The following is a 72,089-nucleotide window of genomic DNA, read 5'->3' as shown; positions in this document are numbered from 1 at the left end:
ACAAATTATAACTGGGCTGGTGAGAGTACTTTTTTTTTTTTTTTCCTAGTTTCTGGTTAAATCAGAAAGAAAATTTGTGGCTTACTTATAATTAATTTTTTATACATTTGCGAAAAAAAGAAAATAATTTGCAACTGAATTATATTTTTTACATTAAACAAGGTGGTTTAATTTTATAAATCTTAAAAATAAACTGCATACCAAAATAACATTTTGAAATTAAAAAAGTAAATATGTCGATTACATGATATTAAAAGGAAACTTACATTATCTTAGAATCATCGAATCATGGAATGATTTGGGTTGAAATGGACCTTAAAGGTCATGTAGTTCCAACCCCCTGCCATGGGCAGGGTCACCTTCTACTAGACCAGGTTGCTCAAATCCCCATCCAACCTGGCCTTGGACACTTCCAGAGATGGGGCATGCACAGCTCCTCTGGGCAACCTGTTCCAGTGCCTCACCACCATGATGGTGAAGAACTTCTTCCTTATATCTAATCTAAATCTACCTTCTTTCAATTTAAAGCCATTATTCCTTGTCCTATCACTACATGTCCTTGCAAGAAGTCTCTCTCCGTCTTTGTTTTAAGTCTTCTTTAAATGCTGAAAGGCTGCAATAATGTCTTCCAAGAGCCTTCTCCAGGCCGAACAACACCAAGTCTCTCAGTCTGTCTTCATAGGAGAGGTGTCCTATTCCTCTGATAATCTTGTCAAAAAAAATCTATTCTTTTAGGACAAAGCAACTAATGAGACAAAAATTCACAAGATGTGACCCAAAGCAACAATTTCCAACTTTAAAAAGTGAAAACAAATAAAAGTCTCATGCTGCACTGGTAAATATTACTTTGGCCTACCTCTGTCAGCAGATCAAAATTGTCATTGCATCTTCTTGGATCATATGCCCAAATATAGAATGGACACATATGACTCAAAAATGTATGTTACACAGACTTTTCTTTCCAAAGTAATACATTTCATAAGTAACTGAATGTGAATCTTCAAAACACAGGGAAAGAAACCTCAAAAAAGGATCCATTCAAGGAAAGCACAAATCACAAGGTATGGTGGGGGCCAAGTTCTCCCTCAGCTCCCTGAATTTGACTGAAGAAGCTTGCATAGTGCAAGTACCGTGTCCTCCTCCCTTTAAACAATTAAACATCACATCTATATAGAAACACTAGTATCACAGAACTGGATGTAGTAATGAGTTTAGCTAATAATATTTCAATAAGACCTTTGCAAGACAGTTATGTAACTAAGCTATTAAAAAATACTAAATACAAAATACTAAAATAGGTATAAAGAGTCACAGATTGACAATATTTTAACATAGCAGGAATTAGCTGGAATTTAAATCTTAGCAGAGGCTCTTGTACTAGCAAAATAAAATTCAGGCCTCGGGAACACTGTTGCTTGGAGAGCAATAATGCCCTGCAGGGAAGTGAGTGCAGCCAGGGGTCCAATGTGCCTTGGTACCCCAGATACCAACATCGACACTTCAGCTGTTTCCAGCTGTGTTGAGTGTGCACAAAGTAAGGCCCTAAGTTACGACACCAAGCTTTGTTTCATGGCTTGCATTTGGAATGAGATTGCAAAGGGTTAGCCAAGTGTTAGGTAGTGTCTGCTTTGGTTGCATAAGTTACTGGGAAAATCTGGGAATCCCTGAGAAAGTCAAAGGAAACTGCTTTGTGGGCGTCGCTTCAAAGGGCTGGGATGGACAGTGTACTGGATCCTTTTTCCCAACAGCATCTAAATTTATCTCCATTGTTCTTTTTTTCTTTTTTTTTTTTTTTTTCTGCTTAGTACTAAACCTGGATCCCAGCCAGCAAGGGACAACAATATCTTGACAGAGAACTTCATGCATCCCACACGGGTCATCTACATTGTCCGGGATCCATGTGCATCAGAGATTACAACAGTGGAAAACAAAAGAATTACGCAACAAAAAGGTCTTGATGAGAGTAAACAAGAGAAACGTGACTTACTGCTAAAGTGCTTTCCTGCCTGTAGTTGAAGCAGAGGGACAAGAGGAGGTCCACCCTTCAAATCTTCTCAGACAGTAACATAAAAATGCACAAATAAGCAACTGGAGTCTCATGTACTGTTGTCCGGTGTTTCTGTTTAGTCAGTACTGTTCCTCAAAGCAGAGATAAAGGACTAAATCGCATGCAATTTCATACAAAAACATGCACTTGTTTTAAGATCCAGCTGATAACATTGATAAAGTCTTAGGTAAATTAAAAGTGCGTTACTAAAGTAAATGGTGGTTTATTCAAACGCAAAATCAACCATACCCGTGAGAGAGTTTGACTGAGAGGAAGACTGTGGGACCACTAAAATCCTGGTCTGTTTTGAAAGAGGTCACTTATCCTCACGTTAACCATCAGAGCGGTGTGGTCAGTCTAAGCTATCTCAGAGCCCTTGACACAATCACCCCTCTAAGCACCTGCTCTGCAAATGGTTCAGCTTGCCAAGGCTTAGCAGGCTCCCCAGTCCCACCAATATGTCCCCATGGCACCACTGCCCTCACTTTTAACCCCTTCTTCAGCTCTGCACATGCCAACCATGAACCATCTCGTCTCTGAAGGAAGGGAATTGCAAAGTAGGGAGTATTAAGCTGGAGAGTAGTTCCTGATCACACTCTTTTCTCCCACAACTCATTGTCAACAGCACATTGCTTCAGTGGGCACAGGTAGATCTGCTCCATGTGGAAAGGGGAGAACCAGCCAGAAACAGGCTGATGTTGGGGTTGAATATACACAAAAATTGCTGAGGAGCTTACTATCCAGAAGCACTTGGAAAGAATCTGCCTGGTGACCTAAGATCTTAGGAAGCCTCAAGGCACATCAAATACTAAATTTTTCTTACTTGTGCGTATGCATGCATTGACTATTTGCTATAGTCAGTCTTTAGTCTCTTACCTTTTTTGGAGGAAAGCTTATGTTGCCCGTGTATGAGCTGTGTTTTGAGATATCCCTAAGGGCAGTGCAAGTTGAAAGCAATCAGAGGAAGCTCAAATAATGGACTGAAGCAGAATTTAGGCATTTATGACAAAGATGTAGTATTCTGGAAAGCCTTTTTCTGCTGATGCCCAATCCTGGACCTACCTAAACTCCTTTGATAAATCCATAGAGTTTTATGGCAGCCCAGAATGCACAAAAGTATCTCCGCTTTCACAGGACTAAGTCAACAAATGCATTCTTCTTACCTAAACCAGATCAGCATTGAAATATCAGATATTTATCAATCTATTTTGACATCATGATCCAATAAGCATTCTCAGAGCACACCTAGCATCCTCAGATAACATTAGGACCCATACGAAGTGTCCTGCGTCCCTTTAAGATAAGACCTAGTGATTGTTACATTCAGTCAGGGTGTAGAAAATAGATTTAGCTGCCTCTCTTATTGGACTAATGCAAATCCACAAGTATCATCTCCCCTAGAAAATGCTATAAGCACCATGACACAGGTTATTCACAATAAGGGTAGTTACAAACCAATGCTGTTAAAGCAATGCCACTGTGTACTGTAGTTCAGTCTAGCCAGCAGGTCAAAATAAGTGTTTATTCCCGTTTATTTGGCACTTGTGAGGCTGCATCTGGACTCCCCAGTTTCAGCCACCCCTCTGCAGGAAAGATGTCGAGTGTCTGGAGCAAATCCAGAGGAGTGACAACAAGACGGCTACATGACATTTGAGGAGAGACTGAGAGAAATGGGTTTGATCAGCCTTGAGAGAAGGCGATGAATGGGAAACCTTACTGCTCTCTGCAGCTGTCAAATGGAAGGACACATAGATGACAGAGCCAGGCTCTTCCCAGAGGAAGACTGCTGAACATCTCACACACTGAGGGCACAAGAAGTGATGGACACAAGTTGGAAAACAGGAAAGTCTCTTTAGGTGTAAGGAAGAAAAAATGTGCCATGGAGATCATCGGACACCTGAGCAGGCTACCCAGAAAGGCTGGAGATACCAAAACATTTACTGAACAAGTCTCCCAGAAACCTAATCTAACTGAGCCTGCTTTGTGCAGAGGACAGGAGATCTCAGGAAGTCCCTTCCAGCCTAAGTTTTTCTGTGATTCTGTAACTCCATGAAAGGAAAGAACAACAAATGAAGGTCTGCAGTAACCTCATAGTTGGAGCCCTTGGTTTGCAAAAGAAGATCTGAATTCCGGTCCCTAGAACCAAATGTCTACTTAAAGATGTGTGTGTACACACGCAGGCACAGAGGGAGGTGTTATAGTTCTGTTAGAAACAATAGACAAAAAATGAATTACGGCTTTTTAAAATGCCATGTGCTCCTTCCTCCTGGACAGAGCTTGCATTCTGGGTAGCAGATGACACATAAAAAAGAACATCTCTAGAAACTGCAAGTGAGAAAACCAGTGAGTAGGATTTGAGACACATCCCCAGCCTTCCAGATGTTTAGACTTAGACAGAATTTTACCTATATACTGATCCTAGGTAGCTCCCTCCCTATATTCCAAGATGCCTAATTTTCTCTATGCTTTTGTACAAGCCTGTGTACTTCATTCCCACTCAAGTGTTTGGGTGCTTTAATGGGACCATTCCCTAGCACTTACTAGATTTCCTACAAACATGCCAATAGTCTCGAAAAGTTCCTGCCTTCTGTGAACTAAATGCACAAGCTTTCAACTGCTATATAGTCAATTTCTAATACACTTTGCAAAAAGGCATTTTGACCCCCTTATCTTCAAGCTAGTAGATGCTATAGTATTTGAATTACCAAAGTGGACACTACCTCATTCAGAGATAGACTGATCTTTATACATACATGCATTATTTGATATCATTGTTCTCTTGCAGTCTGCCCATAAGTGTGTATTATCTGTTATCTCTTGGCTTACAATGTATTCTCTTGAGAAACTGTGAAAGGGAAAACTAATTTCCAGTTCTGTGCTTTTTTTTGAAGACCTCACCACATGAGGTCTTTGTTACAGCTGCAGGCCCCAGGTGCTATAGCTACATGATATTATTTTATTATAATCATTGATATTATTATAGACTTTGTAAGAAAGAGGGAGGTGTAATTACCAAATTAAGTAGGCAGATGGTAAGGTCAGTGAGGACTGAAGTATAAGGAAGTAGCCTCAAGAAAATGGAACACTGGTTCTATATCGTATTAAAAATAGGCATCAGCATCTCAACTTCTTATACACCTATATAAATAGAATAGTCTTCACCTATGCAAAAGCCTGAAAATTAGTTCAGCATGAAAATAGTAATCGATTGCAAATAATTTTAAAAATATTTTAACTTCTGCACCATATAATTAAGTATTGAAATATTGCTTCTCTTAGTGTTCTTCCCATTCTCACTAAGTGTGAAGGTTCTGAACTAAATATTGCTCATGAATCAGTACTGAATTTGACACTAGTGATATAAGGAAGTAGAGGTGGTTGTTTAAGAGATTTCATGCAGTCAGAAAATGCTGATATGTTACAGAACAAAATAAATTTCCCACCGTGATAGGTAGGTTGGAGTCTATTTCCAAACTATAGCAGAAGTCTCCATCTTAATGTCGCTAATCATATTAGCTAAATATCACAGCAGGTAAAATGAGTTTTCAATAACACTGCTGAGTAATTTTCCAGCTAGTTTCATGCTTGGGATAATCTTATTTTTTTCTTTGTAAGTTTTGCATGGATATACTGGGGCAATTATCTTCAGGCATTTGGAAACTAAGCTAGCACAGCAGCTTGCCAATGTGCCTTAGTGTGACCCACTGTGGTGTTTATGTTCTGCATGCCAGTTGTTATTAGCTCACATGTGCGTGGAATACCATTTTCCTCTTTATTGGTTTAACATAATGGTATACCATGGAGAGTGTTTTACAGAAGGGACAGGATCTGAATATAAAGGCTTTCCTTCAAAGCAGGTATTTATTATCCATAGGCAGGAAATTTCACTCATTCTTCCCATTTTATTTTATTCATGAATACCAAAATAGGTATCATGGAGAAGCTTAAAGATTAATAGATAAGGGAAAAAATAATTGCAACTATCTTCTGAGCAGTCACAGTTTACTCAGTGTTTAATAAACATTTTCCAATCTGAGGCATTTGTACAATAAAGGCCAGATTAAGACTGTCCGCTACAGGAGAGGACAAATTTCACAGTAAGTTTGTCAGTAAATTCAGCAAGTACAGGCACACAGTGCTCCTCCTCTACCCCTGTGGTGATATCCTTCTCAGAAGCAGGGCTGACTTAAATGTCTCTTTACTTCCCCACCATAAAGCTGCCTCCAGTCTACCCCTTCAGCTTGGCACGGTGAGTCAGGTCAGAGAACCATCCAGGTTTTGAAACAAACAAACAAACAAACAAACAAACAAACAAACAATTCACAAAATAAAAGTTAATTTTCCTTTATCCCAGTCTAGGGCTTACTCTGCCTCATAAACAATTGTAGCAGGGCAACACAGGGAGCAATGCGTGAAAGGAACAAATAGGTAGGGATGGCAAGGTAAGGGCTGTTTCTGTTCACGAAACTGCAAAAGGATGTGCAGGGAAACAGAACCCAAAAAGGAAGAAAAGAGAAAGGTGTCTTGTCTGCAGATTTGCCCAGAATCTGAAACTTTCATTAAAAAAAAAAAGAAAGAAAAAAGGAAAAAAAAATATAATATCCTAATATGAATGAGGAAATGGAAGCTAAATCCTTTTCTGCATCAGATCTTGCAGCAAGATTACACACCTCAGGCTAGGTCAGGGAAGAGAGCAAGCCCATGGTAAGGGTCTGCAGATGCATAGAGGTCTTCTTTTTCTGCTTGTTCTCCACTCAGTACAGAAAGCAGAAGCCCCACACTGAACTGGGAACGTGTAGACTCCCAGTCCTGCAGCAGAGGGTGGACAAGTTGCCCAAAGCCATTGGTCACCCTGGAGATACAGACCTGCAGGTAAGGGGAGGGGGCGCTGCTCCTTTGGGTCCAGTCATTGGCGTCTTCTTACATTAATGCCTCAGCTTTGCCTAAGCATGCCAAAAAAGTGTCAGAGCAAAGGAATACAGAAGTAAAAACTGCAGGGTTGGAAAATATGAACAGCCTTGCTCAAGTGAGCTGTATTGAATTGGAGAAAAAAAAAAAATAGAGAAAAAAAAATCCACAACTTGGGAAAGGACTAATTATGCAGAAAAAAAAAAAAATGTTCCATTCTAATGTTACTCTGCCTTTCCCCCCAGAGTCCATGTAATTTCAGCCTAATAATGCAGTTCATGTCTAAAGTCCTCTGTAGTATCTGGCAAAAAGGGTGGAAAATGGGTTTTGGCCTAATGTCCCTCATTGTATGCGAGCATACGCTTACATGGAAAGCTGAAACAGTTCAATCAGTGCTGATACACTTTGAAATAGATTATAAATATGCATATCTCATCCATTTTGTGTTGTGGGTTAAATGTTAAAAGACAACACAGAAAAATGTTTTAGGAAGTGATTTGAATAAGGACAAACAGGTAAACTGTTAAATGTAGAGAAATTAAGAGATCCTGAAACAAGCGTGATTGTAAACACCCAAACGGACAGAACCCCCCTAATTTTGGCTCACACCTACCTCTTGATCTAATGTGAGACTCCAAACCCTGAAAGCCTAGTTTCTTACAGATTTGTATCATGTGGTTCTGCTCTGTTTTAACTGAATTGGAGTAAAGCGGAAACTTAATTTTTACATATTCTTTTTATTTACTGAGTAGTCCATGCAGAAGAAAAACAATCATATGTCCTAACTGTGGGGAAAACCTGAGTCAGTGTTTGTGTCTTATTATATGTCAGAAGACCAGCCTGGCAGCTGTGAGTAACATCATGTGTAGGTTTCTTGATCTCTAATTAAAAAAACAAAAACAAACAAAAAAACACACACACACACACACACAAAAAACCAAAAAAAAACCACAACAATGACTAGGAATATTTTGTTTTGCTTTGCTTTTTTTTTTTTTTCCTCTCCAGTTAAGCCATTCATAACAGATTTATCCCAAGTTCTCTAATCTCTCTCTGAGTTCATGTCCCATCCCTTATCCTCACTGAGGGCATTAAGCAGGTTCTCTACTTGGCTGCTCTTTCAAGAACCATGTGAGAAGTCGGTATCTTTCACACACCTACATCTCTGTCTGATTTGGGAGCTGACCAGTGGGTTTCAAAGTGATTAAGAAGAGAAAAATGAGAGCAAAGTGATAGGCAACATGGGGACAGCAGCTTCCTTTCTTTTGGAAACAAGACAAAAATAGATGCTTGCATATCCTAAATGCCAAAATTAAGTGGAAGGCAACTTTTTTGGGCTTCCGGTCTAAACGGAAACCAGATGTTCTAGGGTTATTTTCTCTGGTCCTTCAGAGAAGAGTCATTTTGTCAATAAGTTGCTTCCTCTGTCACGGCCTGTGACTTCTTCTGCTGGTATTCAAGTGCACTTAAGGCTGGAGGGGAAGCCAACAAACTTTTCTCCAGAATTTTGGATACTCATTATAAAAAAACCACGTTCAGCACAAATAAGTGCGAGCTCATATTTTTGAGTTTTAAATTCATTTTCTTCTTTCAGATAAGAGCAGCCAAATTTTCAGCTTGTCTAAATCAGCACAGAATCAGTCAGCAGCACCATGCCATTTTAAACCAATTGGGAGTCCTTGTATGTAAAAATAGGTGATTTCCCACACACGTCAGCTTTGATAGCTGTGTTGGCAAAAGTGTCAGAGCTGCTGCTTATTTGGATGTTGCTATTGAAATAAATAAACTGGCTTTAATTCTCCAACCTACTGGTTTGCTCCTACAGACAATCAAGTGGCAGCCCCCCAGGATGGGAGTATTGGAATGGTACCAGGGAAGGAATGCATATGAAAGGCCATATTAAAAAAAACAAACAAACAAAAAAAAAAAAACAACAAAAACACAAAAAAACCAACCTATCTAGTTTTATTAAAAACAAACAAACAAACAAAAAATCTAGGATATAGGATAATAGGCACCCCATCAGACTTTCTTTTGACAGGAAGATAAGAAATGAAATTTTATTGAGGAGGATAAACATGTATTAATTCAACCAACTGTTGTTATATGTTTGAGATGGCTAGCTCTAATTTGGGTTTATCACACTCCAGTTTGGAGAAGATTGATGCAAGAACTTAATTTTACATGCTGAAAATTATCAAAAGACTTTGTACCATTAAGAATTGTCAGAGGTTTACACATACATTTAAACCTTACATACTACAGTCATGAGGCAAACCAGAATGTGTAAAAGTTGAACTAACGTCTCCTTTGCAGGAAAAGGACTGTAACAGGCAAAACTGAGGACACGTGTATTCTTTGAATCCAAGGCTTAACGTCAGTTCCAATGTTGATACAGGGAACTATAATTCCTTACTCTAATGTGATAGGCCATAGAAATGTTTTTAATTATTTTTTCTGCCACTACTATTTTTCTAAATCAAACATCACTCTCAATTACATATGAAGATTTGGGGGGGTAGTGTATTTTTTTTTGTTTTGGGGTGAGTCTTTTTCTTCCTTTATTAAAAAAGTTTCCTTTATTAAGAAGCAACATGCAAACCAAAAGCAGATAACAGCATAAATTATATGAAGTTCTAAACTATAAACTATTGCAAAATATCTACCAGGTTATTGGATGTACTAGACTGAGAAAAAGAAATAAATTTAAGTAAATTTGCCAAAATTTAACAAGCAAGAAAAGAATTTACACACAGAGAGGTAATAATAAATACAAAAAAAAAATAATTACTTTCGAACTTTTTCATTTTTATTGGTAACAAAGTACATTTAATGTATCCCAGCAGATCCTTTACAAAGATTGTGACAGATACGTATAAACACAGTGAAAAACAAACATAGAATGAATTAATCCTACCTGAAGGAACATGAGGTCCTTTCAGGAATGTATTATTTATTTTGATTTATTCACCAGTGATAACAGTCTTCTGACATACTTGTTACATGGCTGAAAAATGTCATAGTTGCATTTCCTGCTTCAATACACAAGACACATTGGTGTTCTGATAATAACCATTCTAAAATGCTTATTATGCTAGGTCTACTGGTTTCTCAAGTCTCAATCCAGAAATGGAGACACTAATTTTCCTTTCATAAAGAGAGAATTTTCATAATGGCCCCTATGTAAAAATCAATCTATCCATTTTTTAAGGATCCCTCCTATTACTCTATTATTTAATGTAAAGTTGGCACTTATCTTGCTGAGATTCTTATTTCTTTGTTTGGGACCTAGCAACAGAAACAATCTTGTGATCTACATTTTTTTATCTTTTGGGAGAGTCATGGGAAAACAGATGCAGTCAGCTGGGTTTACTTTTAAAAAAATAGAGGCAATGCTGTGCCCTATCTTATAATGATGTTGTGCAGTTGCACACAGGCTGAGCCCATATTACTGTTAAAATCAAGTTTGATAAGTGCCATGTACACAGTATTAAATGAGGCAATGGCAAGACTTAAACTAAAGAGACTACAATTCCTCTGCTTATGTTTTGGTTACATAATTTAATAGTTCTGTAAAGGCAATACATGTACCCTCCTTATCAGTTGTCCAAGTTCATTTTTTATGTCCAACTAGCATTTCAGTAGCAAAATTGTCAATATAATAGGAAACTATATTGCACAGGAGTTATAGAAGTCTTCAGTCTTCTAAAACTCCTACAAAATTTTGGAACACCACAGGCTTTCAGAAAGACCAGGAAAAATTATCTGAAGAAGGTTTCCTGACAACTAGAAATAGACCTGTCTCTACCAATGTCCAAGATCAGACCCAGAAGTTATGGGCCTATTTAAAATTGAAGGCAGAAAGCACAAGCAAACTAAAACGGGGAAGGCATACAAGGAGAAGTATTACTCCACATGTGATTAAAATACACACCCATTACCTCATGCCTCCACTACTGCCTGTCATTGGAGACATGACTCTGGGTTAGATCGCTTGTTCTGACTGTGTTATGTCTGTATGGCTAACTACATCTGTCCCAGGGAACAACTGGTCACCTCTGTGCAGCACATCTTCACATACATTACTTGGCAGTCCCCATCTAGAGAAGACTGGCTTCATCCACACTGCATGGAATTTCCAAAGGGTGTCCCCTCTGCCCCATTTTGGTGGCCCTAGAACACAACATTTTTTGCGTGCATGGTTTTTTTACTGTTCCAAGAGTTCAAAGTATTGTGAGATCAACACTTCTGTCCATCAGTACAGCTGTTATATGTCATATACCAAGAAAGTTGTTGCAGGTCCTGGAGCATGATGTGAAGGCACTTGGGGTGTTTGAGAGTGCAAATCTTGCCAGGAGCGTCAAATAATCAAATTTATTGAAATATTGTCTGTTTTCTCTGTAATGAGAGGTCTTCAAAGTAAACTGTTCCCCAAACCATAGCTGGGTTTTCTCTGATGGAGAGCTATTAACATACTCCAAAAGGAAGAAAGGAAGTGAATGAATACTTCCAATCTGCAAGGCTTCAGCCCCATTTCACTCTATCAAGTTTTTCATACTGATAGACAAAACAATTACTTTGCAGTAAGAAGGAACACTATGCCAGTGACACATCTGCAATCAGGACCCTCCTACTGGTCCTTTACCTGCACCCACATGTCCTACTTTGGTTCATATCTGGATAAAAAACGAAGTAGCATCTACAAGAAAATGACTTCTAAAGGATGCGAATGGGTGCCCTGTTCAAATATTCAGAGCTAAGGATATCAGTGAGAGGTAATGAGAGAAATCAACTCACAGCACTCCTTCAGAATCAATTTGTAGGAAAAGCATGGATATTTATATATATAAACATGATATCACTAAACAGACATCAGATACCAGTACGTAATGCAAATGGATTGCACATGAACAGAAGTATGCCACATGAGATTGTACAATGAAACCACAAATGTAAATATTAAACTTTGCCCAGGCAAGCACATCGCTGGTACAGGCAAGTTATTACTTCCCTGAATACTATTTACCAATGCCTAACTACAGTAACCAAATGTTTGGTTTGAACATGTATTTTAAAGGTTGCCTTAGCTCAGCTATTCCAGTAGTCCTATCTTGAACAAAACCTCAGCCTAGAAAAAACCTGCAGCTGGGAACTTTTAGGGAGGGACTTCATGTGTTTGTACAAAGCATTGAGGCTCAAGACCTCGCTAGGAGTGCTGGTGAGTGACTGCAATCTAAGTGATTCTTACAGTTCTGTTTAATTGCACAGTTCAGGTAAGATTTCATTATTTACTGGAAACTTCTGTTTATACCAATTTGTTAAGCATAAAATAGCATCAGTTATTTTTCAAAAATATTTTCCAAGGTGTGGGCTGACTACATTAGTGAGTAAAGATTGGAATAAGAAAAAAAAAAAGGCAAACAAAATAAAACAAAACCAAAAAAATCCAAACAACAAAATGGAGGGGAGGGGGGGTGTGACTGAAGTTAAAATGTACATAAATCACTTCAGAAATATAATTTGCAAATTCATTGTGTGAAGTAATTAATCAAAGCATGGCTGAGTTATAGTACTTGAGAGACTTTGATCTGACAACTGGAAGAAATATAAAGAAACTACTGGGTATCAAGCTACAGTGTTAGGATGTAAAACGTTTCTCCATGCTAGTCACAAGTTTAATTACTTCTTTTTTTCCACTGACAGACACAAATTAAAATAAATGGGCCACATCAAGACAAATTTCAGATGCATGGAGTGCTTAAGAATATATTGTTCCTGTAACAGAGGAGTACCATGCAATTTATTAATAAAGCTGTTCAACTTTTTTCTTTTACCGGGAATTGTATCAGGAAAGTAAAATGGAATACACAGCAAGTTCTTAACATTTTCTATTTTAGATGCTTGGAGATTTTAAAGTGTTGCATTTATTTTTACAAGAGTATATATGGCTACCCAGATTTACAACAGCATGTGACAAGAAAAGTAGTTATGGAAAAAAAGCATAGACAGTAGTCAAATATTAACTGAACTGCCTTAATACTGTCATTCATTACTCTTGATGTGAAGAATTGCAGCTCGAGTAACACACAGAGATTGTTCTGCTCATCTGTATAGGTTTGAGACTGCAGAAAGTGACTTCACATACTTTTAAAGTAACTAAATGCACTTTTAGAGTGACTAATTGCAATAAATTATTGCCAAATGTATGCAAAACTATATTACAAATTTCAAGTTCATAGGAAGTAAATGACACTATTGCTAAAGGAAATTATTAGGTCAGTATGTATGGCTATCATACCCTGTGAAACAGAGCTGGGGCTGGTCCCTCATACTGGAGCTCCTATCAATAAACATGCAGTCAGAAAACAGGAGTCAGGGTCAGCAGACCCAGGGTCAATGTCTCTAGTCATTTGCCTTAAATGAGAAACCGCAAAGTTAAAAAGAACTGTCATTGTAACATCACCTGTATTACGGCTTTTATAAACCATAGAAGTGTATTTCCTAGTCTGTATCCAATAGCATGGACAATTATTGTGCAACCAAAAAAATAAGCAAATTAATAGCAACACATAAGAACATTCCCACTAGAGTCCTAATCCTGGCTGATAGGAAGAGGTCTTTAATCTCCATGGTAATGATCTCACTCTTTCCCTTTCCTCTTTTTCATCCTCGCAAAGCCACCTTCCAGTATATTTCTCCCTCTGTTTCATGCAGTCCCTTACTCTCTTCTCACAGTTTTCTGCCCTGAATATAGCAGTTTTCTACCTGTACATAGCAACCAGCAGAGACAAGACATAATTGCTTACGTTAACGAAGAAGTAGAAAAAATATCCTTCATTTCATCCATTTGAGTGGCCAGCCAAATGCAAATGCTTCACTGGCTACTGCTGCTATTTAGCCATAACTCCTCTGCATATGCCACACACAACAGCAGTGAAGGAGCCTCCTTCTCCTGTCCCCACTGACTAAACTGCATGAGTGATTATGCAATCTTGCAGCAGTGGGCTCCAGAAACACTCTTTTTTTTGTGTGAGCCGGTGGTGCCTGTGGGCAGGCTGGACTTGTAGGAAAAAGGTGAACGATGTAAGAGGAGAGTAATAGTTAATGTACTAGCACTTCCTCTGGGAAACACATCTAAAACCAGGCAATTCAGAGGTTATGAACACCTTTCTTCTGTGCGACTCACTAGTGAAATTATCCTTCAATAGGGTTGTTTTAAAGCAGACCCTTCAATCTTGAGAGTCTGAGACTTCAAGGTCCCCAGCACCTGGGATGCACTGGCATCTTCAGATCTTATTTACTTCACAGCAATGAAGGAGCCAGAAACACACATGGACTATTAAGCCTGAAGTATCAGTCCTAAAGCAAAAAAAAAAAAAAGTAAAATCTTTCTTTCTGCAGACAAAACCGAAACACAATCTTAAAGCAATGAAACCTCTCAACTGCAGTTCTAGACACAATGTGCTTTGCAAGCCCCAGCCTCGCCATATCCTTCCTGAGGCCCTGCTTCCTTCCAGACATCGAGGCTTGTTCACAGGCGCCCGATCTCAGCTCTCAGAATACGATTTGCTGAGTTCTCATGTCACCAAAACTATGCCCATTCCCACAACTTTGCAAAGGTTGCCTCCCTCTCTTACAAGGCTGTGAAGGACAGTTCAGCAGAGGTAAACAGGAAAAGCAGAGACTGTTTGAAAAATTAAAAAAAAAATTTAAAAAGTAAGTTTTTAATAGTCTGCCAGTTTAGAAATTGCACAGATTTAAACCCTCACCATAATATTTATTCTGTTGGAAAAGCTGACAGAGGCATTTAACTCTGGTGTCACTTGTACTATCAATTATTTCACCCCTAGTGCAAGATCTGGTTGCCGAAGTCATCACTGGGAAGTAGACAAATCTACTACTGGGCAGTTTTGTAGGTTTTGAAGGCTTATTTCTTTTTTCACATTAAGCATTAAGTGTTTTTCTGATGTTACTGCAGAATGGCTTGTAATGCAACAAAACTCTTGACTCCTTCTTTGCTCTACATGAATCCATATAAGCAAAAAGATTAGGGAAAGGCACCCCTCAGATGGGATCTACACTTCATTAATACAAGTTTCTTTAAAATTTATATCTATATCTAAAATCCTCAAACATAAGTAATGATTCTCTGTTTCAAGATTTCCTTATCTTCCACATAAGTTCACTGAGAGAAAAAAAAAAAAAAAAAGCATGCAAAAAAAGCTTATCTTCTCACTCACAATGAAGAACTAATTGAGTAATTTTCCAGAATAACTTCATCAGGGAAAAAGAGATTACAAGGACACTTGTGAAATAAAACATCAGACAATCCAAAACATCATTAACCCTAGTTATATTTATTGGAAAATCATTCTCATGCACTTTCTTCAGTACCTTACAGATAGAGACAAGGTTTTGTGACTGTAGACTTCTCCCTCCTGTCTCAATTCCATTTTCTTTCAACAAATGTGTTTACTGGGAGAAAAACAGAATAGAAGTATTTGATTCAGAAGACAAACCTGGAAGGACAATGTAGAGGAGCAGGAAAGCAGTGAAAAGCAGGCAGAATAGGGAGCTTTGTGAAAAAAAGGAAAAGGTAAAGGAACACAAGAAAGCAAAATACAAAAGGTGAGAAAGGAGAAATGGTGAAATGTCATACCAAATGGTAGAGAATTTTTTTATAACAACCTTAATTTTAGCTTTAAAGGACAATGTCTAAATGTTGCATTAACTAGTGGCCAGAGCTTTATTCTGTCTGTATAAATAAAGCTGTCATGAGCAGTCATACCTCTGTAGCCACTAGGTTTTTTTTTCTTCTTCTGATCTGTTTCATTCTGTCTGTCAGAAAGAGATGCAATATTCTTCTCCATTGGACAAAGCACTTTGAATTTTTGTAAATTATTACGTTGTCTTACCACCACAAGTGAGTGTTACATATTTTTACAGACGTTTAATCCTGATTTTCCTTCTTTTGACATTCAAACTGTGGAACACTCATTTCTCACACAAAAGTGAACAATGTTCCACAAAGGTTTGTCTGTTTCTTCTATCACTTCACTTGACCAGCAGGTTATTTCCAGAATCTTCTGTCCTCTATCCTCTTTTGCATGAAGGAAATGAAAAATTACTGATATGATTGCTAGGATTTCTTCTCCTTTAGCAAACTTTTGGGGTCCTTGAAGTTGTTCCTTAGCTGTGAGGCATCCAGTGAAATCAAGTGATTACAGAGGACATACATCACCATCCATGGTTCTCCGCATTCTGAATTAGGAGCCTATATGATGTCAATATCAGGTCTTGTGAAAAACGTTATTATTCTTTCTTTAAATAAAGTATTCAGCAAAGAATTTCTCTCTGCCTTTGATGGCTGTGGTTCCATTTAATTTGTTTCCTTTGTTTTCAAAATTGAGTAGTTTTCCACAAAATGTGTGTCATTCTATGTCATCACCTGGATCTAAGAAGATGTCATTCAGTTTCTGTACTGAGGACAGGGTAACAACAGAAAACTTCCAATAGCATGGATCTAACCTCTTCTGCTATCCTTATCCGTCACAGTCACAGTTTGCTCCTCCTCAGTGTTCTGTAATTGCTTTTCAACAGGGTTCCATGTTGCTCCTACTTGAATCTGAGCTGGTGAAATTTCTTAAATCTGGTTGTCCAAGGAATATATTTTTAAATCTAAAAATTAATGGGAAATTTTTAAAGTAAAATTCCCAACTTTTTGTGAAATTCCCTGCAGGAGAAAATGTTATGGCCCTCATCTTACAGTTAGAAACAGAAAAAGGAATATTAATGCTGTAAGCCCAAAGTCAAACGTGAGAAAATTGTGGTTGCGATGTGGAAAAGTACCTGAAAGTCTTGGGCAGTATCCCCTCCTCCCCATCCTCTTAGGTTAGGCTAACAAATTAAGTACATTGTGTAAAAGTACTTAACTGGCACTGAAAAGTGTTCTCTGCACTCGTATGTCATACTGCAGAAAAAATGGAAGATGACCGAAATTTGTGATTTAGAGGCATGAGATCTTCAAGCACTTAGATGTAGAGTGAAACAGGAGGGGGAGCCCTCAGTACATCAGCCAAGGATGAAAGCAGCTCCAGTGCAGCAACGTTTCCCAAGCCAGAAAAGGAGGATCAGCTCTCACTCTGCTTTCAGATGGGAAAAGGGTACCATTTTCTCACCTGCAGAGTCTGACCTTCAGCATTTACTGGCACAATAGTTATCTTAAAATTGCATCTTCCCTTCATCAAAAGCTTTCTTCATCACAAGTAATAAGTGGTACCTTGTTTGTTGGATTACACAGGAAAAACTGAGCTAATTATTTTCTCACCTTTGCCTTTTTGATAAAATACATAAAATCTAACTTGGTTTGGCAAGCAACTCTAGCAAGCAGCTAGGGAAAGATCAAGGACAACATCAGTAACAAGTCAGAGATCCAAGAATTATTGTACAGCAAGAGAACCACACAAAACTGCTGTCTGCCTCATTTTCCTTCTTAGTTAGGTCTTTATTTCATATGTTTGCAGCTCAGCACCACAACCTTCTCCTGCCCTGTGGACCTATACGCCAAATGCAAACCATACCTTGGTCTGTGATCTACTAATGACAAGCTCACCACTAGAAATCACATTTCCTCTTCGCAGCTCTTTCCTAATTTATTGCAAGGTGCTGCACTCAAAATCAAGTAGAGACACTTGGGATGTCTGAAAAGGAACAGCTAATTATAGACTAGCTACACATGCAAGTAACAGGGCAAAGAAGTTAATTTTACAACTAAAAACAAAATACTATTGAAATCAGTCAGGAAAAATTAATTCAGCCATTGTTGTCTAGCAGTTCTATAGCACACAACAAGAACATGCAGAAGGATTGAAATGAGGTTTAACAGATGCAGAACAGGCTAGACATAGAAAGGTAGATTGTATATATTTTGAATCATTACTCATCATAAATTTGTAACAAACCAGACTGATTTCTAGAGTAATAACCCTAGGAAAGATGTGTATGACCCAAAAAAAAAAAAAATCTTGAAATGGTGCTAAAATTACCTAATTTTACTCATCTGGTAATTCTGCAAGTATTAAACAATGGGACATTTTCTACACTTTTTTTATGAGTTGGATTCAGCCCACTGAATCAATAGATTTCAGGTAAGCTACAATAAAAGGAAAGGCTTAGAGAAAGATTATGAATAAAACAAATAGTTGAGACCAATCAACACTGAATGTTGATTATTAAATACTTACCAACTGTTCATGATTGGTCTCTGAAGTTAGGAAAGACAGCTGAATTAAGTCAAATTATAATAAAAGAAAGAAATCTGAATAGATGAAGGGAAAAACGTTCTTAGGATGGTCCAGGGAATAGAAAAAAAAAAAAAAATTTAGAAGAGGCTTGCTTAATTTAGCAAACCAGATGCTGAGAAACAAGTATACACTAGAGAAGGCAAAGAGCTAGTAAAGCTGAAAACATCAAAGTTCATCCAAGAATGATAAAAAAAAAAAGAGTCTTGGGTAAGACTGGAAAATTAGAAGAAGGTTTCTAATTGCCAGAGAAGTAAGATAGCAGCTTAACTACTTTTAAGATCAAACTGGATAAGGTTCTAAAAGGAATTATATGACATGGTTGCCAGCAATAGCAGAAAGCTGTTACCCAGGAGGTCGTAGCTGCTCCCCATCACCCAGGACATCCTTTCTTATCTCACATCCTTACAAAACAGAAGCCTCTCAGCACTGGTTGGTATTCCACAAACACAAAAAGAGGGTAAATTTGTAAAATGCACTTTAGAAGTAAATTATCCACTGCAAATTATTCACTAGTTTTATTATTCTATAACTCATGTAGAGAACGAAATTCATCTAAAATTAATGAAATCTCTTAGTAGAACTAAATTAAAGATTTGTGGTTAAGCACTCAAATGACATGCATAAGATTCTCAAGGAACTCTGGCTACTATCTACTTCCCTGACATCAAGATTTTGCAGTTGTTTGGGGTTTTTCGGTTGTTTTTGTTTGTTTGTTTTCTTTTGTTGTGTTTTTTGTTTTGTTTTGTTTTGGGGGTTTTTTTGTGTTTTTGTTTTGTTGTTGTGTGTTTTTTTTTTCTGGAATACACATTTTTCATCAAGAATTTATGTAAAAACTTCTGAAGTTAAGATGTATTTTAAAAGTAAGCACTGCTGGGTCCAAAATCTATGGGTATTGTTACATCCTCAAAGCAGTCCAATGACCTTGCGCCTGGCCTCACTGACAAAAGCTATCTGTATATGATGAAAGATATATATATACGTAAAGTTAGAGGGAAACATCTAAATTGTGATACCGAAGTTGTAGATAAACAAACAAAAGAGTCTGATTTATCAGCATGTCGAGGTTTTGATTGTGGGGTGACAATAAAACCATGACAGATGTATTGTTAACCTCCTCTCCCCCTGCTTTCCCCCTTCAGCCTCTCCCTCTCCCCCCTTCCCACTCAGGACAGGCGATCGGGAGGGAAAGAAGGACAGAGAGAAGAGAGTTGGAAAAAATTAAAAATCTTTTATTAATGCTACCAATAAAAAAGAGAAAATAATACAAAATATACAAAACAAATCTTGAAAGTCCCAGCAACTGCTCCGGTAGAATGAAGGGCCAGCACCCGAAGTCCTGGACTGGACTCTGCAGCCAACCAGCACCGGATTCAGTCTGTCACTAGGACTCAGTTCGCAGGGATGACTAGTAGGTCCTCTCCTAATGTCGGCCATAAGGAAAAGGGACGAGATCCTCATGATCTCCCACTTTCATGCGAAGTATGACGTGAATGGGATGGAATAGTTCAGTTGGTCAGTTTTTGGTCACCTATTTCTCTTTGCCCCTCTTGCGAGATGTGCATCCATCCTTATCAATGACCTCGCATTCCATTGCTATGTCTACCAAAACATCTATCTGTCTTTCCAGGAAAATGCAGCTAATATGAAAGCTTTAGCTGACAGGCAAATTCACTAAAAGAGAAACTTGTTTTTAACAAAACCAGGACACAGCAGAAATTAAGGAGAGAGCACCAATAACAGAAAACATTAAATGTTGTAGCAAAAGCAGAGACCACACTAAATCAACATGGAAATATCTGCAGATAGATATAAAAAATGAGAAACAGAAGCTCTATATTGTGACTTAATGGAAGGATCTAGAAGGTTGCTTGGAAAAAAGGATCTGAAAAATGCTGAATCACTAAACAAAGAATATTCAAATACATACAAAAAGAATTTACAGTTGGCTGAAAATTAGAGAAAATACAAAGGGAAAACAAAGTAGATTAATTGTAAAAATTTCAGTTTTGAGATAAAAAACCAGAATGTTAGTAATATAAGAAAGCAAATTCTCTTCCACAGTGAATGATTGCCATTTTCTTCCCCAGCTTTCAAACATTTTGACCAAAAATGCATATATATGATGGTTTTGTTTTTGATCAAATTTTGGGCCAACCACAAATCTGGAAAAAAAAAAAAAATAGTACGTATTTTCAGCCTGAATCTGAAGCATCAGTTTGAATGGAATTGATCGCAGAACGGAGGAGGAGAAACTGGAATCAGAGAAGGATGCTGAAGCTTAATTAAAGGTCTATTACTCATCACACCTGGGGATTTGTCATAGCTTCCTATGAATTTGCTAAACAGGGAATTGAGCTTGGGGGTCAGAGTTCAGTGTTTAGCTACAATTAATTGACAGAGCTTTCAAGTTTTATTTTATTTACTTGTAATTGTTCCTAATTTTCTTTTATTTGGATCTGGGTTACTCCTTGTGGTATACAGATAAGAAATTACTGGTTTGGTCATGCTGTTGATGGGAATGACATGGCTTTTTGTTTCACTTGTTCCTATCACCAGCAAGACACTTGCTGCTGACACCATTCCTGTATTTTGTTCAAGGATGGTTCAAGATATTATGAAGATATTAACAGCTCTAGGAGCAGGAACAGAGGCCACATATTAGGTACATCACAAATATTCATTCAGTCTGCTGCTCCCTCTTTCCAAGCCAACAGTTATTTACATTCCTGCAAAGCAGCAGAAATTTGGAAGGCTCCTTACTGAAACATTTTACAAAACAGCCTTTGGGCAGTAGCTGAGACATCCTGGAGAGCTCTGAGCTCCTGGAAGCTAGATCTCACGTTCCCTGGAGTGCCACATGCACTTTTGTGCATGGCTGCTCTTTTTTTTTTCACGGAGCTCATTCCTGGTGTTAGGTGGCGTTCATGATCCAGACCGAACTTCAGGCATGCAGATGTGAATCACTGAAACGAGCATGGGCATGCTACAGTTAGCCAGATTTTCTCCTTGTCCAAATCTGCTGAATCTGCATGGCCCAAGGGCAGCCAAGTGGAGAGTGTGAAACTGAGTACTCTTAGTAAGAGATACTCAATTTATAGTGATGTACCTTTAAAATTAATTATCCATTTGCAGATATGGGTCTGTGTGCTCTATTGTTTACACTTCTAAATTAAAAGAATTCTTTACCTAGCAAGTTTAAGTGATGCTACAGCTCTGCAAATGGAGTGAAACAATCAGAAAGAGAGAGAAGGAAATAAAACGTGAACAGTGAAATGAGTCCCCCTCACTTGCCATGAGAGGAGAGGGAAGTTATGGTGTGGGCTTATTTGCAGATTTAGTTTTGGAGCTCATTGGGAGGCACCCAGCTACAGCTAAAATGGCTGCCATTAGGAAATCTTGGGTAGATGAGATGCATCGTAGATAAAGTGGTACCCAGTGTCTCCCTTGGAGCACTTTAACAACTCAGTTTGAATTCATAAGCGTTCTGATTGTACATGTGCAAATGCTTCCACATAAAGGTTAGGCACCCATTGTTATTGCAGCGTCTGTTAAAAAAGATAGCCATATCGGTTGCTAGGAGATGGCAGACTTCTCCTGAAGAAAAATCACTTCTGATAAAAAAAATAATTTTACATAAAGACCCTCTTAAATAAAAATATCTTTGACAGCAGCTATTATTATTCACTGAGTTCCTTCACAACTGAATAAATGGCAGAAAAATATACTATTTGAATACCATTATATCCTAACGTGTTAAATAGATTTTTCTCCCTTTTTTCCCCTCCCTTTTTTGTTGCTCCAAAGTGATATTTGCTTCCAGCTAAAATTGCTGCCTTCTTTTTTCTATAGACCATTCCAGGAAAGAAACATTTGGAGAACCGAGCTCAGAAATTGAACTCACTTGTCTTCCCTTCCACCGTAAAACCAACTTTGCTTAAAACGAATTGTACAGTAGGATAAACACGTTATCGGGAAAGAACTTGCATGCAAAAAGACCAAAAAAACCTGCAGCAAGTCTTCACAAATGGATGGCTGGGAGAAGGCAGGTGGGAGGCTGTGTCTCATGAAAGCAACCAACCATCCAATTTCATTTCAATAATGTTTGTAATTTTCTTCCTACTGGGGTGGCTGGAAGTACAGCTGCCCTATATTTGTGTCCATGTGCTCTGCTTTTGGTGAAAATGACCCTAACAAATAAAACATGAAACAAACTATATACTTGCTGTTTGAAACTTGTGTAGTCACTAAATGAAACAATAATCTTTCCTAATTTAGTGTGCTCAGACTTGCTATTGTGGACATGAGAACTCCCCAGCTGCAGAACACAAAGGCACACTGCCTGCACAATATGGGGTTTCAGCAGCTGTGCCTTCCATTGACCGGAGCTGGGAGAAATGTAGATCAAATACCGACAATAAGAGATCGATGTTGTAAATATTAGCATGAGAAAGAGTGCACCAAACTCTGAGTGTGTCCTTTTTGTGTGTGTGTGATTGTAATAAAGTTTCTCAAGAATTTTGCATGCAAGGGGGTGTATGTGTGCACACGTGTGTGAACTGCCTCCGAATCAGGCAGCAGCATGTTTCCTTGTACAAATATTGACAGGAATCCTTCGGTTTATTTGGAATTTTCCTGAGAAAGCTGCAACAATACCATAATACCTCTTCACTACTTTTCACACAGTTGTTTCAACTCTTGGCACCAGGAAATCCTCATTGTTTTAATCAATTCCACTTGGAGCAATGACATGGTTTTTTTTTTTTCTTTTAGTGACAGACATGGTGCATTTCCTTGCACAAAGTTCTCATGAGAGACTTTTCTTTCTGTAAATCCAACAGCAAATATGTATTTGCCAAGAGGGCTGAAAGAAGGGGTCACAATTTTTTCCTCTTCTGTTTTTCATCCTGATACTTTATGCTTCATTGCTGTGCTTTCAAACTCACAAATGACCCCAAGAAAAGCACCGAGACTACTGTCAACAGTTATAATGAAACATCTGAGGAATATTTGGAAGATCAAGAGTTGTTCATTTAGTGAAGCTTTGAATTTAATCTTGATGCTGCCTTCCTCCTCTATCTCTGCTGCTTACACTTGAACAAAAAACATACAGAAATGCTTTAAATGCATTCTTTAATGCTTTACATTAATTACATACTTGATTGAAGTTATTAAGGTAATTTGAATGTAATATGTGTATACCAAACTGATACATTATGATGAATGTTATTACAGCACCATACTTTGCTCTGCAATAAGGTACAGTACATGGCACAGACAGAAAGGAGAGGTAAGCAATGTCTTTTCTTAAGGGACATGAAGAACTCAGTCCCTGTCACTGTGCTAGTGACAGTAAGAAACGTTCCACTTCCACTGCTGAGAGAATAGACAGGACACTCGGTCCATGCTCACGCAGACCCCAGGCAATGAAGGAATTCACCACCCGCAGCACTCACGTCAGTGGTTGGGACCACCTGAGAAAATGCATTTGTTTGCATAGTGCTATACATGTTCACCACCCAGCACAATGAGCAACTGTGCAAAATAAACATTTCTGACTTCAAACTTCTACAACTTCGTGCCCTTTAAAGAGCTTAATTGCAGCAGCTGCACATCCACTGATCTGCTGTAGCTTATGTGTTTTGACATCCTCTCCATTCTTCTTTTTCCTGCCTTGATCAAGTAAATTTGTAACTTCCAAGCTTTAGTCAGTTAAGTACTGCAAAGCAAACAACATTTTGTGCTTTCAGAGGATTTTTTCTTTTTCCATTTCTCCTCTTTTTCCATGATTGAAACTTCCTGTTTACCTCTCATAGGCTTTGGCATCATCCTTCAGTCCCAAACTTCCTCTCTCTGCATCATCCTCTACCACTACAGACAACAAAAACTTTGATGTCAGTTTTAATGAAGGTGGGATTAAAGCCCAAATTTTATTTGTTTCACAAGGCTCAAGCCTATGAGCTGTTGAATGCACTTTGCTCTCATTGATGCTTGAGCATGACTGCACCATGGCCCACAGCTCTGTAGTTGAGGCAGAAAATGCACTAGAAGCATCTAATCTTATTTTGCTGGTGCAAAAACAATGTGGGTATCTGATAGAAGCAGCGGCAAAGCATATATTAGTTTCTGAAAAGATGTAGGTATGACACAGAGTATACAAATAGTTAAATTGCCATTTTTTCCAGAATCTGAACTCATTTCTTTGTTTTGAACAGGCCCAGTCTTAAGAGGAGTTCTCAAAAAGCCAGTTCAAGGAGGCAAAAATCATTATTGGCACTCAGAGCCTGCATTAACATATTAAAACAACATAATTTTTCTCTTCTGCTCAGTTACAAATCAGTCACTGGGTAAATGCCTGAAGAAAGTTATTTTTTAGAACAGTCATAATTATCCATCTTATGTGGGGCAAATGCAGGGCCTAATTCCCTAAACAATGTTTAAGAGCAAATACTTCTATTTATAAACAGCAGAGATCATGGTCATTTCCGTGGAAATTCTTCCAAAACAGAAAACTGTGTGAGTGGTAAGTGTGAAAAACATACAATAAATACAAAGGGGTAAAAAGCAATATATCAGGGAAAATACCTATAGCCATAAAGATCATCTTCACTTATTTTTTTCTTTTAATGTACTTGAATTAATTGCTGTTTCATATACAGAAGCAGTTTTGGACAGCGGGACTGTGACTGTAATAAGTTGTTGAAACAGAACTTTGATGACACTTGCCTGTATTAAGCTTCAAAAACTTTTTTTTTTTCTGAAATTCCTTTAAAAAATAAAGAAAAGAAGAAACAACTCTAGACATGCAGGAAATAACTGGGTTTGTGCTGTAGTTAATCATGAAAATAAAACACGTTTTAAACTCTCTTGAACTATAGCTCATATGACTACAATAGACATTTGACTCATGTCACCGGTGTTTAATGCTGATTCTCTGACTAATAAATGCACATAGCTGGGTAGGACACAGCTGGGTGCATGGTTGAGTACAGCACAAAACTTTCAACGTGTTAGAGATGGTAAAATTACTTTTGACTTCTGTGGAATAGGACATACTTCACTTAAATAACTGACTCACAACACTTTTGACATTTATCCCATCTGTCTCTTTAAAAACAGACCTAATTAGTTGAACTTGATCCAGACGACTTTTAAATATTACAATAAAAATAAATAAATCCCCTGATATTCCCATTTTACTAGCAATAAATAGAGAAAAGTCTGAGTTTAAATGCTAGTTTTGACCCCTGCTCCTGGCACAAAGTTAATGTGCAAAAAAAAAAAAAGAGAGAATCCACTATGTCTTTTATCAAAAGTCAATTCAAGGCTCGATATAAAGTTCAAACCTTTTGCAGCATACATTATCATTAAGATGAAATATTTAGTGGCTCAGTATTCCGGTCATCTTTTGACAATAACCTGCAATGTCTCAGAGGTGGCGGGTGCTGGAGAATTCAGTCAATTATTAAAGAATACCTCATTTTTCAGGAAGAAGGGCTGAAAACTGCTAATTTTTATTAACATGCCATCGATTAAATTGTACCTTCAATTTCAAAGAAGTCTTGAACAAATTCCATAAACATTAAAAATTTTACCTGCTTCGAGTCTTTCACAGTAGTTTTATAAAACCTTGAAACATTGTGATTTAATAGCCATCACTGTCTCCTGCCCCAGTGAATGGGTATGACTCTTTGTCCTGTGGACAATAGGAAGATGCATTTTTGGACTTCATGTAATGTTCTTCAGAGATAAGCTTGTCACAAATTATAGCTAATAATAACGTTTCAGGCTTCCCTATATGATAGCAATTGCAAGGTGAACACAAGGTGGGAGTAAAATTAAAGTAGAACTGCTCTTACACTTTTGTCAGACTAAAATCTCACTAATATTTAATATCTGAATGTAAGGAAATGTTTAAAAAATAAAGCTCTTGTAATTATTTAATGAGCATTAACACAAAATGGAAATTGGATTGCTAAACATCCCATTGCATTCGCATAGACATGCACACAGGAGATGTCACATTTTGGAAAACATTTACTAAGAAAAAAAGCTCTTAAATGCTTATTTTTGTTTGAGTCTCTGCTCATGGAGTTAATTCTCACCACACACAGGGCAGGAAAAGAAAGTACTTTTCCATGAGGTTTTAGAGCATCACTCCAAGCAAAAACCATTCTGAGACTTTCAATATCGTTGTCATCATACACTGTGTTACACTTTCAAGAGACTTTACTAACCAAATAGAATTAAGGTGATCTGGTGCCAAGGGGCAAGATCTTTGAGGAACAACACCACATTCCACCACTTTTCCATGAGGTTTTAGAGCATCACTCCAAGCAAAAACCATGAGCAGTCCCACTCCAATCAGCGGGCTCAAAGGTGACAGCCAGCCGTAACAGGAGCAGGTGAGGGTACAGACATGCTCTTGTAGCAGAGAGCAATGCGAAAATGTCTGCCTTCCAGAAATGTTTCCCAGGTCTCTCCAGCTGTGAAGGAGAATACAACCTTGTACACTTTCGCCAGACCTTCTGATGAGCTTGGGCTGAGCATGGCTCTGTCGTCTCATTCATTCCCGTCATCTTTCATTTCTGGGGTGCCACAGAGAACAAAAGAGCAGCTATTTTGCACTTGCCTGAATGGAAAGTTCTGAATAACACTCACACATGCCACACTTGAGAAGGTAACCATAGATTTCTATAAACATTTCCACCTGAATGTATGCAGAGCAAAACATTAACTGCAAAGAACAAGAATGAAGCTGAAGTAAACTTACAAAACCAGCTGCATTTTTTCTTTTTGATCTTTTAATTTTCTCTCCTCTGGCAATAAGGTTCCAGAGAAACCAGCTTCACAGAAGATGAGCTAGCGCCTAGTGACTAGACCTACACTGGAAATAAGGACTGCCCAGATGAGATAGAATGCCATTTTGAGACTGACTTCACAGAGGAAATGAACCCTTTGATTAATATTTGACTGACTCTGTTTCCTTGTCTTCAGCGATATTTTTTAGTCTGAGAGAGTAAAATCCAGATTGTTGTGACAATTGTGAGAACAAATTAGTCAGTATTTATAAATCACTTGGAAGAAAAAGTGCTATTGCTGACAATTATGAAATTGGACAAAATCAGCAAAACATGTTGCATGAGAAACCAGTTGTTCCCTTTTCCTTTATATCTCAAAGTTGGAAACACAGAACTGCAGTAATCTATTGGTGATGCTGCAACGTAGGCTCTAGTACTCCAGTCAAGTCTGTTGGACTCCATACTCCTATCTGAGTATTCACATAATTTTGTCTTTTCAGTTTTGTAGGAAAGGGAAGACAACTGACCCATTTGTACAAAATGTCAGAAGTCTGAAAACTTTAATAATTTTCCCTTTGCTCACAACCGCCTAAACTGCTTAAGAAATCATTCTGTATGCTTCGGCCTTGAAAAAATACACCAGATGATTCCTGTCTTCTTAAATGTATAATTCACACCTCAGCTGACCCACATTCCCTTGAAAACACCAGCACTTGATTGTGTGGAATTGAGGATTAAAAATTACTGGATGGGAAGTCTCAGGTATCAGCTTTGCCTGGAGCCAACCAGCCACACCTGTGCACATATATGTACATACTTAAAGACCATGCTTCTCACAGTGGAGTTTTGTTTTCTTTGCATTTTATTTAATTTTGGTTTACCTTATTTTTACAGTTCAACTGAAGTTTGCATGCACACAGTTACAATAGTTCTTTCTTAGTTGCATGATGAATAAGGGCCACTGCTTGTGTGTTTCATCTTTAGTGACAAAACAGTGGTACTAAAATATTTAAGAATAAGCTCTGGAAAGAAAGGGTACGTTTTTGTTTAAACATCTGTTTTAAAGTGATATGACAGAGTAAAATTAAATTTAATAATCTTTCTTCCTTCCTCTGCTTTTGAAATCATAAGACAATGTGGTAGGACATGTGTTTCAGATCTAGTGTGGTATTTTCAGATGTAGACAATTAATTATCCGTGGTTCTCCTTTTCTTCATAAGCCATGATTTTTCTAAGTACAAAATTGTCTGATAAATTGTCCCCAGGTTACACAACACAAAACAGCATTTGTGTATAATAAGGCAATACCTCCACCTGCTATACACAGTGTTTATTCTGCACATTTTGTTTTCTCCATTGGATTGCAGCCAGTGAACTCAATAGTTTGTTGGAAAGCAAAGGATCTTACATGTCAAATTGTCCAATTTATTTTACATAAGGACTGTCAGTTCTTTTTCAAGGGAGTAGAAGGGAAGTTATTCCATGCTTTTTAATGGAAATTTCCCCAGTGAAAAATTCATTTTTTATATCTTTGCCATATCCTAACTCACTTATGTGTGTGCTTAGATCAGGCCACAGGCTGTGAGCTGATTTAGACAGCCAGCTATGGGACTTCTGCACCCACTTTAATCGGGCACTTGGAAATGCTCATCAGTTGTGCCAACCCCCTGTTCGATCTGATTTATACAATGCTTTCTGGAGAACTTTTATTATACCTGTGCTCATATTTATGCCTATAGCTGTATGCCTCAGGGCATCACCCCTTCTTGGACTAGTAGACCAGCCTCATCAGAACTTTACCACACAGAAGCTAAATCTTTTGACTGACTGCCCATTTAAATCAGTCAGTTGAGTACAAAGCAGCAAGTGACATAACATTTTTTTGTCTTCCGTGCAGGACAGAACTGTGCTTAATTAGGCATTTAAGAGAGACTTAACTTCTACAGTTCTCACCACACATGTTATTTTCAAGTAGCTTAATGATCTGAAACACCAATTAGTTTCAATTCACACCTATTATCCTCCTTTAGTTCCCTGTTAATTCAAAGTTCAAATTCCCCTCCTTGTCAAGAAGTGATAATTTTCTCTTTTTGTAAGTGTTTCATCTGAAGTTCTGAAAACTAGAGTGCCAAATGCCATTTCTTAAAACTTCATATGGATGCCTTATGCCATTTCCCAAGTTTCCTATTTTCATGGTTTTATGCCCAGCATATTTCCTTGCTTTCCCTCCATTAATGAACCCATTGTTTCAACTCCCTTAAAACATATTCTCTCTTCAAAATTCTTCTTCCTAAACCATTTATAGATTCTTACAGGACACCATAATGATACCACCAAAAAGGACTAAGATGACTGCAGTCTTATAAAACACTGCAAGTAAACATGCAAAAGAATTTAAAGCAGAAAGGTTGAAATATCAGGTCTTCCTTCTCACACATTACAAGCCATTCTGCAGTAACATCAGAAAAACACTCAATGCTTAATGTGAAAAAAAAAAATAAGCCTTCAAAAGCTACATTAGTTAAGGCTGCCTATAAAATAAATAAATAAAAAATCTCTACTATTTATCAGTTGTTTTGCAGATCACAATGGTCCATAGGGTGAGGAAGATTCTTAGCCAGGTTTTCACCATCTATGCTTACCAGCCCACAAAATCAGTGATATCTACAGCTCTGCAGGCACAGTTTATGGGAGTCCCGAATTTCTTCCAAATATTACTATTACTTAATAGCTGAAAGTAATGGGGGGAAATAACTTATTCCTTAAATATGCCTTTTATCTGAATGTCTTTTCTGCAACTTAAATCAGGTTACATTTATAAGAAGAATCAGAAAAAAAAAAAAAAAGTACCAACATAAGCACTTTAAAACTGCATTTTTTACTACTATAACCCATTATTTTTTCCTTTTGGAAACTAATGCTATTAAATTCTGATTACTATTTTAATTGCCCTTATTAACTTTTGAATAGTTTATTCTACATAATTGTAAAATTGTTCAGCTCTTCCTAGTTTGTGAATGCCTAGTTTGAGTATGAACAATGGGCACATCTTATTTTGGCACAAATATAAACTTTGGTTTAAATGTATGCATGCTATATGCTAATGCCAAACAAAACATCTCAAAGTTCACTCTTATAAGTCTCCTGCATGCTTGCAGTCAAATGTACATACAAAAACCACTCAGTGGAAAAACTGAGTTTTCCCTCATATCAACGGCTGAGAGATCTAGCACATGTACATAGGTAAAAATTTTCAGGTAACTGTGTTAGAGACACAAATAACCTCAACTCCAGATGAAATTTAAAAGCCAAACTAGAATACGTCCAAGATGGGCTATCCACTTGAGACAATTTTTATTCAGATTTATAGAACTACCTTCTGATACTAATTTTCCAGAATGGAAAGGCTAGACAGTATAGAGTAACAGCAAAGCATCCAAGGCCCAAAAAAATCTTAGAAAAGTGGTCCTTCTCTATGTGTGAATTTGCACAGATCCACCACACCATGTGAAGGCACCAAAACAAAGCAAAATAAATCTTGCCCACAAATGTAATTAATGAACTTTGTATTCGTATTATGGCAGAGATCAAGGATTAACAAAAACCAAGCAAAGCACAGCTATAAGTTATAACCATGTCTGCAAACCAACAAGGAATATAACTGTGCTTGCTTTGCCAAGGGTTAATTCTGGATATCTCAACAGCACATTTTCTAGAGATTTTTCTTCCAGATTGCAGTTAAATCTGGCCTATCACCAGGGATTCAGCCTCTCAAAATTGAGGATGTTCAACCTCTAAACAGTCACAAATGCTTGGCTTTTCATCTACAGTTCCTATCAAATATAGAAACATCTTTCATATGTTTAGTTTTTCCACAGATTTCAGTACTCCTCAAACTTATTTTAAACCATTTCATAGCTACCCTTCCTGTCTGTTAAACACATCAAGTGCTTCAGTGCCAGCTGGTGTCAGAAAAGAAAGTCTAAAAACAAAAAACGTACTGCTGGCTGTCTTCTATCCTTGCTGGCACCCACTGCTTGAAGACAGATTAAAACACTACTTGTAGCTCTTCCAGCTTTCCTCAGACACCAGAATTTTCTAGTGGGAGAGGCAATTAACAATACCACTCTTCAGCAAAGGACATTTTCTGAGTTCCTTTCTTTCATTCTATTATGACCTTCTACTCTGATCCCCCTTTGTTTGCAAAGCATCTTTCTATGTAGCAAACTTCTTTTTTTTTTTTCTAATTAAAAAAAAAAAAAAAAAAAAAACCTGACAGGAAAATGCAAGGTGGCTACAGTGAACTTCATTTTTTTTATTATCTTCTGGTATGACCAGCCAACAGAAGGGGGAAAAAAAAGCCTTTATATTGTGTGTATTCAAAACTTTCCATTCAACGCAGTATTGCATACAGCTTCCTTCCAGCTTCCCCACACTCTTTGTTTTCTCACAAAGACCAGGTTCCAACCACCTTATTTCCCTCTGTGCTCACCACAACCATTGGAAGAGACACTAAACTTCATCATCACATCAAACAAGAGAAAGACCTACAACTCAATGTGTACAAGAGTATTTTGATATTGAGAGGAAAAAGAGATTTAACGTAAACATTTGCAAACTAACATACCTGAATCAAGCACTACTTAGGTATTTAGCAAAAAGGTAAGTAGGAGATGGTTTCTTTTGTCGAAACCATAATTTCTTAGAGTCAGTACGAAAATTTTCCTATAGGCAGAAGGTTTTGTACATAGAAACATTTTAAAAACCACTCAGATTTGCAAGTCCACTTGCTTTAATCAGATCGATTTTGTAGAGCACCTTTAAATGCATTTTAAAATCCATTCCTACAGGACTGGACTGTTAAGCAGTAGCTGTATGAAGATTTTAATAAAGTAGTTATTCTTTTTCAGTTACTGTTTTCATACTACAAATTTATTAAAAATGGAAAAAAATCACAGATGCGAAGTGGCTCTTACCATTAGAAATTTTTAAAATACCTGCAATGCTAATCTGATCAGAACACAGCCTGATTCAATCAATGCTAATCAAATTTGTGGAAATTACAGTATATGAGTGTCCTAATTTTACCTTCTAGCATTAAACCTGAAAGATCAGCATCTAATGTAGTAATTATTTTTAATACAAATAACGTGTACTTTACTTCCAGTAAAATGTTTACTACCAGAATTAAAATATTTTCACCCTATTTCTGTTACTTTTAAGCAATACCTTACATTTTTCATCAAATGCACTGCAAATAAGTGTATAAATACCTGTATAAACAACACTGATAAAAATAGTTGGAGCTGAATAAAAACATCAGTTCATGTAACTCTGTTGTTCGTGACTGCTACCTTTATGAGACACAGAAGCATTTGTTACCTATAAATAGATGTTTTAAATGAAAAGTTCAAACCAAAGTATTATTAAAACTTTAAATCCAGTGTCTTTGGTTATTATTCAGTGTTGGAACAAAAAGAAACAATAGTAAAAACTTCCATTGGCTATGCCCATTCTGGCAGACAGTTTATGAACCAAACTAATAACTACCTTGCAAGTAATAAATTTTGAACTTACATAATAATAGTCATTTTGGCATTGCTCTAGTTGTCCTAGTAGACATGCGGTTGCTTCCAACCTCAAAATTTCTGGATAGAGCAGAAAACTTCTACATTTTATGGCTCAACTCCACCTAAAGACAGTTAACTTTAAATAAACTATACAAATTAGCAGAGTTATTATCATTGTGTTATGGAGATACTCCAGCCAGACTAACTTATCTTTCAGAGAAACCAGCTCCAGTATTTCTGTAGGCAAATTTAATGCACTTTGTAAACCAAAGTAAGAGTGAGGTCCAAGTCAGGATGCAGGCATCTAAAGCAAAATAGAGCCCAATGCAAAGGCCTCCATGCAAAATAGCAATTTCATATTGAGCTGCCACCTAATTGTCAGGACAGTTAAACTTATCTTGGCAAGAGAAAATTCTTAAGCTTCTCAGCCTATTTTGCAGCAAAACCCCAGAATTTCAGAGTATCAGAAAGAGACCCAAGAAGGATGGATCTGTGTTCTGGTAGTGAAAACAGGTGGGTGGCACTGGGGAGTTCTGCTGCTCAGTCCCTGCTTCAGGGAGTCTTCAAGAAATCCTGTAGTACTAGCTACAATATATAAAGTCATTAAAAACCTAGAAACTAAAGAAAATATGGTGTAAATTCTTTTCTGCTGTTTCCAGTAGTCATATGTGGACAACACCTTTTAGCAGTAGCTTCTGCCCTCTGGACTCTAAGCTGACAGAGGTGTCTACCTACAGGCCAGAAACAGGCAACAGAGGAGAAAAGTTTTTAAATGTATCACTTTACTCACTATTTTCTAATTCATAGCTCAGGAAGCCCTCTGCAAAGTCACACAGACTCTCAGAGGCTATGTCTAAGCAACTAAATTGAGAACTCCCAAGCTCCAAAGTGCACTCCAAGTGTCCCGGTTTCAGCTGGGACAGAGTTAATTTTGCTTAGTTGCCTGCTGGGGTTAAACCTGCTCCCATTTCCTAGCTGCCAGTGACGGAAATCTTCCTACATGAGCACAGTTATCTTCCTAAGTCACTTGGACCTCCCTGCACATTGCATAGGAATACTAGGTGTCAAATTCTGGCCCACCACATATCTGGCCACCCAAAATGAAAGAGTTTCAGTGCCTAATTTATATATGTCTCAGTACTGATTCTAGACCTGCAAGTGCTTATATTGCGTACATAGTTATATATAGTGGCAGCCAACTTCATAATCTTGCTGCATCTAAAAGAAACACTATAAATGTGCCATATTCTGTAAAAATCAGCCTGAATGCCAATGTATCTCAATCTGGTCATGCAAGCAAAGATTAGAATGCCTATTTCTGAGCCAGTTAAAATACAGCACAGGGACACTCAACAACCATAGAACAAGCCAAGACTGGTCCTGCAAATATAATTCAGGAGTTTAAATTAAAATTGTTCTGATCTAACTTCCAAAAATCATCATTAGCTAGTCTGAAAATTTAAAAAATAAATATTTCAAATTGTAACTCAAGAATGCTCATGTGAGGATACCTTGATGACTGTAGCACTGTCAAATTTTTATCAGCACAGTCTTTCACAAAACATGTCTCAAAGTACATAAAGCAAAGAAATTCCAAACTACGCATGATGCATTGCTTTTTCCCCCTCCTTTTTCAAATAACTCTTTTAACACTTAGAAAACAAAAACACATCTTATTGCAATAGCTGCTCAGTTACTCATGTTTGCTGTTGCCAAAAATAACCAGCTTTGACAGAACAACTTGGACAGAATGTCAGATGGTGCTGTATTTTGAACTAATCTTAAGGAAAACAAAGATATTTCATCCAAAAATATTCAAGCAATTTACAAATATGATGCATAGGTGATTGATTATGGCCCTGATATTACTGGCTATACCAATAAAAACAGTAATTCAGGACTTCGAACTCTTTCAAGACTTTTTGAAAGAGATGTTCAAAAGCAAAAGTATTAATCCGAAACAATATTTTACAGATTTTATATAAAATCCATACATCTATCCAAATACATGTTGATGCTTAGCAAAATCACTTTCTTAACAGTAAATATTTGCAATAGATGCAAAATGCCTATTTCTGACAGCACTCAGAATTATTAAGTTGTTATTTTTGGCTTGGCAATTGCTATATTTTGTGAGAATTAAGAAAACATGTCTCTGCTCTATCTTGCTTAATATTTTTCCACCAGTTTTAAATGTTAATATTCCCCTTTTGCAGAAGATTTTATGTGAGGTTATAGAAAAAAACATACTTAATTCTATGATCAACTGTGAAGTTCCAGCTTCTCAGAGACTGTTCGTGTATAGATTATACCTAGAAATAACATAACCCAGACAGATTTAAAAACAAAACAAAGCCACTCAACTTCTGTGAACCAGACTAATGACATAGGTCTGGGATGTTTTGTCCCTTTTTCTAGGCACTATATGGTGCCAATGAGAATACAGTTTATGCCAATCTTAATCTGGCCATGGGAAAGAAACAGCCAAAGATATATAGCCAGAACTGTTTACAAGATAAACAAAAAGTTTACTGCTTCCCACATACTAGGGAAACAGTTGGATTACACATCAGCATCTGGTTGCTCAAGACAATACTACCAGGAAGTTAATGAAATTGGAACAAGGAAATTACTATGACTCGGCACTCCATAAAAAAATTTATCATCGGTAAAAAAAACAATGGGAACTTTGCTGATAAATTAACAAAAGAAAATATACAAGCTGTATTGCTGTAAAACAATAAATCAATTTTTTTTCCTGGATAAATTAGTTCTGTTCCAAAAGCTGATGTCACCTAAAATTAGAAAAAAAGGCAACCTTACTCTGATGAGAAATGGTGACCTTTTTGGATTACAACTACAACATGAGGCAAGGTGTTTATTAGAAGTTCAAGGTACTCATGACATCATCTTCAAACAAAACCTCTTTATTAGTGTCATTCTAAAGGAGCTCAATTCCACCAGATCTAGGTAACCAGAATGCTACTTTCAGCATTTAGGAAAGTCTCTTCCTCTTACAAAAGGCAAAATAACTGGTTTTGTTCAAAAACTCATTTCCCAGGAATAAAATATGGGCTGCCAGTTTGGTGACCAGCCAGGTGAAATATTCTGGAACTCTGGAATTTGGTCGCCTGAAACTTCCCCACTGGGCAATCTTTACTCAGTACACACCACCTGTGGAGCATTACAAGGTGTCTCATATGAAAGTTTCTACAAAACGGTTTCCTTCAAAGCCATAAAATTTTTGTTTCATGAATGTCCTTTTTATTCTCTTTGGCCATTTCCACAGTTGATTTATTCCTCAAAAGGGTCTCGGTTATGTCACCGCAACAGAGCAGACTATTTCCACTTCAGGCTCTTGGAGCATCTTCAGACCATCACGAGCATAGCATACCTAGATTGGTACACCCTGAGGGACAGTACTTGTCCACTAGTCCTCACTCAGTAAGATTTTCCTAGGCTGGTCCCATCTCCACACCACCATCTGTGCACCAGGAGTCTGGCATGCCCATGACCTACACAAAATTCCCTGTCTGACTCGTATCAGTAACTGCCAGCACTTCTCAACAAAAGGAGGAAACTTGGGCCATGGTCTGAGCTCCTTATTCATAAGGCGTATTTGTTCATGTGCCAACACAGGAGTGGGCAGCAAGGAGACATCCTACAGGCTCAGTCTTCTCCCACTAGTAAATTCAGCTTGCCTGAAGACCACTTGAAGAGGATAGTCTGAAACAGTGTGCCTTCTGCATTATTTCTCATGCACATGTCTAAGGACAGAGATGCCCCATACCTAGGAGGACCCTCAAATGGATCAGTACAGATAACTCGCAGCATCATGCAGAAACAGAGCTCTTCCCTCTGGAGAGAATAAGGGATAGGACCTCATGTATATGTGTTAAGGACAGAAAACTGAGCTCATGAGGGAGAACCCCAGTTCTCTGGGAGTGTCTGTCAGAAGACAAATATAAAATGAAATACATTATTCCCTTCAAAATAATTAAACAAATCTGACAAATCTGGCTGTGTTTGTTTGGGGGTTTTTTTTGTTGTTGTTTTTTGGTTGGTTGGTTTGTTGTTGTTGTTGTTGTTTTCCTGGGGCAAATACATTGCTCTTCTTATTCTTGTCACCACTGAAGAACAGGTATCCACTGCCAGCCCCCAAACTATATACTCAATGTCCTTAGTCATCTTGAAATAATTTGGTAGCTGTAGAAAGGACTCGTTCTTCCTCCAAGCAATCTCTACTGTAAAATTAGTTGTCTTGCACTATAACAGACTACAGGAAAGACAGGCAACATTGCGAAGAGCCTCTTCTGTGAAGACCCTCCGAAAATATTCTTTAAATTAATGAATAGTGTCATAGAACCCACAGTCTTTGGCTCTAAGCAGCATAGAACTGCACTAAGGGAATACACAACAGGTGTCCCTCACGGCTGACCTTCAAATCAAGATGAATGAGACCCCTTTTTCCCATTATCCAACTGCCCTAAATAAGTGACTTCACTCCACAAGGGAAATTCCAGTGGGAAAATAGCACTCTCAAAGCAAGGATTTTGCAGACCAGTGTTTGGCCTCTACTTATTTCTAGCATTTGTTCCCCAAAATTGAGCTCATGGGCTCTTGGGAAGCTTGTTTCAGAGATGGTCTATGGTTTGTCTGCAGAGATCTTTTCTCAGACAGTTGTCAGTATGGAAAGTAAGCTGTCATCAGATCTCTTGGCAAGCCAATGAATTTTACTAATCTGGCAGAAAAATACAGCAGAAGAAAACCTGACTAGTTTCCTGCCAGACTAGTAAGACGAATTGTCTTACTGCAAAAGCTGGCACAAGGGAAAGGGTGGAACCATATGGTTAGATACTGGCGCAAGGGTACAAAAGAGTAAGGAGAAAGGATTGGGACTTTTAGTTTTCTTGGCAACAATTACGTTGGCCACTGACCCACACCCTGGGTACTGACATGGCTCACAGCACAAGGCAATAAGTACTTTGGAGAATGTGCAATTGATAAATGGCAAAGGGCAGGGGCTTGCAGCAGCATTTCATTGAGCCATTGAAGTTCAGGGGCTTGGTCCTGGCCCTCCTGAAATCAGTGGCACACTTATAGTCTTCTCCATCTGGTTAGGCTTACTACCCGTCTGCCTCATCAGAGAACCACTGTAGTGTTTCAAAAACAACAGTCACTCAGAGGAGTATTCATGTATTAGATTAAAAATATACAACTGTGGATAAGGAAAAATACACAGTAGGACTGAAATGCCTCTAGTATTTGAAGCTACAGCTTCCCAGAAATATATTGTCTCATTATCCAAAATGCTGCTTATTAGTAAACTTTTACCAACATTTTGTCACTCCATAAAATGAATACCCTGTGAGTGTTCCCACTGAAATTGCAAGAATTTCCACTCTATAAAACGCATGTGTAAGTCATTACATGATTTAAACCACAGATATGAAACTCTTCAGCCTGGAAAATACAAACAGTAGCATTGTACCAAACCAGGAACTGTACTAAAAATTAAACAATGGCTTTGGACATTGAAGATAAGACGTAGAATAGGCTAACAAACTACACAGCTGATGAAAACAGTGCTGAATTGAAGACTTGAACAAAAAGCGTGAAAAGGAAGAACATCTGCAATACTGAGCTACTGGAGGAAACAGAGGACAAATATCCCTGTTTCTTTAGCTGCAGTCTGTATCCCCACAACAGTTACAATTGAGTGCATCTAAGAAGTAGTACAGCTAAGCAGGAAAATGTACTGAAACCAAGGATAATCATATGCAATTCTATAACCCTGTAGACAAAACACTAATGCTATAGCAATATGGAAGAGAGCAGCACAGTTGGGGTATTTTTATGCCAAGTTGTCAAAATGTCCATGAAATACAGGAGTAATAATCCTTCAGAGAGAAATATAAAGCATCCTTATTACTGAGAATGCTTTGCTGACAACTCAGTCATTACACAGATACTCACACATGTTACAGATAGGAAGGACCACAGCATTTATTTAGACTGATATAACACATAAATTATTATAAAGGTTCTTAGTAGCTATCTTTTCAGCAAATGTATAACTTCTGCCTCAACTGTAAGAGATTTTCTAGAAAGACATCCATCTTACTTGTAAACACCCCAAGGGATGGAAGTACAGTGCTAAATAAAGGAGAGCTAGGGGGAAGCCCAGGCATTAGACCTGATCATCTATGTTGTTTAACTGCTATTTCAGTCCCTGGCTCCGACTAATCATCTCCAGCACCACAACCCAAAATCTAAAATACAAAGGAGATTGAAACAAATCTTAGGCCAATTAAAATAAAACAGACCTTTTCCTGTACTGCTAGGCAAGGAAGGCTCCACAGTCTATATTTATCCAGATTATGTTAAAGTAATATGAAACCTAATGAAGGACAGTGCAAGTCCAACATCTCAATCCTGCATATTGTACACTCTGAAGCCCAAGATATGGGTTGGAAAGTCCGATTCCCAAGTTTAGTTTATTTGGCTAATGCAGTGATTAATAAAGGGCACTGTTTGCTGATCACCATAATGAAATTGCTCCATGCAGCATGTTCAGCCAAGGTAATTAATGAACTTAAGAATTTCTGAACCATGAATGCCAGCAAGACACATGAGCAATTTTTTTTCTGCAAAGGTTTTAGAGGAATGTAGATTTAAGTGGATCTAGATACTGCACAGAAGACCAGTGCATCCATGTGGATAATTAATCTGTAATTAGATCAATAAGGCTAAACAGAAGGATAAACCAGGAATGTTGTTGTGTGTTCTGTTTTACTTAACCAAGCTATTGCATTTTATCTTCCTTAAATTAAGGGATTACTACTGTAGAAGGCATACAAATATCAGGACATGAGAAAAAGATCACTTTTCCTGCTGATGATGTGAGAGTCTTTGTCAAGGATTTATAAAAGGTCTGGCTATGTTTATGAAGGCTTAAGGAACAGTTTGGGATTGTGGTTGTACAAAGCGAAGTACGCCAAATCTGAAGTAACAAAAAGGGACCTTAAGCTCCAGTCTATTTTCTCCAGTGCCATTTGAGTGAAATTAAGAAATCCAAATCACAACCAAAAACTATTTAGGGATTTGTCATTCTCATTCTATTATTCTAGTAAGGCTGAATCTCTGATCAACAAAATATATTGTGATCTCAGAAAGAGACATAATACTTAGTCTCAAATACTGATGCAATCTTGTTTAGATGAACACATATATATGTGAAGGAGAAAAAAAAATAGTGTGTGTTTACCAAATTCTATTCAGACTCTTGATATGCGTATCTGTATGTACATAGGCTTCAGAAGTGCTTCAGAAGATGTATAGATATAAAATATTTTATGTTACGAAAAGGGTGCAACAAATTGCAGGATCACCTAATCCAGTTCAAATGAAGAGGAGAAAAAAGAAAAAAAAAAAAGAAAAAGCACCATGGGTTTAGAGTCCTAATCAATATTTCACAGCTCACTATCTCTCACATTCTTGTGAAACCTCTGGTAACATTCGCATATATCTATCTAGGAGACTGAATCTCTTTCTACAATCAACTACCATTGCCTAAACTCTGCAATTAACCGGCAAGCATTTTTCCTCAATGGGAAAAGGCATTCATTGAAAAGAATTTTCCCTTCAAATCTAGGACCTCAGAGGCACAGTAGCTTCCATCGTTTCCTTGTACAGAACAGAAAATGACCTGGCAACACTGTTCCCAGAGAAAACAAGACTGTAACTAAACTTTGGGAGAACAAAATGTCAGCACCACATAATTCTTCTGTCTCGTCACACTGGAAGATTTTATTCCTAATGCTGCCAACAAGAACAGTGTAAGAAGTGATATCTCTGATTTCCAGCATATATTCTTCCAACAGGAACTGCATCCCCTGGGCATATGTAACAACTACATGCTTTTGTACAAATGGCACAGAAGCCTATAAGGACTCACAAATTATATATGATTGCATATCTAAATGTAAATGAATTACATAATTACTTTTACATTTTTAGGAAGATAGATTTCATCTTCCGAACTTAATGTGTTTGTTAATGCAACAAACCTCAAATTCCTCTGCAGTAAATGCTTTTATGTACAGGAAGAAAGAAATATGAGGTACTTCAAATGACAGCCTGAATGCTGCTTTAGTACCAGGGATGATTTAGTGGTCTCCTTCAGCTTCAGTTGCTGTTTAGGTCAGCTAAAGTTGTGAATCCTTAAAAAGAGAACCGTGATCAAATGAAATATAATTCTCTAATAAAACCTAAGTGGTTGCAAAGCTATATTTTATATACTAATTCAACCCAGCAGTTAAAACTCAGCTCCCTGAACAATAAAAACAGTTTTGCTGAGCACAGTCCTTCCAGCATCTAAGCTGCTCCTTCTCCCACTGTCTTCTGTGTAACTAGGCAAATACAAAAGAGACGAATCAAACAAGATTTTTGTTTACCTTTCACTGAGAGATAAAAAGTGGTGAGCCTGCATATGCTCCTTTGTCCATGGAGAACATACACTAGATCTTGCTTGATACACATTTTTAAAGTTCCTTTTAAGTTTTCACTTCTTAGAGAATAGTTGTGTTGCTATAGCTTTTGGCCCCTTGCTAACAGCAGCTTTTTTCCCCCCTCACCAGAATCTGAAGCTTTTGATCTCTTTTATCTTCTGCTTGCTCATAGCCTATGAATTGCATCTGTGCTAAAGCTTGTCCTCTTAAGAGTCCATTGACTTATTGCTAGAAAGCAAGTAAATAGCTTTCTTTTCACTCCGAGTCCCTGTTGAGATAATACATTCTGAAGGGGGACAGTCTGTGCAGAGTAATCAGAGCTATTGTTCACCACTGTTTGAAATGCACAGTGAAAATATATTCCTGGGGAAAAAAAAAAAAAAAAAAAAGAGCTTCTACCTAAGAGAAATATACAGATAGCAACCCAAAGTAGATTTTTCTTAAATGTAATACATCAGGTAGCACCAGGCTATGCTACAGCTTAGACAATAGCACATATTTGGCATAAACAAACAGAGCATAATAGCAAATAAACACATACATTTCATTTAATATCTGTGCCACAGGAAAGGCAGGGTGCTAGCAGCACTCATCTTGCTGATGCAGAATGGCACAGCCCACCCCACCCAGACTGTCCCATGGTAAGACTAGCACATGCTTTCAGACCAGTTTCCTGAGCACTGGTGACTCTCCCATAGCATCTTTACAGACATAAAAAAAAAAAAAAGAGCAGTGCTGGCCTCCACTGTACTACTATCTCCAGTGTTCAGTGGTAGAGCTGCTTCCACACCAGCTTGGCCAGAGGATGGACATTTCCCGGCTTCAGCTGGAAAAGGGATTTTTCACTTCCATCTTACGTAGCTGTACACTGCTGACCAGCTAGAGAATGGCCACCAAGGAAGCAATCACAGTACTCCAAATGGTTGAGACCAGACATCTCCCCAGAATAAGGCAGTTGTAAAGCTGCTCTAAATATGACCTAGTGGTTCCTGAGCAGGTCCTCACCGCACAAGAAGATCTGTGGTGGTGCAAAATGCTGCTGACATTGTCAGTCCATTGCACTGCAATAGTGAATCACAGAATCATAGAGCACCAAGCTGGAAGGGACCAAAAGGATCACATGGTCCAACTTTCTCGGCAGAAAGTGCAAGGACTGTAGTTGTGTAGCTCCTTATTCTACAGCTTTCTCCTAAGGAAATGGCTTGCCCAGAACAATTTCATTATTTCCACTCAATAAGAGTGGAAAAGTGGGTTGAAACTCTATTTACGCAGATCCTCAGCTGCGATGCACTCTCTTTGCAATTGAAAAAATGATTATTTTTAAGATTCTTTGAGAAGAATTATGCTCTACAAAAGAGTGATACAATTATTTTAAAAGTTCTTCTTTTCCTTCTTTTTCACTTGCTTACAATGCTGTAAAGACTCCATACAAATGAAATTCCAAACACCTAATTGGAAGAAATTTTTTACATTTAGTAGCCAAATTCTTCATTAACTTGATTATCATGTAAAGAAGCCCATGCATTCATGTCCTAAAGTTAATAAATAAGAGTGGAAATTGTGTGTTTATATTCAACATCCCCCCTCTTAATTTGTTTTCTGCAGCAACAGATGAAGGAAAACAATTTCCAGGGGAACAGCAAATTTCAACCCTGGAAGTAGTGAAACCCTCTGCAAAATTCTGCCAATGTAAATTTACAAGAAAACTAAATATGAAACAGTAAAAAACATTCATGTTATTTGTTTCTGAGTGCAATGGCAAAAAGAGGATATGGAAGCATGTTAAGTCATGAATTTTATGTTCCACATACAGTGCCATAAGGGAATAAAGATTTAAAGGTTAGCACAGCAAGAAAGACAATCATAGCAGTATTAAAGAAATAAGCAATCTTGCCTTCATCTCCAGAAATAAACAAAAGTCAGCACAGCACAACCACTACCAAATGAGCCCTTCACACCATCCATAAAGAACTGTAAAAAAGGATAATAAAAGAGCCTTCTGGTCTTCTCTCCCTCCCAGTTACTAAATCTTTCTTGGCAAAAGCCAGTTTTTCTTCTGAATAAGTACAGGACAACTATACAAAAGTAATTTGGCCTTTTTTATTATTATTTTTAATTTTTACAGAACCCTAATGTTGTTTGGCTTTAATTTGCTTGCCAACTCTCTGTTCATATCAAGTCATCAATCACTAGGGTCGTTTGGGAAAAAAATGGCACAGATAAACCATACTTGGATTTGGATTGCCCTTTCCCCTCATAAAATCTATACAACAAGATTTATTATAGGTCCTGTGGGAGAATTTTCTTACAAAGCTTTGCCTCTGGAGATCTGTAATTTTGGGAGGGAAAACCCTCAGAGCAGTCCCACATCTGTTCTAACTTTTGGTGGCTTCCTCAAGGTACAACTCAAGTGAAATTGCACAGCAGAGTATTCCCACTCTGGGCAGTTTTGGCTCCAGTATGCACCATCCACTACAGGAAGAAATCAGTGACAAATTCAATATCACCTGAAGTTGCACAGATCCAGAATAAGGAAACTAGACATTTCCTCTACCAGTTCTGATCATAAAAAGAGACAAAACTGGCCCATCCAGGTAGTTTGTGTCATAGTTTTCCACAAGAATAGAGGAAACTGTAAAAAGTCGTATTGGTAAGGACATTGAGATAAATCTCTCTTCCCTGCAGATCATTTCCTACGAGCAGAAGTTAACCTAGCCTAGACCTTCAGCTCTGGTTACAACACTGGATGCGAACTTTTACTGCATTTCTTTGGTTTTGTTTTTGAAGAGTTTTCCAAGTTGTGCACTTAGAAATGGTGATACGTCATAAAGTACAAATTGTGTGATATATAGTCCAGCAACACTGATATAATTTCTCAGCAGTAGCACTGAATATCTCCTTACAATACTTTTGTAGTCCAAAAATACCTTTAGACATGTTTTAGTGATCTTTTCAGCCAGGTTTTCAGGCTGCATATCAGTTGGTTTAAATGTTTTGCATGCCACAGTGTAACTGTAGTTAATGTACTTATTTATTACCTAATTCCCTTTAGATTCTGTTATGAATGGACAAGAGGCAACAATTCTTATACAGCAAGCCTAACAAAAAAAGCTTAAATATGTTTAACTTGTAACATTACAGCTCTATTGAGCTTTTAAAGGTTGCAAAACAGATACTTTCTGGGCTTGACACAACACTTGACCAAGAAGAAAATTTCCCCATTCAACCTCATGAGGGTGGTGAGGCACTGCAACAGGCTGCCCAGAGAAGTTGGGGATGCCCCATCCCTGGAAGGGTGCAAGGCCAAGTTGGATGGGACTCTGAGCAACCTGGTCTAGTGGAAATTGTCCCTGCCTACGGCAGGGGGGTGGAAATAGATGATCTTTAAGGTCCCTTCAACCCAAACCATTCTATGATTCTATAGCTCAGAAACAAGGAAAAACCTTATCACATAAAGGGTGGGTTTTTTTCATAATGAGATCTTTTCTTGTCGAATCAGTCACAAAAAAAGAGTTCAACTGCTCTTGAACTTAGTAACATCTGCAATGATGCATTAGTAGTAGCAATGAGAATATCACTAGTACCAGTAAGAATGATAGCAATGAGGACAAAAATAACATATCACAGTTATACAATCAAAAAGATGCCTCTGCCTACCAGTGCAGTCTTCACAATTTCATCATGATTTGTGGGATATTTAATATCTTTTTCTTAAAAATTTAACCCTCAGTGCTTGTGATGATACAACAACCCCTCAGGTTTAATTTTGAAGTTTCTATCCCATGAATCATCTAAGAAACTTTTAAAAAATAAATTCTATGCATTCATGAAAAATCAAAACAAAACAACCTCAAACAACTAAAAAAGAGAGGAAAGTATTTCTTATTTTTTAAATCTGCACGTTTTAAACTGGTCCCCTGATTTCTGTACATTTGAAGAAGGATTTAAACCTCAATGTAAGATGCTGCTCAAGGCAGTTCTGTAGACACCAACTATACACACACACAGACATACACATAACCCCACACCACCCCCAGCAAAAGAAAGACAGGCAGCTGCCAAGGATACTGGTTCCCACTCACATTGACATACATTTCCTAGGACAGGACCTCAGCAGGCCTCTATCTCTTCTCATCAGCTATTTAGGGGACCTAACTGACCCCTAAAGTTAGATGATAATTCTTCCACTTCAAGTTCTAAACTAAGAATAAAGTAACAGTTACATCTCCTGAACTACGCACCAATTCACTAATATTAAAAACAACAATTAAATCAGAAATATTTGAATTTTAAAGGAATTTTTAGGCCTATTATAATGCATCACCCGTATAGGATACATGCATTAAAATATATCTCAATAAAACAAAACAACTAATCTTTGATTCTAAAGCAGGGCTATGAAATCACTACAATTTTGTATTCTTACAAAACAAAAATAACTTCAAGAAAAATGCTTCATCACCTTTTTACCATCAGCAGTCCAATTGTAGCTACAACAGTCAAGCCACAGAAAGGTTTAATTTCTTGTGTAGGTTATCTTATTCCATAAACATCTCTAAAATGGCATCCTCAGAAACGAACAAAAAAAGCCCACTACTTGATATGACTGCCAAGAACTAAATTCTGCATAATTAACTTGCCTGCTTTCATGTTTAATATGCTCCTTTTCTTATACAACTTCACAAGAAATCAGTATGACTCTAATATGGATTTCTAAAAAGTTACATGGTTTACAATACAATTGTTATTAAAGGAAATCATTACATAAAATATTGAACCTCTCTAGTCATGCTGTATTTTTCTAGCTTTTTGGTTTGGTTTGGTTTGGTTTGGTTTGGTTTGGTTTGGTTTGGTTTGGTTTGGTTTGGTTTGTACAAATGAGGGAATCACTTCAGTCACTTCACTGGAATAATTCTGTTTCCAGCAGGGTTTGCCAGTTCAGAGATACTACTAAGAAAATTTAAAATGCCTGTGGCTTGTTATAAGTAACACACTGCCAGAAAGTCTCTCCTCTTACAGAGCTCTATTATGATACATATTTGCCATCCAGCAGGGAAGGATAACAGTGAGTCACCCACAGTCACTGCCCCAGGGAGATGATCCCTTCTTGATGTCAATCACAATGAAGATTCTCTCACTCTTTCATTTGGAGTAAGGCTGCAAAGGCCAAGTGAAGGTTCAAGAATGCATTTATCACAGAGCTGTAAGAGGACCTGCTTAAATGATGCGCATTTAAGGCTTAAACGATGCTACTGAGGCAATGTACTACACAACCAAACATTTCACTTAAAGGAAAATTTTACTGAACTTTATAAAAGATCAAGGAGAAGGTTCTAGGAGAGTGGTGTACCCCTCTGCTGATAACCCCTCTCTGGGTCTGAATCAGTGAAAACAGTCTCTTGCCTTTCCTAAACCCAAGGTAGCTGGCTTAATTCTCTACTATACCAGCCCTACCTAATTGCATTTACAATGAAAAACAGGGTGGCTGGAGAAGCAGAAGAGGAAGCATTGATGTCCAGAGCCACAGAGTGATCAGACATTCACCTGCAACACCTTCCCTGGAACCGTACAGGATTACTCAGTCCGAGACCTAAATTTTGAACTCTTCATAATGATGATGATAATAGCAATAATGCATCGCGAACTGTCAGATCCAGCATCTAAAGTAGTAATGCTGGACTCAGCATTAAATTTACCACAAGTGTTTCCCTGACCTTAGATTGGAGCAGAATCACCTTGGATTGATGGCAAACTTTGGTCTCTGCAAGGATCTCCTCAGTAGGGGTATCCAAGATACTGTTCCCACAGTTCTTTGTAACTACTGAGCCTATTAACACAAGTCATAAAGATAGGCATCCACCAATCATCATATCTGTCTTTCTGAGACCCATCCTATGTTCAAGTTCCCCAATTTCACAAGGATCGAGGTGTATTTAAAATACATGTACTATAAACTAGCACATCAGATTGTATGTTTGCTGAATCCACTTGCTTTTCAATTTATTTATTTTTTTGGTGAAGCAAGACATCGCATTTTTATTATGATCCATTATTATTTTCATTGTCATTGCTGCTACCATTATCATCCATTATTAAAATGAAGCACAGTGATCAGATGGACAAAGAAAACAGTACAATCAGGAAAAAGTCTACAGACTCTAAATCACTGTTGAATCTACAGACCTACCTACCTACCATTGCAAATACACTTTGTTTCTATAAATAAAAATGACTTTAACCCAACGATGAAGTTATTTCTTCATCAAGGAAGTTAATACACTTCTCAGAGAATCGTGGATTCAAATGTGTGGACAATGAAGGGAAAAGTGCTTATTTCTGTGAATTGTTAACCTCCCGGTGGTTCCATTGTAGCATTAATGCTGTGTAGGTATTGCTTAAGAGGGGTTTTATCATACAAAGAACTGTGGCCAGCAAGTAGGACGATACTCCATTTTACTTGCCAATTTTTTGGCTTTATATGGAGCAAAAGATTTCATATCTTTTTAGGTCATTAATGTCTTAAACTATTTCATATCCAACTACCAGCAAGTATAAAGCTGGCCTACTCAAGTACACAGAATGATAATATTTTTTATTTATGAGGATCTAATCTTGCACCAGAGTTCAGTGACAGAAGGCATCCTTAAAAACATACTATATTTCTCTTGAAATAGAGTTTTAAAGAAATTTAGAGATACTAAAGTAATTTCTATTACATTCTATCACTGTCTATTACTAGAAAGAGTTTATCTAGATAAAGAAAATTATCCAAGGCTAGTTGTTAACTTGGTCTACATGAGCTAAGCTCACTTTTTTTCCCCTCATGAAGTTGTGGGTTGCTACTCTTTAACTTAACTTAACTTAACCTAACTAGGCAAGTTTAATCTTGATGGGCAGTTAGAATAGATGTCAGCTAGGTAGACTTTGGGGCAAGAGAGCAGATATCCTAGATTTTAGCTTGGAAAAAGGTCTACATTAGATAACACTGCAATGCGTTATCTGAGCTTAGCCTACCTTCAAAGGCATTTCCTGGCATAGGTCTAGTTGAAAATTTATTCTCATACACTTAACACTTAATATAGTCCTTTATTTACAGATCACTGACAGGAGAGTGCCAAGCAGTCCATAATAAGCCAGTCTGTTTCTGTGAAATAATATTATATGCTAAATAATACAAGGTGCACAGTAGCTACTTTCTAATAAAAATAATTTTTTTAAAAAAATAAACACATAAAAACCCCCACAGGTTAACAGCAAGTGCTGAAAACTTTCCTTTTAATGAACTCCTGCACTGTTACAGGAATGTAATAAAGCATCTGAAGCCATAAAAAAATATGCTCTCCCATAAAACTTAAAAATGGACAAACTGATTTGTCTCAAAATTTATACAAAAATAATTGGACTGAGAAATTATATGCCAAGTTTCTATTTGGAAAGAAATTTTAGGGACTGTTACTACTACAAAACACTGAAAATGAAGGTTAATAGTGAAAATGCTGACCAACTACTTCACCAGTGCTAGCTAGACACAGAAAATCAGCAAGAATCTGAAGCTTTCTTTGATAAACTCTGCTTCTGTAACCAAAAATGAATGACCATCCTTCCCAGCTTTTCAGCTTGGTACAGGTATAAGCACAGAAATCCCTATCTTGCAAACTTCCTGACTCCCCAGAATAGCTTTGAATCAGGAACTATTGTAAGTCATGAGTGAAGATGTATTGTAAGAAGTGCTAATTAGGCATGAATTACAGTCTACTTATTTTTTGTTAAGAGAACTCTTTGAAGAGGTCACCATGGTGAATTTTTACTTTTCAGGTCAAATTTAATGCTTTTGTTTCACATTATCTACCTGATACAAGCTGGAGAAATAGCAATCTAATCAAATCACACATGTTTTTCATTAGTTTAGCAAAAAATACCATCTGACACTCCCAGAAATGAATGAGATATTTGGGCATAGCAATTTCTGTACAGCAGTAGGCCAAGGCAATATATGAAATGAAACTCATGGTTAATGTAAAATACCTTTAGCCTATGCTGTTCTCAAGACTTTTTCACTAGATCCTTTCCACAGGGAATCAACCAGCTTATTTCTGAATCACATTTGTTCCTTTTCTGGGAGTGGTTCCCAGTACGGTAATCTTTGCCAATGGGACCAAACCAAGGTCTTTTTTAGGAGCATGTTCCAGATTTAGTCCCACGATTCAAGTCACCATCTGGTTTTAAAGGGAAAAACCCTTCTCTGTGGAAATATTAACCTGACATGTCTCCAGTCTAGACTAATAATTATGTTAAAGGACAGAGTGAGTTCATTATCCACATGGAATGGGTGGAAGCTTTGATAAACCAGTAATAACAGGCATCAGACTAGCCACCGAGGACCTTTCATACTTGCTTTCTTATAAAAGGGAACTTTGGGCTCATTCAAGAATTCTGCTTCCACTGGGAATGACAAACAGTTCATTTATTTCCATCAAAGGTAAGGGGCTGCGTTTAGTGTAGTGCCCATACAACAGGAAATGGAATGTTGCTCAACAAAGGTTGACCTGCTCCTGTAGATTTTTGTCGATACTGCTTTTGTTCAGAATGGGAAGTAGGGTTCCTCTAATTTTACCATTCCAATTCTTCTCATTGCAGTCACTTATAAATTCAGATGGACGCATTCATTTAAAATCGTCTATGGTTTGAAAAAAAAATTACAGAAGCAAAACAAGTGTTGAGAACTGGAATGAAGCTGGAATGACCTTCAGTAGGGAAAAAAAAAAAAGTACAATTCACATTCACAGGGTAACAGTTTTCTAATACAAGTTCCATAGGCCTGCTTTTAGCAGTGAGCTTAAAGTAGGCTTAACTTTCACTAAAAACACCACGCAGAGAACTTCAGACAGAAATCGGTCACAACGACACTGTGATTACTGATCCTACAGAACTGGACCGATGGAACTGGGGAATGTGCTCTCCAGTGCCATCTACTGACACCGAAACCATTATCGACTGTTGAACCATCTCCCTGTGTACAAAGTACTCCTGTCAGAGCTCTAAGCACACATGTAAATAGGTACTTATTCGGGCTATTCCTATTTTAGTCTTATTCACGAGAGCAGGGCAATCCAAGGGTGTTTTGCAGACTGTTTTTAGAAGGGTATGCTAATGTAATATTTATACCATCACACTGGCATTCATCTTCCACCATCCAACACCCACAAGCACTGCAGATCCTTTCGCCAACCTCCTTGAGTCTATCAGGAGTTCTTAAAATGGTCTTTTCAATTCAAAAGTGTTAACCAAAGTACCTAGGGAACATAGGGAAAATTCTTTATCCCACCTTGAGACACGCAAGAAAAAAAATAGATTTTCAAGCATACTTTATGGACAAAGGAAAATAAACTGCACATAGCACTATTTTAAAATATTTGAATTATTTGCTTGTATTTTCCTTCCACATATCTCAAAGAACTGTAAAGAGACTGAGAAGAACTGTTATCATCATTTTCCACAGAAGGAAACCCAAAGAGGAAACTAAAATGTGGCTGTTTTTTCTTATGAACAAGGCAGTCAGTGAAAAGGGAAAAATATTTCAGAAATTCTCACTTTTACATGCTGTTTTTCAGATCACTGTTTAAAATGGCATAATTGAACCCATTGCTTTCATACTAATTCAGGAGGTTGACGTTTTTAAATAGCTGCATACAAATATCTAATGAAAGACAAATTTACAACCCCATTGGAAAGTACTGCTGATATCTAACTTCGCAGAGCTATTCCAGAAATAAAAACAGTTACTTTAATTTGTAGTATAAATTCTTGTCATAAATTAACACTATAAAATGAAGCACATACAGTTTCATATGCAGCCACAATGACCACTATCAGTCTTCAGCTATCAATTTAGTTTCAGGTTTGGCTTTCTTTCATTAAGGAAAATATACTTAATATTAAAATACCTAAAAAGCTGCAGGCATAATTAAAACTAGTATTATTAGAAACACCAATTTGCATGGCCTACGTTTTTCACTCTTATGGTGTAACTAAGTTCTAAAAGATTATTCTACTTGTAACTACTATTCAGTTTAATAATCTGCTTTTGTAACAAAAACGTTTGAGAATTCAAAGTGATGTTTTTCTTCTGTCCTCCAAGGTAACTAACAGGAAGTAACAATTCACTAAGACTGTGATCTCATTTAGCAGGTAACGGATGCCCAGTGTAGATGCAAAAGAGATAGAAGGAAAGACTCAAAGACACAGTAAAAAAGCAAAGGAGAAGACCCTAAAGGTCTTGAAGACCTGCCCTACTGTTAATAGATAATGTAACAAATGGACAAACTGGAAACAACAACACAAACAAAAAACCACAAAAATTAACAAACACCCTCCAAAACAAACAAACACCCAATAATCAGGAAAGAAGATCTAGTCAAATGGCTTTGCCTTCCTGCAGATGAAAGTCAGGGTGCTACAGCCCTTACAGAAGGGCATTAATTGGTGTGTTGGGAACACCCCACGTCCCTTCATTCTCTAGCCAAAGGAGGACTGAGCTTTCGTTACATGATCTAACCCTTCCCAACAACATTAGCCAGGATTCTTACACGAGCATTGCCTCTCAAGCACTTTCAGTGTGCACTCAGCCTTGAGAAAGTGCTAGTTGCCATAGCACAGCGTTTCCTATGTAACCCTCAGTGAACTGCGAACAAACCATCCCACAACTCAGCCGTACACTGCTGGTAAAACAAGATCACTGGGAATGCAGAACAACTCTTTGCACTGTGACAAAGGTAAACTAGATGGTGCCATTCAGTGAGGTTACCTCTGAGGAAGCAGAGTCAGAACTGTGATTGCATCGCCAGGCAGGCTGGAAACACCCCCAGAGCACAGCACAGCTTCCTTCTCTCTAGCTCACCACACATCTGCCTCTCCATTCAGAAGTAAGAATGCCTGCTACAATTTGGCCTTAACAGGCTTTACCAGTTTGAACTTAAAATGAAACTGTACTTGTTCTAAATAAGGTCTTGCTGCAGTACACACATGAATATTTCATTATTAACGTATTTTTCAAGATTATATGGATCTCTTCTTGAAATTGCTGAAGTCATGATTTAGGGGTATCTTTTTTGTAATAGCAAGCTTTGCTCATTTATTTCCTGTTAGGTAAAATTCACTGTTCAGGAAAGGACATTATACATGCCCTCCCAGTACTAATATTGCATTCCTGTTTTCTGCCACTGAAGAAAGTGAGCGAAGAAAGTTACCGGACTGCAATTTGGGAACTCCCTTGCCTGCCATAAGCTGTGTGGCTGTAAGCAAAGCTCTGCTGCAGGCTCTGTTCCTCATTTGTGAAGCAGAGATAATAGCAACTCCTTGCGTGCCTCACAATAGTGTTGTGAAGTTAAACACAATAAACCGTCAGGAACACTGTGGTCATAAGAAGAGTAAAGCAGCAAAGGCAAAAAGCCAGGGCATATTATTTTGCTGGAAAAGCACTGCTCTTGGAGCAGTAAGGCAAACACATCCTTAGTGTAACAACAGGTAGGGTTGCAAGCGAGTTGCATTTGGCCTGTTGCTTTTAACTGGTATTGTTTCTATTGCTAGCTTTTCAGGACACTGCAATCAAATAATTACTGTTTCCTTGGCTGCCAACTATTTTTCTTTATTAGCAATACCAACCTTTGTTTATTCTTCTTCCTCCCATGGGAAATTTCAACACGCCTCCAGAAGGGATGTTGTATGACTTTCATTTATAATGGGATCACTCCCTTTCTTCCCAGAGGAGGCTTTCTCTTTCCATTTTTTTCCCCTCTGTATTTGTAGACAGGGACTCCAAGTCCAATCTCTGCTGTGTTCACATTCATGTGATCTGAACAAGATGAACAGATCAGCAGTTCTCACACATTTGCCTAGGAGACGTACAGCCGAAGAGAATTCATCTCAGACACCATTCCATTTAAACTGTTTAACATTCATTCTGGCAACATTAGCAACAGACCATATAGAAAAGTAGTATCGAAAATACATTCTTGTGGTTTTTACTTTCCTTAATGCAGCAAGTATTTTCCGGGGTTTTGCATTCTTTCTTTGCTTTTTTGCTCTTCACTTCCTATATATTTTCTCACCATGCTCACTCCTTTCTCATCAATGCATGCATTTTGCTAGCTGTCCCCAGTCTTACTCACAGCTTATTTCTTGGTGTGGTTTTGTCCTCTGTAGTTAACCCTCCACGCCCCCATACCTGATCCTCCTCTTTCAGGTGAATAGTTTATTTTGCTTTCTTATCATTAACTACTACCCATTGTCCTAGAAAATCCTTTTCTTTCACTAGGTCATCATGTACTTCTGTCACTCTCATTTGTAGCCCCAGCTCCACTACTGGCAACTCCTGCTGATGACAGATGTCTCACAATCAGCTTGCAAGCCTGCTCTTGGCTCCAAGCCTGAGGGAAGCTCCAGATTTTTTTCACATTTGCTCTTTGCAGCAGCACTTTTATAAATATGCAGCAAAGTCACCTTTTCCTGAAGTACAGCTTCTCAGAGAATTACAGGTCCCTCTGCACCATGAAGAGTGAATACCTGTAGAAACAGCTTGAGAAAAAATGCAGACAATGCTATCCAGTGGGGTGAGTAAGCACGGATGGCATTTTGCCCTGGGAGTCCTGTGTTGAGCAGTCAGAGCATGTCAGTGCATTATTTCATTGACTAATATACACAGCAGGAGCTCCAGACTTGAGTGTGAAGACAAACCTTCATCATACCAACCCTAAGCTAGATATATCCTCCCCCACCACCTAGTGCAACACTTTCATATCTTCCCATGCTTCCTCTGCCATTGAAGCTCAGTATTACCTTCTCCCACTGTTTTCTTCTACCTACCTTTGGCAAGACAGAAAGAATAAATAATTGTCCAACGAGGAGCTAAATCAAGAGAGTTTAGGGTGTGCTAACTAATCAACCAACTAGCAGGAAAGTCTACAAATTCAGATGGGCTAGATATTCCAATGCTATATACATTCAGATTGGCCTGGTGCCTATCTATTAGATGCTGGCAGTCAAATAACAGAGTCTTCTAACCTGCAAAAAAATGGCTTAAGGGGCTATGTCTGTATAGATTCAATATGCAAAGTAATTGTGTCAACTTTTGGCCTGCACTTTCTGCAATATCTATGTGCTTCCGAGAAAAGAAGCCAACACCAAAGGACTTGCTAACTCAGCTCTATGTGATGTTACTGGCTATATCCGCATTAGCAAGCAGCACTCTGCAACACAAAGCCTGTGAACTAAGACAGTGCCTGCTGAGAACTGGATGCCCATGCTACATGCTTTTGGGAAGTGCTTTACTTTCCACTAGATCTAAACCAGTCGTGTAGACTGAAACCCCAATAGCAGATGAAGTCCTAGAATACACAATCCAATTTCACAGAAACACAGAATGGTTCAGACTGGAAGGCATCTCTGGAGGTCACCTTGTCCAACCTGCCCTGCTCAAGCAGGGCTACCTAAGAGCTGGTTGCCCAGGACCATATTCAGAATATCTCCGAGGATATTTCTAGACAACCTGTGCCAGTGATGAGTCACCCGCACAGTGACAACAGTGTTTCTTTATATTCAAACAGAACCTAACATATTCCAGGTTTTATTTTAGACTTAGTCTTATCCAAAAAGAATCCAGTTTACCCAGTCTGACACCATTCCAACACAATCAAATTGATGTTCAATGGATTTGCTTCATCAGCAAAAACACAACACTTTATCCTAGCTGAAATTAGATTAGAACTAGATTAACTCACTGGTTCTGCCAACCATGTTCTGCCACCCTTATTCACAATCAGCAGTGCCCAGTTTTAAAGTGGTCTTTAATATAGTATTTCTTTACACGTTTTAACATGGTAGGAACAGTTTCTTCTTCTCCCTTAGCTGTTTCCTTATCTCCAAAAACAGAACATAAAGTAATATACAGAGAACTGTCTAAACAGAAATATACCGCCATGCTACGCATTGCAATGGTTTAAACCATAGAAGGATATCCTTCATTCAAAACTTGATAATAATGCAAATAAGAGACAAAAGAGAAAGACTGGTGCATTCCCTTCCACATTTACTTCATTGCCCACATTACCAAGATTATATCCCAGGAAATCACAAAGTTGTAATTAGCATCTGTGACAGAAACCTGAAAACAATTTTATCAGACTTGTACACCAACATAAAATGCCATCAGTGACCAGGAACCACATACACATCGATGTCAGCTATATCTCTAGAGAATACATACAGGTACATACAGGTAATAGATATTCCATGTATTTGGAAGCCTGTCCTGCTCTAACACATTGCTGTCTTAGACACAGACCCAAATGAACCAGGCCCCAAGCCCATTTTAAAATAAATGTACAGCAGGGCAAATGACAGATTAAATATAGTGTGCACAGACTCTATAGTATGTAGAGCTGTGTACAGCGTGACGCTACACTACATAAGCAGTGGGTTAGATGCTATTCATGCTGAGGGTGATCAGTGTTGAGAGATTTGTGATCGATCAAGACAGCCCTGTTCCAGTGTTGCTGAAGTCAAGGTTATGGTTATAGCCCTGTGGCAGAGCATCAGCTGGGACAACAAAGTCAGCCAGGTCACTCATGAAAATACAATTCAGTTTGACCTGCACAATTGCTATCGTTGCAGTTTAAAAATTATCAAACCACCTGCAGACAAGCACTACTGATATAATATAGGAATAAAGGACATGAGGAACAATAACAGAGTCACATGCCACAAGACTTTTGATATCTTCCAGAGTGGAGAGACATTTGAAAACTCCCAGAAGGACAGACTTCAAAATGTCTTATTTTCTCTCTTGTATTTTGTTTCCCTTCAGATCATTAGGAAAGACCTCTACAAGTACAGTCTCTCAGCCTTTGCCATTTTAATCAGATTTCCCCAAAAGCTTTAAAAAAAGGTTTAAAAACTTCTGTTAAACTGTATAATGAAATTGCATCATGCCTAAATGCTTTATTCCTTCAACCTTTCACCTAGCTAGTCAGGGAAATGAATTAATGAATCAACGTGCAAAATGAAGCATTACTTTTGTGAATACAGGAGGCAGAATCTGGCACTCGGAAGACTTCCTGCTAAACTGGCTTGCCCATACAGACCGCATATTTGTCTTATACTTTGTAACACAACATTTTAGGAAAGTAGTAACTACTACTTTCTGCCCATTAATGTCTGCAAATTTTAATTTTAAAGTTAATCAATTTGCACGATGGTAAGAAAGAAAAATTAAAAGGTTTCATACAACCTTTTTTTTATAAAACTTTAACAAAACAGCTGTTAACATTAAAAAAAAAAAAGCTTCAGGGTTAATTCCCATTAATTGTTGTAACATTGTTTTAATTTTTAACTGTAGGTAGGATGCTTTTCCCATACCTGCAACCCTATTTTTGTCATAAACAAGTTGCTTCTTGACTACATTTCAGAAAAAAAAGTAATCACTCCCAGTCATTTTCATATTCATACAAAAATGTAGTACTGCTAGACATATTAGTGCGTTTAAAAAAATCAAGGAAGAAAAAGGCAGGAAAAATTCTGGTTACAAATAAAATATGCAAAATATCCTGGATATAAAATTTCCATAGCCAGTATTTCACCTAAATAGTTTTTCAAAATTAAACAAGAATTAGAAACTCATAAAATGCACATGCTAACTAGGAGTCACCAAGCCAAGCGGAACTTCTGTACAGGGAGGTGTGGCTGTCGCCCCGTTAAAGCCAAGGTGTCTGAGTCAGCGCTGCAAGGGTGGCATCTTTGTCTATTTAGGAGCCAAAAATGGGAGTCCTCTCCTGAGTGCAGTGCCTACAGCAGCCTTTGAAGAACTGAGCATGGCTCACCCCTTTTGAAACACAGCGGCCGTGGGAGGGGGCATGTTGTGCAACTGCCGGGCAGTTACAGCACCTGCCAAGTTTTGTGCTCTAGCTCTACAGATTAGCCCTGTTTCTTTTCTCATGGTTATTTAATAAAATTCAACACGAGTCTTTTAAATTGAGACTTAAATCCAGGGCAAATAATTCCCCCGCTTTCAGGGTACCACAGTAATTAGGTTACAACCAGGTTGCCTCCTGCATCTCAACGTGTCTATTTTTTATTTTGTAAAATCCACCTGGTTTCAACTTAGGAAGCAGAAAGGGACTTTTCCCCTAATTCCCTTCCTACCTTCCTCCAGCCTAGACACTGGGCTGGTGATTAACATACTGCCATGGGAAGAAAGGGACATTGATATGAATGAAGACACACCTGAATCCAATTTTCTTGCTTGTCCAACTAGCCTAACCACTGTGCTAACCACCGGATCATGAGCAACCTGGTTTTGAGTAAGTGTCTGTTGCTACTCTGGTTTGCTTTGTTGTGTTTTTTTGAAGGCTTTATCAAGTGTTCACATTGGATCAGTCCCTCATGATGACACCTCAACCTATTTCTGATTGACTTAAACCCCTAGTTACACATAACAAACCCTACAGTTGCTACGAATTCTTTCAGATAAATCAGAATATGCCTACAGTTAATGTGGTTCCACGATTATGCAGCTACTGAAGAAGGTTGATTGGACTTCTATTAGTCAGCCTTCGATGAACCAAGTCTTAGATCCAGACATAAAAACTTACATGTGACATTAAATTTGCATACATAATATCAATGTTTTTTTTTTAAATATTCACTATGAGAAAAAGGCATATCACTATGGGTACACAGCTTGCAGATCAGTGTCTTAAGTTGTGATCAAAACTTACATTCACCACTTCTAATAGTATTCAAGAGCTTTTGTTTAGGACCTAAATAGATTACGCAACGTGAACAAAGCAAGCAAATGAATGCCTCTTTTCCCTTCTTCCATGTAGAAAGAAGATAGTGCAAACACTAAAAAACTGGTAAGTGGAGTTACATAAAATAAAATTCATAAAATGTCCTCTGACATTGACAATGTCATTTTAAAATTCCCATGGTGATCATGATTTCATAATGTTATTTATTTTCCAAAACTAAATGCACACGGGAATGAAAATGGCTATTGTTTTAAATTAATTTGATTATCATATATCCGTACGCTAGTCTTGATTATTCAAGCTGTGCCTTTTTTCATATCCAAATTACAAAGCACTTTCAACAGCATTCTGTGCAGTATTGTTCATTTTCCAAGGATATGATTATCATCTGAACATATGGAAAAGAGGAGTATTTTAGCTAATAACTATACTTATGTATACTAATGTATACAATCTACACAGCCTTTCTCTATAGGTACAATGTGAATTTCTCATTGTACAGAGCTTCCGCTCCATTCTTTCAATTAAACATGTTTTTTCCCCTTTTCAAATGAGTCCTTTACAAGAAGTTTTAATGACTTATTCTTTTAGAAAAGAAACTTTCCTTTCTGCCAACTGCTCCATGCTCCTGCCGTGCCTTCCTCACAGCTGTTCTGCCAGTCCTCCAGATGTTTCATCTCCCCAACTCTGCAGCTTAGCAGCTCCCAACTCCAGAGCGCTGCTAAAAGAAACAAAGCAGCTGACAGAAAATGCATAAGCAAAACAAACAACTTTGGCAATAGGTGTTTGGAAAAAAAAAAAAAAAAAAAAAGGTGATTACGTAACACAACCTCTACACCTGCACAGCTTCTGTCATCTATGTGACATGAATCACAGTGCTGACTCATACTTTTAAAAAAGCCCAAACCTTGTATACATAGTTTCTGACCTTGTAATAAAGTCAGGCTGAAATAGCTACTTCGAAAGGACCAGTATACATTCAAACCACTTTTTTTTTCCTTCCAAGAATTTAGCTCTTCTGTGCTGCTCCTGCCCTCTCACTACTGTGACCCAGACTACGCCAGATGACAGTAAATTATATACCAAACACTTTATCCTATTATGCTCTCTTGCTTTCTCTCTCTGCTTACCCTCCACAGTTCTTCCATTTTAGACCTATTACAAAGATCTTGCATCCAGCTGTGCCACACTAACACAAACCAAAGGAATCCATCTTTAATCTCCCAAGATTCCTCTTGACCCAGCTAATGACAAAAATGATGGTCTAAGTGAGAGCAGGTATGATCTGGAGATTATCAGAACACAGTGTCTCCACAGGGCTACCCCCAAATGCCTACAGTTTGAGAGATTTCATGTGATGATTGTAGGTAAGGTAAAGAAGGGTGAGGTGCTTTCATTATGCCACCATTTGGCTGTCAAATAAGGTGTTTTTCAACTCTAAGGCAACTGTTTTAAGAAGCAAATAATGCATTTTAATATACTGAGATACATTAAAGTGGAGAAAAATGCAAAAACACAGCAGTGCATAGAAATTAAGTATAGCTACCAAACCATCAAAAACTCAAAATTTGAATATTATTTAATCCAGAAATAATTATTTGAGTTTAATCAAATATTGAAAATTTTGGAAGGGAACTGACAGGGGAAATGACCATCTTCACTTTCAATTAACTGAAAACAAGAAATGAAATAAGGTTGTTAAATTTAGAATTTATCAAAACTTTCTTTTAGTACGGCAATTCCAGTTCAATTGTAAACCAAAAACAAACAAACAAACAAACAACACCCCACAAGCCATAAAACAAGCAACAACCACAAAAAAACCCCAAACATACTATTAAGCTGGGAGAAATAAGGTGATAAGATTAAAAAAAAAAAAAAAACAAAAAACCTACCAAACTTCAAAGTAAAAAAGAAATCACAAATAGAATTTTTTTTTACCAATTTGTCAGCTCTCAGAAACATATTTTTAAAAAGGAAAAAGAGCTTTTACCAGAAGTGCCAGAATTTAGTCTGCATAAATAACAAGGTAAAAGGACTAATGACCTTAACCTAGCACAGGTATTAAAAATCTCGTGCTCTTATTTAATTAGTTTTTAAAAAGCTGAGATGAATCAATACGATAACAGATTGGGGAAAATAATTTCATTATACCACATCAAATAATTTCTTAATTCCACACAATATATCATGATGAATTGTTCTCCTCAAACATTGCATATTGCATGTTATAGTTCTGATGAATCAGTATTACTAAATAGGAATAGAATTCTGCAGTTCAAATTTATATTTCTTCAGATAACCAAGGTGCTAAATATGAATTCTGCTAATAGTGAATTACCAAGGAGAAAACCCAGGTATTGTATTCTAAAAACTCATTTGTACTTATAACTGACTGTAAAACAATTAGTGATGTCCCTTTGTTGTTTTGGTTTTTTTACTACATTCCAGGTCAGGTTTGGTATATCAAATATGGAATCCAGTACTAATAAAGTTATGACAGAACTTTTAACGAGAACCTCTTTCATCATGTGAATTCAAAAGCTCCAGTACTCAATTGTAGTGAAGTTGCTGTAGAAATTATGCCAGTTGGAAACTCAGCTACTCAGTTCAGAGCTAAAAGGTGTGCTTGTCAGCTTCCTTAGTTACCTGCTGCATTAATTTTTCCAGAGCTAGAGACAAGTGTGCCCAGGGTCCACGACTCTGGAATTCCTACCATGCAGGTTTCACAGTGTCCATTACTCTGCTGTTACTTGCACAGTGGTCTGTCACAAACATGCTTCAATTTCATTTATTTTTGGTACTAAGCAGAGTGAGTCTAAATTTCATAATAAGAAAGTCCTCCATCAAGAAAAATAAGACAAGTCAAACAAAAGAATCGGATGAAACTGGATGAGATTGGATTTTGTCCAGTGACCAATGGAATGTTTTGCAAAACATACTCATAGAAGTTATTAAAAATGCAGACCTATTTTTAAAAATGGCAAAAAAAAAATGTAGAAGATATCAAGGAGCTAATTTACACTGAAAATAAAGAGAAGACTTAACTATCTATAGCTTGCCCTAGTTCACCTGAAATTAAGAGTAACATCAGGCACAAATTTTGTTTTGACAGAAATGGCTAACGGTTGGTCTCTTCTCCCAGGCAGTTAGCGATAGGACAAGGGGGCGATGGCTTAAACTCTGTCAGGGGAAATTTGGGCTGGATATTAGAAAGAAATTATTTACAGAGAGAATGGTCAGGTATTGGAATGGCCTGCCCAGGGAGGTGGTGGACTCACCTTCCCTGGAGGTTTTTAAACTGAGATTGGACATGGCACTTAGTGCCATGATCTAGTAAATGGACTGAAGTTGGACCAAGGGCTGGACTTGATCATCTCTGAGGTCTTTTCCAACCCAGTTGATTCTGTGATTACACAGCAGAACTAGGATAAAAACCTCATGCATGGGTGCTTACTGAACCACTAGTTCATACTCTTGTTCTGACCTGAAATTGCTTCCTTTGCCTACATACCTATTGTTAAAGATGGACAATAATGTGTACAGGTAAACTCACCCTAAGTACTGTCAAAGCAGCCATTTATTGTGTGACATTAGCAACAGAGGACTCAGAAACAATTTTCAAAATTTATTGGGAAATTTAAATGAGAACATAATCAAAGCTTGAAAAAAAGCATCAAATAAATTTAAGAAACATATGGTGATTCCTCTTTCGTGGAGCACCACGGCCCTGGACTCAGGGTTGCTCAGCAAGCTGCAGCCCCCCGGGAAGTTCATCGCAGGGAAACCAGCCGAGGGGGACCTTGTTGCCCTGGGAGACCGGGGAAACACCCACAGGCGGCATAGCACCCACTGGCCTGGCCCTTACACCTTTCCCGTTGTTGGCCACTTCCCGAGACGGCGTCCTGGCCTGGAAAAACCTCCAAATCCCCGAAGTCCCTCTAACCTTTCCCTCTGAAGCCGCTCTCCACACCCTCCACACACGCCCCCCAGGGCCCTTTAAAACGCCGCCCTCACCGCGGTTGGGCCGAAGCACGACCGGCTCCACCGCACTAACGGCAAACGGGCCTACGGCAAGTCCAGCACCACTGCTGGGCACATCGCCGAGCGCGGCAGCTTCCAGACCACCGGTTGACCCCTAAAAGCCTAACCCTGACTCCCGAAAGCCTAACCCGGTCCCCTCAACCTCCCCAACGACAAACAACCACCCCAAACGGCCAGCCGCAGCGGTAACTTCTGCGTACATGCGCGGAATACAAGCGCTGCCTGATGGGGTTTCCTATCCGAGCGACGCTTGCTATTGGCTGCCGAATATTACCGAGCCCTTTCGTGCGCCTCCGGCGCGAAGCCGAAGGTGCCAGTAGCGGGGGAGGGGGAAGCAAACGGCTCGGACGCGGGCGCAGTGCATTGTGGGGCGGAAGAGGAGAGTCACCGCTCTGCCAGGGCCGCCATCTTGCCTGCGTCCGGACTTGCTCCTGCTTTCGGGGCCTGCTCCGTCTCCTCGCAGCGCAAAGCGGCGGAAAGGGAGAGGACGAGGGGCCCGGGCGGGCGGTGCTGATGCGCGCAGAGCCTCCTCGCACCTCTCTCAGGCGCCGCTAGCGAAGGGGGCGGGGGTGGTCGGGCGGTTGCCGGCGCGGCCTCTCCTCTCCTCTGCTCTGCTGGGATGGGTCGGTCCCGCAGCCGGAGCTCGTCCCGCTCCAAGCACACCAAGAGCTCCAAGCACAACAAGAAGAACCGGAGCCGATCGCGGTCCCGCTCCCGGGAGAAGGAGCGGGCGCGGAAGCGCTCCAAGTCCCGGGATAGTAAGCGGAACCGGCGCCGCGAGTCCCGGTCCCGCTCCCGCTCCAACACGGCCCCCTCCTCCCGCCGCGACCGGGATCGGGATCGCGCCTCCTCCCCTCCCGACCGCATCGATATCTTCGGGCGCACGGTGAGCAAGCGCAGCAGCCTAGACGAGAAGCAGAAGCGGGAGGAGGAGGAGAAAAAAGCGGAGTTCGAGCGGCAGCGGAAAATGTGAGCCCCGGGCCTGGGCGGGGGGAAGGGGGACGAAAAGGGGGTTTCTGTGTCCGGGTGCTTTTCTCTCCGCGCCTTCCTCCTCCAAACTAGGGCCGCTTGCGACGGGGTGTTGGGGGGGTGGGGGTAAAGGCTTTTAGGCCCTCGCTGAGGCCTGTTTTCCCGCCTTCCTTCTCTTTCCTAAAACCCGACTCCCTCTGGTGCGTTAGAAGCCGCCCACTATTGGGGTGCGAACTCCCAGCCGGCCTTCGACGCTACTCGGTGGGCTGTTTCTCCCCTGCCCCGCTCCTCGACTGCTCCCTGCCACCGAGGCCTCGGCTGCTTTGTGTTGCGCTGCCGCATAGCCCGCCCCTCCCCTTCCCGGCGTGGGGCTCCTTGCGCGTCGAGCCCCGAGGCATCCGGAGTTCGTCGACTTGGTGTTTTAAGAATTACTATGCAACGTTTATATTAACGCTGATGTGGGTCTTTTTAAAAGTTTTCTTATCAAACTGGACGGTGAGATACGGTGACTTGTTTAATTTGAAACCCCGTTTCAGTTTTCATGGTGGGGGATGTGATTATTTATAAAATCTACAGAGATAGATACATTCTATTTTAATGAACGTTGGATGTGCATTAAAATGTTTAGCAATATCGTTAAGTTATGAAACAGACCTTTGTGCAGTGAAGGTAACAATGGATTTAACGGTCACGATGAAGTGATTCTTGTTCTTTGAATGTTACCCTTGCTCTCTGGAGCACTGAATCCAGAAATAGCTCTTGTTTGTAAGTGTGGAGCCAAAGAGTTCTGTGAATTCTCAGGTGGAGCTTTGAATTTTATTTTAGCGATCTTGTTCTAATGCAATATTAATTGTAGTTCAGAAGGTGTGATCACCCCAAATTACCACTTCCATTTTCGTTTATCAGTAATCTCCTTTGCCAACTTCAGAATTTGACAGCGAGGTCATAAAAAACTTGCATAGTAACACAAACACACATGAAAATGTGGAAGGCTTTTTGGGTCTTGGTCCTAATTTTGTGACTTCTAATTTTATTCAGTACCTCAATTAATAAAAATATTCCATGCATATCTGTGATGAAGAATTGTAATGTGGTTAACAATTTGAGAATATAGTAAATAGTTTATCTTAGTATTCTGAAACTGTTTTAGTTCATATGTGAGCAAGCTTTCTATGTAAGTTAGCTTTGAAATATTAAAATGCTTAAGAAGTCTGTGTAGGAGGAATATGACATTTGAGTGATATTGGCTACAGAATAGTAAACTCAGAGAAACAGTATTGGAAAAGATCTGGTATAGAATTTGATACTTCCACTTTAAATTTTTTAAAAAAAGGCAATACAATGTTAGAGTAGAAAATTATGCTACATTAGTAAGTCATCTGTATATTGTGTTATATATGTTAGCGTATACTCTTGCTGACTGAATTAACTAGAGGACAGTTCATATATTGGAAGTGATTTTCTTCTCGTCTGTTCAAATCTTAATATGTAGCCTAACTTATGCATTTTCCTATAATGCTAGTTTTCTGTAAAGGTGTTGCAAATATGATTTTTTTTTCCCTTCAGAAATCTGCTGAAATGTAAGCAGTTTCTTAGCTGCAGATTTTTTTTTTAAACAAGTCTTTAAGAAGTAAATGAAATGTAGTAGAATACTTTTACATTAATGACTTATCTCACTCTGGAGTCATGGCCCAGTAGGTCATGATTATAAACTTGCACCTGTGTACGAACTATTGTAAGTTCATGCAATTAAAAAAAATAGTTGGTATAAACTACAGAATAAATCAGTGAGATTTCTATCTGTGTTTAGAATTTGATTTTCTTGATAAACTCAAACCCATTATATATATTATTATATATTTGTAATTTTGTTATTGCCTATGAATATGAAAAGATACATATGTTTGGTTTAATTAAATTTAAATGAAATTTGTTTGGGTAAGAAGAATTAAACGTGTGCAGGCACAGTGCTTAATTTGAGTACATCATCAATTGCTGAGGATATTTTAAAACTTATTTCAGATATGAGTGTCAGGGTTGTTTTTTTGGTTTTGGTGTTTTTTTTTTTTTTTTTTTTTTTTTGATAACTATGTACTATGTTATTCAATTAGCTAATCTTTATTCTAGATTTCCCTGATGTTAAATGTAAAGCTAAAACAGTTGAATAAAACATGTGATTACAGGCTTTCTGAAGAATGGTTTCTGTAGAGCAGCCTCTTATGTATGCCAAGCTGATTCAGTACAGGACAGTGAGGGTACTTACTGCTGACTACTCATAAGAGGGAAGAAAAACCTTTAAAGTTAAAAGGGTATTTAGTATATAAAGCATATATAAAAACTTGTCTAAAAAGGATTGCAGGTAGTGGCTTGGCAGAGACACTAACAGAAGGAGGTTGGTGCATTTTTCTAGATTGTGCTGGTGGTCTAGTTTTTCTTATTTTTTCTGAAAAAAATCACTACAAGGTATTTTGTATCACTTCAGGAGAAGTGAGTGCTGGCCTAATGTACCACCAGATAAGTTTGCTATCTCTTGAGGAACTTAAGAATAAAATTTGTCTTCTGGGCTGCATGTTTGAGGGTTCTAAAACTTTTTACTGAAGGAGATGGACTACCCTTCTGTTTTGGCAGACTTTTGAAAATAAGATACATGAACAGGGGAAATTGGGAGCTTTTCACCCCAGTAACCCATACTTCAGTATCTCCTGTGGTGTGTTTGCAAATTGTACACTGTAACTTAGTAGGTCCTGTAGCTTTTTTTTTTTTCTTTTCTTCCAATAGGTTGGGTTTATGTCTCTTAATACAAATAAGATAGGAAAATGCAAACATTCTGTGAAAGTGACAGGATATTAGGATATTACAACAGTAGTTGTTACTCTAAATCATGGATTTCTGCTGCTGACAGGCCAGAAGATAAGCTTATAAGATTGTTTGTACTTCGTGGAATACTTAAATTGGAAGTTCAGTTTCAAGGTTAAAAAGAACAGCCTTCTCAAAACTCATAATAGTTCTAAATAAATAAATAGTAGTATATGTACTACGTGAAACATAATTATACAGTATTCAATTTTGTTGGTCTTTGGTTACCTAATTGCCATAGTAATAGTAATTGATTTCTGGAAGATTTTTTTTCTGCATTTGGTAATAAACCTTCACATTGACCTAATATTTTTGTATCATTTTTAAGGAAAACTTACAGCAGTGATAAGGCTAAGTGATGTTGCTGCTGCTAAACAAAAATAAGGACACAAAGACATTTGAAAACACTTCCAAAATTAAGAACATGGAAAACTCTAAAGTTTGCAAGGATTTACTTAGCGCTTGGTACTGGTATATTTTACTTTGGATAATTACAGTAGAAACAGAGTGCTGCAATAAAGAGGTTAAGAAGACCTGAGGTATTTGCAATTTGATAAGATAAATTATTTGATAACTAGATTACAGATGCAACACCTGTAATTCTTGTGAAAATATTCAAATTACAAGTTTAATTGCTTCTGTCTTCTGTTTTTGTTATTAGAGGTTAGTTTGGTGCCTCTGAGGTTGTGGCTTTAAGACAAGATTTTACAAGATATTATTGCTACATGTGGCTTAAAATTGAGACCATTTAAATTCCTGAAGAATATGAAGGATGATGAAAGTTGGGTGGGGTAGCAGTAGTAGTATGATAAGCTATTTGCTTAAGCTTAGTGTCTCAAGATATGAAGAGATACCAACTATGGTATGGTCTGAATGGGTTCCCTGTGACAGGAACACTGCATGCCTGAATATTCATTTTCCTTAAATGTAGGGCAAAACATTCTTTAAATATATAATCTGTGTGTATAACATATAAAACTGTGAACAAGCGGTTTAAAAGTAGGGTGGTGATGCTGTGTATTTGAAAGAGTTTGTTTCAGTGTAACCATTCTTTATGGATTAAAAAGCTAATCCTCATGTTTGCATTTTGTAGTCGTCAACAAGAAATTGAAGAGAAACTCATAGAGGAAGAAACTGCTCGAAGAGTGGAAGAGCTTGTGGCTAAACGTGTAGAAGAAGAGTTGGAGAAAAGGAAGGATGAGATTGAGCGAGAGGTTCTCCGCAGGGTGGAGGAGGCTAAGCGCATCATGGAAAAACAGTTGCTCGAAGAACTCGAGCGACAGCGACAAGCTGAACTTGCAGCACAAAAAGCCAGAGAGGTAACGCTCGGTCGTTTGGAAAGTAGAGACAGTCCATGGCAAAACTTTCAGTGTCGGTTTGTGCCTCCTGTTCGGTTCAGAAAGAGATGGAATACAGCAAATCTAATTCCCTTCTCGTATAAGCTTGCATTGCTGCGAAACTTAATTTCTAGCCTATTCAGAGGAGCTCACTGATACTTAAACAGTTATTCTCCTAAAACCTGAACAAGGATAGTTGATTTTTAATGGAACTGACCTACATATTTCAGAATTGTTTGAAACTTTTGCCATGGCTGCAGGATTTATCAGCGGTCCTTTCATTTTTGGGGAAGGGTATTGAGAATCTGTAATTATGTATCCTTCATTTGTTTCATTTTGTTTACCTAGACTGTAAGAGGCTTTTGCCTTCAGTCAGGCAAAAAGCAGGGTCCAGCAGTGAGCTGCAGTACCTGTCTTTAACAAATAGGTTTCTTACTCTTCATTTAAAATGAACGTTTTCCTTGAGCGTACGTTGGACCAATTCTGGGACTTCGAGTATAAGCCCACCCACGTCTTCATGAAGGATCTATGTCCAAATCATTATATCCATTTTTAATAACTACTAACAACTCCTTTTTTTTTTTTTCCCTAGAAGTTATAAAAGAGCAGGTTGCCCTTGTCTGAAGTCAAGCTGAACATGTGACTTGGGTTTTTGTGTTTTGTGTATTTTTTCTTTTTTTAAATCAGCAGCTGGAGCAGAAGCTGAAAATGTCTTTCTGTGAGACAGTAATTTGCTACTAAAGGCTTTGATGCCTGCCTGCACCAATCATTCCAGGATCCAGAAATTTCAGGACAAACTTTTAAACTGTAAAGGAAAATTGTGCTAAATAATCCTAAGTCTCAAATGCTTTTTTCACTTTGTACTTTCTGCACAGTTTGTTTGAAATTAATGTTTTGATTGGCTTACAAAAGGGAAGACAACAGCAATGAAGCTTTCCCCTCCATACTAAGCATGGCTTTTCTGTACCATATTATCTTTAGATTAAAAAACAAACAAAAACCTGGAACGCTGACTTGAAACAAATATGAAGAATATTACACTTGTTTTGCAAATTCAAACCTTAGTAAGAGTTTAAGTTGAATTTAGATGTTTGTAGTGAGCAAATACTTCATGTATAGAGGTTTTAATTTGTTCAGATGGATGCCTTTTTGGGTTTTTTATAAGTATTTTTGCTATTGTTGATGTGGTGTGGAGAATTCCCATCAGTTGTTTGTAACGCATAATAAACTTCCATGCCTGGAGTGAAGTGTGCTAGCTAGTAGCTGGTTACTAGTCATAGTAAGAAGTTTTCTCTTCGTATGCTTGCTTTGTTCATATTAACTTTTTTTTCTTGCACAGACACAAACCTCTGGCTAACTTTAAATCTTCCAAATATTAAAATAATCCGGATATATATTACGTGAACTGAAACACCTCAAAAACTTTCACGCAGTCTTCATATTTATGAGTTGCATAAAAGAATTCCATAAATTTCACCAAGAAAACAACAATTACAAGGCTTTATTTCCTGATCTTGTCTTCCCTGGACTCCTGAATTCCAAGTTCAGACTGCAAATGACAGTTTCAGCTGTCTTAAAATTGTCAGAATACTGAATGTTAAGTCCATTCTCCCCATGAAAGAAGCCCATAGCTCCATGAAGTATGGATTGCCATTTGTATTTTTCACTAACAGTAAATGTATTTTTCTTATTAATTGTTTGCCTTAGGAATGATTTACATATTTTTGTTCCTTCTTATCATAAACATCTGCATTCCTCAGCTCAGCCTTCCTTGTATGTTGTTTCTTTATAAATGGTTGAGCTGCTGATGCAGGTATTGCCAAGCTAACAGTACAAATCATTTTAAAGAGGAAGCTGGCGCGTATGGCAGCCGAGGAGCACACTCTGCAGGACACTGGACAAGACAGTAAATATTCAACTTTTAATGCTGATTAAAGGAGTATAGGTAAAGAATACGTAGGTATACTTAATTGGTGAGACAAACTATTCACTTTATTTATATTTTCTATATTACTTTTTAATTTGGTAAATACTATCCAGTTTTTGTAGTTGTCCTTGTTGATTTGTGTGATGTTAAAATTCTAGTAATAAATTGTCAGGATTCTATGATTAGGGAGGGTTTAGTTGGTTGCTGTTTGGACTGGGCGGGGTGATATAAATTGAGTACTAGAAACCAGTTTTAGTGGCTGCACAGTTTACCGTTGTGAGACAAAATAGGTGGCTGTAAAGCTGCCACTTTAAGTCAGTTCACAGAAGAATTCTGAGAAAGATTAGTGAACATGCAGAAATTAATATTTTACTTTACTAACATCTTACCCTGTCCTCCCCTTTAGGAAGAAGAGCGTGCAAAGCGTGAGGAACTAGAGCGAATACTAGAAGAGAATAATCGAAAAATTGCAGAAGCACAAGCTAAACTGGTATGTGAAGATGCAGTTAACCATTCTGTAGGGGAACACAGATCCCTCTGCCTGATTTGCAACACAAAAATAAACAAATCAGCCCTTTCTGGAGTTCATCTTCTCTGTTGCTGGTTATGTCAATAATGTTGCTGTCCTTCCCTTGAGCATAAGAAACCAGATCCTTAGCAGTAACACTCATCTGAGAAAATTATGCAGTTAATTTAGAGGAAGATAGCTGCCTTCAGAATTCAAAAAGTATATTTTGTCTATATCTCCCAGGTAATGTTGAACTGTTTACAGATGTTCAGCTTCTAGAACAGAAATGACTAATTCTGTTTTGTTGAGCAGGACAAGTACAAACTGGATAGAAGACTAGTATAATGTTGATGTACAAGTGCTGAAAGGGACTTTTCAGCATAAGCTTAAGATGTCTTAAGTTATGAAATACTAGTTTGTGTTGGTCTCCGTGCCTATTTAAGCAGGTGGCTGCTTCATGAGAACATTCAGTATGATTTAACTGATTCTAATCAATTAATGGTAAGCCAAACTAAGATGCTTCTAAATCCTGATTGAACTCTATTGGTTTCAATTACCCAAGTAGTTACACCTTTCTCAGGTAAAGATGATGATGCTTTAAAATGTTTGCTTGAACTACATCTGCTTTAGATCTCTTTCTGTTTTACCCTTTCCCAACCTCACGGGGTGGAAACAGGACAAATAGAAAATTCAAAATATTAACTGATGTAATGAACAAAATAAGCACCTTTAGAAGACCTTTGGAAGAGATGTAAGAACCATAAGTCAGTGCAAGGATTGACTTGTTACAAATCAAGTAAAGATAGCTTTCAGTTAAGAGGGGCTTTTAAATGGGTTTTAGATGAGAGCCGGGAGACCTCTGAAGGTCTGTTACTTCCTTTTATTGTGCCTTCATCTGACATGTGACAGGTGTCAGGGGGATTTCTCTGGATATGCACCAACTTCCCTAATTGAAATGTAATGCGTTGTTTGCAAAGCAATGCTGAAAAACATTGCATGTAAGCACTCAAGATTTTGGTACATTAGCTGTAGAAAATTTTCAGTGTTTCTTCTGAACTCAATTCAAATAACCATTTTATAAATAGTTTCACTGAAACCAGCTATGGTGTCTAGCTCAGGTAGAACTGCTTACATACCTGTGCAGGATTGGACCTGTTTGGAAGTTAATACGGACTTGTAAATTGCTTTTATGACTACAAAATATGCTGGCCTAAATTCTACCATTTTCATACATAGGCTGAAGAACAATTGAAAATTGTTGAAGAACAAAGAAAGATTCATGAGGAGAGGATGAAACTAGAACAAGAGAGGCAACGTCAGCAAAAGGAAGAGCAAAAAATTATCCTGGGCAAAGGAAAGTCTAGGCCAAAACTGTCTTTCTCACTAAAAAGCCAGGATTAAATTGCAACTCTGAACTCGTTAAAGAAAAAAAAAAAAAGGAAACCAACAACAACAACAAAAAAAACCAACAAAAAGGAAAAAAAAAAAACAACTTTGTATGGTAGCTTCATGTTGAAGTGGTTTTTTTTCACACCCCCCCCTTTTTTTTTTTGTCTTTTTTGAAAGTCTGGAAAGTTAGCTTGTTCTAATAGGGGCTGTGCTCTGCAATTCTTAATTTTTTTTTAACTTTGATTAAGTTAAACCCTTATCAGATCATTGTTGCCTTTTAGAGGGTAATCTGTTCTCATTGATTTTGTTTCTGTACTTGTGGTCTGAAGCAGATCAGGTCGCTTTTTGAATTGTGGATGATCTGATAAGGTTTTACTGACCTATTCATCAGAGTTTGACTCTGATAATTGACAAAACTTTATACTGGGTATTGCTGACTTTTAATTATTTTAATTTTTTTAAAAAGTCAGTAAATACATGAGTAAATTGCCATAGTATTACTGGACCTCTGTGGTTTATTGTTAAATCAGTGTCCTATGATACTGTCCCATTGTTGCGCTTAATGTTCCTGAATACAGGTAAGGAAATAGTTTGTCATTTCTGCTATGAATACATAGAGCTCAGTATTGTTTCTGTTAGATTTGTTTTTATTACATTGACAGCATTCAACCAGCGTTCCCCATTGTGTAAATAAACCAATTTGCTGAATAAAGTGAAAGTCTTAAATTCATATGTTTAAGTAAATTTTTTTAGTACACATGTATAAACGACTATAAGAGTGACAATTCACATTATTGAATTCAAAACTATAGTGGTATTTTTTTTAATTTTGCTTTAAACTATTGTGGCTTCTCCTATTATAATGCAAAGTTACACACAGTAAAATCCCTGCAGTTGTGAATGTTTTTGATGGCTGCTGCTGTTTTCATGAATGTTGGGTTTTATTCTGATAGAGACTTATTTCAGCTGTAGTATCATGTTTAAACAGCTGTTTGGCTTACTGCACACAAGCCAATACTTAGCTATCTAATCCTTTTCAGTTCACCTCATAATATAGTATATTGTATAAGTTAAGGTCATTACCATATAATGAATCTGATAGATCCTAAGGGATTTAAAAG

General features: G+C 38.0%; 1 protein-coding gene and 1 long non-coding RNA gene across 4 annotated transcripts; both read left to right on the top strand.

Annotated features, from left to right (window-relative positions):
* The first annotated feature begins 12,060 nt into the window (after positions 1 to 12,060).
* On the top strand, positions 12,061 to 22,442 carry LOC139826991 (uncharacterized). Of its 2 annotated transcripts, none has more exons than XR_011737160.1 (3): positions 12,061 to 12,173; positions 20,857 to 20,920; positions 22,108 to 22,442. It is a non-coding gene; the product is annotated as an uncharacterized lncRNA (long non-coding RNA). The 2 variants fall into 2 exon arrangements; XR_011737161.1 differs by having other exon boundaries at positions 12,061 to 12,228.
* A 39,899-nt stretch (positions 22,443 to 62,341) lies between these two features.
* ARGLU1 (arginine and glutamate rich 1) lies at positions 62,342 to 71,698 on the top strand. Of its 2 annotated transcripts, none has more exons than XR_010650775.2 (4): positions 62,342 to 62,951; positions 66,901 to 67,126; positions 68,993 to 69,561; positions 70,816 to 70,880. XR_010650775.2 is itself a non-coding variant. In XM_065829671.2 (4 exons), exons 1-4 carry the CDS (start codon positions 62,602 to 62,604, stop codon positions 70,978 to 70,980), a joined length of 825 nt encoding a protein of 274 aa, XP_065685743.1. In that variant the 5' UTR covers positions 62,344 to 62,601; the 3' UTR covers positions 70,981 to 71,698. The 2 variants fall into 2 exon arrangements, 1 of the variants encoding a protein (XP_065685743.1); XM_065829671.2 differs by having other exon boundaries at positions 62,344 to 62,951; positions 69,478 to 69,561; positions 70,816 to 71,698.
* Positions 71,699 to 72,089: the final 391 nt, after the last annotated feature.

Source organism: Patagioenas fasciata, chromosome 1, assembly GCF_037038585.1.
Source record: "Patagioenas fasciata isolate bPatFas1 chromosome 1, bPatFas1.hap1, whole genome shotgun sequence".
NCBI lineage: Eukaryota > Metazoa > Chordata > Aves > Columbiformes > Columbidae > Patagioenas > Patagioenas fasciata.
The sequence above is the reverse complement of the archived record's forward strand: the minus strand, read 5'-3'. Positions and strand labels throughout refer to the sequence as shown.

What these genes read in the sequence shown, in the direction of transcription:
- ARGLU1 (XM_065829671.2), top strand. Translation starts at nt 62,602, where the DNA reads ATGGGTCGGTCCCGCAGCCGGAGCTCGTCCCGCTCCAAGCACACCAAG. An exon ending in TTCGAGCGGCAGCGGAAAAT is followed by an intron (nt 62,952 to 66,900) that starts GTGAGCCCCGGG and finishes TGCATTTTGTAG; the next exon opens with TCGTCAACAAGAAATTGAAG. An exon ending in CAGCACAAAAAGCCAGAGAG is followed by an intron (nt 67,127 to 69,477) that starts GTAACGCTCGGT and finishes CCTCCCCTTTAG; the next exon opens with GAAGAAGAGCGTGCAAAGCG.